A 53,436-nucleotide genomic window follows, 5' to 3' on the forward strand; every position below is an offset into this window, starting at 1 on the left:
TATGATCATTAAGAATAAAAATTGCTCATTGCTAAATCACAAATGGTACGGTTATAGAACTACAATAATTCATCCGAAAGACAAAATATATGAAACTCGTTTTGATAAAAAAAAACAGTAGTCATCTCTCAGTAAAAAATAACTACATTGTTGCTCAACATGTAGAAAAGAAAAAAAGTTATATCTAGAAACAATATTCTTTCCTCTAACAGTGAAAGACATTGAAAAGTGTGAAAAGTGAACAATTTCAATGAAATTGTCCATTTTTTTATTTTTAGGCTCAACTCCATTCTTCTTACATTATAAACTTATACCATTTTCATTAATTTTGTTCATTTTGATTTGTTAATTTTTAAGTAACACACTTGAATAGTAGTTAATGGTGGAGAGGACCTTGGGATGGAAGGAGAGGCATCCATATTTAGGTTAGGATTAGTATGAACGATTGCTGATTTAATTATAAATTCATCAATATTCAGGAATACACAATCTCAAACAAGTTTCAAACGTAGCTGATTAATTGATATGCTGCGATACAAATTCCTAATACAAACAAAACTTATTATATATATATATAGAGAGAGAGAGACTTAATAATCTGCATCAAACAGTAAGTCGGACCGCTGAGCTTGATTCCCCATTCAGCCATGCATCATGATCACCAGCTCGTCATCTTCAAGTAGCCATGCACGCAGATGATCCAGTACCAAACCACCACCACTGCTCCCGAACGCTGCACACAAACGCCGGTGAGTGGAGTGCAGACGATGGCCATGGTGATGAAGAAGACTTGCCTGAATGTTATGATCACCCAACGCAGATTATTATATACAGCAACATTTGGCCTCTCTCCTTGCACGCTTACTTCACTCGAAGTACTGCGCATGCAAGACCTGCAGAGGGGAGCAGAATTAAGGCACTGTGCGTGTTTATTAGAGTGACTCGAATGGAACAGGAGGGTGAACAGTCTTATAGGAGAAAAGGTGGTACACCACTGAAAGCCAAAACAGTCATTGTCCTTCACCTCACCCATCTTCTTCCTCTCTCTCTCTCTCTCTCTCTCTCTCTCTCTCTCTCTCTCTCTCTCTCTCTCTCTCAAATGACAGATGCTTTTGGCTACGTATGCATGCTGTTTTCCAACTTCTTTTGTTTGGGAGGAATAACTTTAGGCCTGAAGCTGTTACCTTCTTCACTCTCATTGTAAGCAAAAGGTGGAACCGCCACCTTTACCTTCTTCACTCTCATGCTTGGCTTTAGGGGAGAAGCTATATATTTTTGGTATGTCTCTTAATTTCTTTTCATGATATTTCTGATACGTCTGTTCACGAGAATCTGTGTCTGTTTGACTTTTGTGTTAAATTTATATCACGACACTTTTTCTTAGGTGATGAAAACGAGCTCACTTAGAGATGGGATAATCACATTGATGACCAGTACTATGCTAAAATTGGATTTAATATATAGGCACACACAAAAATGCTAGTTAGAAAAAGCATGCCACATCCAATCTCGAGACTGTTCATATAGAACATAAAAAACAATAATAAAGACTTTACTTATCAACCTATTGAATCATTAAGAATACTTAATTGACTGTAGTTGAATTCATAAGTCTAAAAATTACTAGTTAGGCCTTCTAGAACTATAGAGAAAATCACATTTTATCTTAGTAGGGAAAGAAAAGAAATCGAATATATACAATGATATATAATGTGACGGATTCCGGTTGCTCCTACGTGGCGTTTATAATTAAACGATAAACTGATATGTCAAGTCAAAAATTAATAGTCAACAGAAAATAGACTTCACCCGAAGACCTATCTTTACAACCTCTCAGTTACTTGGTCTCTCGGTCTTTCGGCTCCTCGGCCCCCCAGTCGCTCAACCACTCAGCATCTTAGCCTCTCAAGCCCTTGGTCACTCGGCCTCTCCGCCCCTCGACCTCTCGATCACTCGGCCCCTCGGCCTTTCGACTTCTCACATCTCAATTTCCCAACTTGGGACGCCACCTTTTGTCTAATTAACTCGAAGGATGCAAAAATTCCTGAAACATGTAATAGCATAAAGGTATAAAAAGGAGGCAGTTACGAAGTTGTCAGACCTGACCCTCCGAATACCCTTATACCTATGCATAATGTCAAAAAGAAACAGGAATATTTAATGGATACCATATAACTACTTAATAAAAGGGGGTGATTACGAGGTCGTTAGACTGGGTCCCCTTATCTGGGCATAATGCCAGTAGTTGTCAGATTCGGTCCCCTCAAATCCTCTGTACGGACGCCCCCTCAGGTCGATGTGGAGGTGCTTTCTAGATGAGTATATAAACCTTCGAAAAGGTATGTAAAAGGGGCTCCGATTTTATCTAAACTGCTTTTCCTGCTTCTTCTTTTTTCAAGAAAAAACACTCTCTTTATTCGAAGAATCCTAATTTGAGCGTCGGAGTAGCCTGCCAAGACTTCCCAGCACCAATCTAACCTCCCTTCCGAGTTTGTTTTCAAGTCCCTTCACCAATTGGAGCAGAGCCTCGCATGTGATGGATCGCTTATTGACTAGTGGCTTGACCGCCCACGGCATCTGCTCGAAATAAATTAACACTATTTGTTGGAATACTGAGCTAAGACATCGCGATGGTTAACACTAGACGGACTACTGACAACTACGATCCTACTGAAGAAAAGAATCACGAGGAAATGATGGCCTTGAGGTGGGAAGATCTCAACCAACTTATTAATCGAGCTATCTAGGCGGCATTACAACAGACACACCTTCCACCACCTCCTACAGCAAACATCCCTCCCGGTGGCCAGATGCGGCTATCTAGCGAGGAAGTTTCACCTCCCATGGTCTCAATCAATAACGGTGCAGCTCCTGTGGAGGAAGACTCTCATGAATCCCGTGCAGGGGAGGGGCTTCGGGATGACCACAAGGGAAAAGCCCTCGCCCTTAACGATGAAGACATTCAAGAGACACTTTTTCCCAAGAAATTCTTGACCAAGAATTACATCATCAATTTCAAAAAATAGCTAGGCAAATATATAGGGTCCTCCAATCTAAAAGACCACCTACGTTGCTTCCAGAATGCCTCCCTACTACATCAGTATTCGGATGGGATAAAGTGTCAGGTTTTCTTAAATACTTTATCAAGATCGGCACAACCATGCTTCAATCAGCTCCCCACCTCTTCTATTCGCTCCTTCAAAGACTTCAAAGCTGCTTTTCTATATCAATTTGCCAGCAGCAAGAAGTATCAAAAGACACCTCTCAACTTGTTTACCATGAAATAGAAACCTCAGGAAATGTTACGGGAATATCTTCATCGGTTCGACCTAATTATCTAGGACGTCTCCTTGACACCCTCGGATATCCTTATGAGTGCTTTCATGCAAGGATTAATGGACGGGGATTCTTTGGTTCCCTAGTAAAGAAATCACTCGTAAATTATCAAAGGCTATTGGAACGAGCAGCCAAGTATATACATTTGAATGAAACTCAACTGGCCCGTAAACGTGATATAGGGGTGGCCCCTCAACCGGGTAAGAAGTCTGCTCCGCTTGCACCTAGGAAGGAGGTTCCTCCTAGATTGCTTAGCTATGTCCCTACCCACAGGGATGAACAGATTGTACAAGTAGTCGACTCATCCTCGGCCCTTACCCGAAGCCCGAGTCAGCTGCCACTAGAGAAGTCAACCCGTTTTGGTACTTACCACCAATCATACGCCCATGATATGCAAGAGTGTGGCAGCTGACACAGGAGGTCTCCTATCATAAGGGAAAGGCATCAAGGTGGGGGATCTTCGTCTACGATTACCAGACATATACTGGTCAAGTTTGATTGGCGAGAAGACAAGGAGAGAAGGCTGACCTAGTGAAGGGTTGAACCAATCTTTCGACGCGAGCCCAAACTGCCTCGCCGAACTTCCCCAAACCATCAAGAACTCTGCCGAGATAATCCTAGGGACGATCGTCGACATGATCATCAAGAGTTGCCACTAAGTAATCACCCAGAGGCTCGTTGGGATCATCAGGATAATATTGCTTGTTGAGGCAACATCAATATGATCGTCGGTGGTCCCATAAATAGAGATTCTAATCGTGCCCGAAAAGCCCATGGGTGGTGGTTAATGGCTTACAGTATAGGCACCAGTAGGGGTTAGGAAAGGGGTCTGTCCATTAGATTTGGACCTTAGGATCTAGACGGGGTTATCGTCCCTTATGATGATGCCCTAGTGATCTAAGCTACCATCGCTAATTACAACATGGCTCAAATATTCATTGATACAGGCAGTTTAGTAAATGTACTATACAAGGAAGCTTTCGACAAGATGCAGATTGACTGAGATGAGCTGCAGCCGATGTCCATCGTTTTATTCGAGTTCACCAGCCATGAGGCCCAACCTTTGGGGCAAATCCACCTCCCCCTCTCACTGGGGGAAGAACCCCTCTGATGAACCAGGAGTATTATTTTCACTATGGTTGAAGATCACCCTCTTATAACATCATACTCGGAAGATCAGCCCTTAGCTTATTTTGCGTAGTAGTATCCACCTTCCATCAGAAGATGGAATTTCTAGTAAAAGATCAAGTCGGCTTGGTCAGCGGAGATCATAGTGTTACATGTAAATTTTACATCGACATGGTTCAAACCAACTTTCAAAAAGTGCGAAGGATGCATAAAGTTGATGTTCACTCCTTGCAGGAGATGCCCCTCTCACAACTGGGTCAAGAAAAGGAAGAAGCCCACATTGTACTAGGCCAACCTAACTGTGTTACTCAGGTGGTGGCTGACCTATTAGCAGAGCTCAAGGAGCAACTAATCGCATGCCTCATCCGAAATAATGGCATCTTTGCTTGGTCACCCTAGGACATCACCAGTGTAGCTCCGGCAGTAAGGGAGCATCACCTCAACCTCCTCCCTAGATCTCGACCAGTGTGACAAAAAGGAGACACTTCACGTCGGAACAAGGCAGAGTGATTTGGGATGAAGTCACTAGGCTTTTAAAGGCAGGGCAAATTCGCGAGGTGCAATTTTTCTCTTGGCTGACAAATGTAGTTTTGGTACCTAAGCCAGAAAGCAAATGATGAGTCTACGTCAACTTCCAGGATCTCAACAAGGCTTGCTCAAAGGATTGCTGCCCACTCCCCCGGATAGATCAGTTGATAGACTCCTCGTCGGGATATAAATTCATATGTATGATAGATGTCTACCAAGGATATCACCAAATTCCCTTAGCTAAGGAAGATCAGGAGAAAGTTAGTTTTGTCACTTTTGCTAGAACTTTTTGTTATACGATTATATCATTCGGATTAAAGAATGCGGGAGCTACTTACCAGCCTTGTAAAACATGATGCCTCCAAGAAACACCAAGGAAGTCTAGAGATTGGTGAGGTGAATCATGACACTGTCACAGTTCATCTCCCAATCAGCGGAAAGGAGTCTATCATTTTTTTAGAACCTTGCACCAAGCCACTCGATTCTCCTAGGATGATAAGTGTGCGCAAACTTTTGCCGACTTGAAATAGTATTTAACAACTCTGCCAATCTTGTCTAAATCGGTACTCACAAATAGCGGTTTGAGTTGGGTGCTTGTCAATCCAGAGGCCTTGGGATGCCTCATCAAATAGATAACGAAACTTGATGAATATGATATTCAATACTAGCTAAGGGCGGCCATTAAAGCCCAGGCTTTAGCAGATTTTCTAACTGAGATAATCTGGCAAGAGTCACCAGAAACCTGGAAGATCTTTATGGATGGGTCTGCCACCAAGAAGGGTAGTGGGGTTAGAGTATTATTGTGTTCCCTACAAGGAGACATGTTGCATTTGATAATAAAATTACAATTCTGAGCCACGAACAATGAGGCTGAGTGTGAGGCTTTGCTCGCTAGCCTCCAAGCAAGCAGACACGTGGGGTAGTCCGGGTCATCATACATTCAGACTCGTAGTTAGTAGATCAGTAGATCAAAGACACTTTCAAAATTCGCAATGACTGACTTACACGCTATGCCGAAGCTGTTAACAAATTGAAAGCTTAGTTCCAACAAGTCACCTTGCAAAGGGTGCCTCGAGCAGATACCAGAAGGCAGACGAGCTAACGAAAATGGCGAGTGTTTGGGCAATTGGGATATGTAAGGACCCACTATCCGAGAGCATCTAATTGTCCACATTGATCACGTGTCTCATCTCACAATGCCCGCCGATTAGAGGAACCCCATTATCTCTTTCCTATAGCATAGGTGACCCTGCCTAAGGAACCTAGGCAAGCTCGGGTCCTCAAGAAGCGAACTAGCCATTTCACTCTGATAAGGGATGTCTTATACAAGCGAGTCTTTTCCCGCCCTCTCCTCAAGTGTTTAAGTCTTAATGAGGCCGACTACATCATGTGCAAAATCCATCAAGGCTACTATGGAAATTATACAGGTGGCCAAACTCTAGCTCGAAAGGTGTTATTGACCAGATACTTCTGGCCCACTTTGCAGCCGACACGGCCCGACTGATCAATGTAGGACTGCTTGTTTGTTCATTACTAACACAAAGACTGGCAGTGGTATTAAATAAAGAGACAGGAGACTCATGAATTTACTTGATTCCTAATATTTTAGGGTTAGTACGTCCAAGGCCTATGCACAGGAAGACACCCGTCCACTAATGGTCTCTCTTCTAAAACTTTTTCAGATATAGAGAAACACATCTTACAGTCCAAATAATAATATAAAAATAGAAGTACAAGACAATAAGACTTTTAAATAATTAACCAAATCTCGAGTAGGCCAATTTGAAAGTTTTGAGTGCAGCGCACCCTTCTTGGAGCTTCCTCGGTCACATAAGCCTCGCTTCGTTCACGTTCAACAACATCGTAGGATGAAGAATGAGTAGTAGAGAAGTCCTGCCTTGGTGCTGATCATATAGGTCATATAAAGATCTTTCCGGGTGCCTAGATCCCTTTTCGGATGCTTAGAACCAATTCGATCCGATCCAATTTTATCGATCTTTATCGCAGCCAATTCCACCTGATCCGGGCGCCTATAACACATAGGGGCGCCTAGACCGTCCAATCGTCTGGATTAAATCCAAGTGATTGGATCTGCCCTAGTCCAGGCGCCTAAACCTCAATGGGTTGCCTGGACTATTTCGAGCACGCGAATCTAATAAGGGCGCTCGAAACTAGTCAATTAGATTTAACCTAAGTTGACTTCTAGGCTTGATTCGGTTGCATCTGTTTTCTCCTTTTATGCTTCCTTAAACTTGCTTCTAACTTCTTATTCCTGTAAGATTAGCATACAAACAAACAATCAATCTAAGCCTAATTGTAGTTCGTCTGACCTATTAGGCTTACATAAACCTTATCCTATAAATCTAACCTAATAGGTTTGTTAGTAGTAGCCCTAGAGTCAATTATGTGATGATTGATTAGGGACTTTTGTATCATATTCTATTATTAATAAAGACATAATTTTTTGTTATTATAGTTACTTTGTATTTGTGCCAAATAACAAAGTATAATAATGTCCTTGGGTAGCTAGTTATAATCTATATCATATCGATTGTTTGAATCGATAGTGAGATGATACAAAGAATACTACTCTTAATCATTCCTAGTCAAGTATTAATATTTAGGGACGATGTTAATGTGCTGAGACTAACATGTAGGTCAACTAGATGGCTTGATCTCACAAGTCATGGATATGAGATATCGAGTTGACACATGAGTATACATTAGAGAATGTATACTGAATGACCCGCCATGAGAAAGTTTCATGGATCGTTATATGAATGTCATAAACTTTCTTATGTGACTATTGGTATGAATAGTCTTCAAATCTAAAGTCATAATGGTTCCCTACATAAGGAGTTCTATACTTTGGTATCGTCAAATGTCACCCGTAACAGGGTGGACTATAAAGGTGATAATTGGATATGTATCAAATTATGCAGAAGGATGTGAGTGATGTAGATGAGATCTATCCCTCCCATATAACGGGAGTGATATCTTGTAGTCTCTTGATATAGTAGGACTACGAAATGCATGGTCATGCTCAAATGAGTCAATATAAGATATTGAACTTATTTGCTTGAGTGAGTCTACTTAGGGATCAAGAAACATAAAGATTGATAAGAGGATGACATGGTCTATGCCTCATTGATCAATCTAGATATCGAAAATAGAAGGACATGGTCATACATTATCATAGTCACGGAGGTTATGTCGGATCTCGACACTCTTGTCACTTGGGTAGCAATGATGCATTGCTAGATGCCGCTCATTGCTTATGTTTCTAAAATAGATTTTAGAGATGTTGCCAACGTTACAAGAACCTATTGGGTCACACACAAATAACACTCTATTTGGAGATGGGTTCATTTTAGTTTGACTAAAGGAACAAGATGACCTAGACTTGAGTTAGACTCAAATTGGTTGAATTTGAGTTAGACTTAAACCAAGATAGATTTTGATTCATCATAGATGATTAATATGGATTAATCATGCAATAAAGAAGAGAGGAAGTTACATGCATGGAAGTTATCATGCATGGGTTGAATTTGAGTTAGACTCAAATTAAACCAAGTTGGATTTTGATTCATCATACACGATTAATGTGGATTAATCATGCATTGAAGAAAAGGGAGTTATCATGCATGATTAATAAGATTAATCATGCATTGATGAAGAATACCAAAAGCCTAAAAACCTTTAGTATTCATGACATGAGTATAAAAGAGCTCTTCTTGTAAGAACTCTTGGATGGTTCATTGTTCTCCTCTCCTCTTCTTCTTGGCCAAGTTCTTCAAGGTTGCTAGCACAATCAAGTTTTTCCAAGTGTGAGTGTTAGTGTGGATACTCATAGAGGCATGGACACTTGAACATGCTTGAGATCCGACCACCTTTGGATGAGCGGGATAAGCGAAGGGCACGCATCAAATGTAAATCCTATTAGATAGGATTTGAATTTTGTAGATTAAACTTGTACAGATTTTTTACATGGATCGCTTAAGGGATCCTAATTTTTGCTGTAATTTTTTATTTTATCGCATAGGATTCCCAACAAGGCTTACCCGTACCTAACTTATAGTTAAGACTAGTCACTTTCATAGGTAGACTTTGCACCTGTCAAACATTCGGTCACTCTTGATCTGCTTGGACTTTTCCTTGTTTAACCTCCAGTTAAGACTTCCTGCCATCTTCAATCACCAGGACTTCCTTGCCTTCAACTAAGATTGCATAACCTCCAACTAGGACTTCCTCTACTTAACTTCCAGTTAGGACTTCCTACCTAGCTTCATTCACCAGGACTTCTCCTAGCCTCCAATTAGGACTGCCTAGCCTTCAACTAGAACTTCCTCTGCCTAACCTCCAACTAGGACTTTCCCTGCCTAGACTCCAACTAGGACTTCTCCTTACCTGATCAACCTGACTATGACCCTTCCTTATCTGGTCCAACTAACTAGGACTTCTTGCTAATCTTCTGGTCAAACTGACCTGACTAGACTTCACTCACATTTAAATATTAGGTTCTGTTTGGATCAATCCTTAGTCAAACTAACCAAACCTAGGTGTATTGTCAAACATCGAAACTCTGGAGATAGACTAGTACTCCTTGCACCAATAATCTCTTCTTTTTTGATGTTTAATAATTTTTTAACTTAAGTTCCATGAGAATTCTAGATTTTTTAACTTAAGTTCCTTCTCCCCCTTTTCATACATCAAAAAATTTATTATATTGCATCAACAATTATGGTATGTCCTATGGTCACAACTTAGTCTTGATAATTTTTAAAAGACCATAGTAGATTTCAAAAATGATTTTACATAATTTTCAAAAGAAATTTTCAAAGTATTTTCATAATAATTTTTGAAAGGATTTTTCAAAATATGTTAAAATAGTTTTTCAAGAGAATTAAAGATATTTTCAAAATAGCTGATTTTGAAAAATTAGTTATTATCCTTTTAAATCAGAATCTCTCCCTTTATCTAATACATCTTTAGGGCTCTTTGTTATCCATAAATCAATCTTCCTATGTGTCTTAGGATTTGACCCAAATCAAAAGGATAATTTTTAAAATAATTTTGAACCATATTTTGAAATATTTTTTCTAAAGATTTTTTAAATATTTATAAAAACTCATTCTGAAATATGTTTGCTCTTTTAATTTTGAACCTTCCTCTGAATCTGACATTTCCTTAGGACTTCTTGTTAACCACAAGGTAAACTTGCTATATGTCTTAGAGGTTAATTCAATTCAATAAAGCAAGTAACTTATGATTTTTAAATTATTTTTCACACTATGAATTTTGATTAAAATTTTAATTTGGACTTTCTCCTAAATTTGGCACTCCCTGGCCTTATTGGCCACAAGGTAATCTCTCTATGTGTCTTAGGGGTTATTCCAAGTCAAAAGAATAATTTATAAAATAGTTTTCAAAGTATTGAGTTTTCAAAAAATATTTTTAAAATAGGTTTTTCAAATAATGTTTAATAGGTCTTTTAAAAATAACATCTTTCAAGAATCCTCTCCCCCTCAACTAGACACTCTCTTAAGACATCCTTGTTAATTATAAGAATTTTCTGCCTATGTGTTTTAGGGTTTTAGACCAAGTGTTGAATTAAAAGTTATGTGTCTAAATGTTTGTCAACCAATTTTCAAATATATAATATTTAAAAAACTATAGTATAGATACATACAATAAGCATAAATTTCAAGTAATTATCAAGTTTTCAAAAGAAGCTTTAGAAAATAATTTGATAGTTTTTCTTGAAAGTGTTTTCAAAACTTGATAATTTAATTATCCTTAACATCTCACCCATTCTAAGTGCTTCAGTACATGGCATACAAGGGTTGCCTTATCTTTATTAATTAACTTAAGTTTTAATGAGTGTTTTGTTGATGCAGTCTGACCCTAGTCAGACCTGAGTCTGACCCGGTCAGACTTAAGTCTGTTTTGTTGTTTGCCAACTAATTAAGTCCGATTAAATGAAACAAGATTTAAGTTTAGATTAGCCGAGATGACCGAGATAAGTTAACTCTAGAAAGCCTTTAGGATTGATATTAAAGTAATGATCGATTACAAGCTTTTCAATTAAGAAAAAGAGAGAAAAGATAAAAGAAAAGAAAAAGATTAAGATAAAGAAATAAGTATTTTAAGATATTAAGATTACAAGCTTTTCCCTATATTTTGCATGCATGGAGTTTTTACATTCTAAATGTAAGCATTTTTTTAGTTCTTGAACGTTGGTCGACCACATGGTTGACCAACTTCCTTTGATCTTCCTTTGATCGACCACTTGGTCGATCAGCTAGCTCTGATCGACCATGTGGTCGATCAGCTTGCCCTGATCGACCAGCGGTCGATCAGATAGGCCTGATCGACCAGCTGGTCGATCAGCTAGCAGTGATCGACCATGTGGTCGATCCAGCCGCCAGCAGAGCCTCGATCCGATCTCGAATCGCGTCAAAGTTGAAGGAAGTGATTCATTCACGCGAATGAAGCATCAGAAGGAGAAGAAAGGAAAAAAAACAGGGAGAGAAAAACCTAGCTCTCTGATACCATGTTGAATAAAAAAATACCAAAAAAATCTTATTCCTCTCAATCCACCACCCTTTACATAAAAGATTTATTTATATACAAACTAGGAATCTTTCTAAGGAAAGAATCCAACTAAGAAACTATAATTAAACTAATTGACAACTACCTAATTAATAATATATATTACCTAATATGACCAAATAATATATTAACTAATATAACCAAATAATAACAGGCTTTACCAAAAGCAATCCTGTAAGATGACATTCCAATTGGTGTCTTAAAAGTAGTTTGATAATCCCACAGAGCATCCTTTAATCTCTTACTCTAATCTTTCTTGTCTGGCCTCACTGATTTCTCTAGGATTTGCTTAATCTCCCTGTTTGAGACCTCTGCTTGTCCATTTGTCTAAGGATAGTAGAGAGTGGATATCTTGTGCACAACATCATATTTATTAAACAGAACCTTCATGTGTCTTTTGCAGAAATGAGACCCTTGATCGTTGAGGATCGTGTTGGGTAAGCCAAACTTGTAAAAAATGTGAGACCTGACAAAATCCACAACAACTGAAGATTCATCAGTCCTGGTGGGGTGACCTCCACCAATTTAGAAATATAATCAACTTCTAAAAGAATGTATGTGAATTCAAAAGAAACAGAAAACATACCCATGAGATCAATACCCCAAACATCAAATACCTCGCAGAACAACATAGACTGAAGGGCATCTCATTCCTACGCCCTAAGTTCCTAACCCGCTGACAACATTCACATACTCTATAAAACTCAAAGGCATCACGGAATAGGCTAGGCCAATACAGAGTCTAGGACTTTTCTAACAGTTCTTTGTGAACCAAAATGCCCCTCCCTATAAGAAAAAATGACAAAATATAAGGACAAAATAAAACTCATTATCTAGAATGCACTGCCTAATCACTTGGTCACTATAGAACTTCCACAAGTATAAGTCATCTCAAACATAATACTTAGCATCACTTTTCAGTTTACTGACTTGTGCTTGTGTGAAGTGTAAAGTAAAGTTTGTGCAACTAAGTAATTAACGATGTCTACATAATAAGGGAGCTAACTTCGCAGCTAAAAAAACTGTGAGTTTAGAAAAGAATCTACTATCGGTGTGGGTTCAAGACTCCTCTCTATCCTGCTCAGGTGATCAGCCAACCATGTTCTCTTTCCCGCTCCTATTGCGTATCTCCACGTCGAATTCTTGGAGTAGAAGCAACCATTTGATTAATTGTGATTTTGCGTCCGACTTCTTAAGAAGGAATTTCAATGCTATATGATCAGAAAAAACCACCACGTGAGAACATAGTAAATATAATTTGAATTTATCTAAAGCGAAAACAATTGCTAAAAGTTCCTTCTCAACGATAGTGTAGTTGGCCTGAGCAACATCCAACATCCTGAAGGCATAATAAATGACATGAGATACTCTCTCCACTCTCTATGCCAAGACTACTTCCACTACAAAATCAGAGGCATCACACATAATCTCAAAAGGTAACGACCAATCCAGGGGTTAAATGATAGGAGTAGAGGTAAGGGCCTTCATGAGTTGGTCAAAAGCATCCTTACATGATTGATCAAAAACAAACTCCACCTCGTTCTACAACAAGAGGAAGAGTGGAACAACAATCCTATTAAAATCACCCATAAAGTGCCTATAGAATCCTGCATGGCCAAGAAAAGATCGAATATCCTGTACACATACGAGATAAGACAAAGATGAAATCACATCAATTTTTACCGAATCTACTTTAATACCGTCCTGAGAGACTATATGACCTAATGTTATCCCCTGCTCTAATGTTATCCTCTGCTCAACCATGAAATGACACTTCTCGTAACTCAATACCAGGTCAGTCTTGATGCATAACCTGAGATAGACTGTCTAAACATACGTCAAATGAGAAGTCATAAACAGTAAAATCATCCATGAATATTTCCATGCAATGCTCTAAAAGATCTAAAAAAATACTTACCATACACTGCTGGAATGTACCTAAAGCATTACACAAACCAAAAGGCATCCTCTGATTTATAAAGGTCCTGAAAGGGCATATGAATATTGTCTTCGGTTGGTGCTCTGGAGTGATGTGGATCTGAAAGTATCTAGCGTATCCATCTAGGAAGCAATAATGAGATATGTCCGCTAATCTCTCCAACATCTAATCAATAAATAATAGCAAAAAATGATCCTTCTGGTGGCTTGGTTAAATTCCTATAATCAATGCACACCTTCCAACTGTTCTGAATTTGAGTGGGGATCAACTCATTGTCTTTGTTTGCAACCATAGTCAGTCTTGACTTCTTCGACACCACCTGGACTGGACTTACCCATTTACTATCTGAGATCGGATAAATGATACCCGCTGGTAACAATTTCGTGTTCTCCTTTTTCACCTCTTCCAAAAGAAAAGGATTGAGTCTCCTCTGTGGCTTCCTTACTAGTTTCATGTCATCTTTTAAGAAGATCTTATACATGCAAATGTAGGCACTGATACTAGGTATATCTGCAATCGTCCACCTGATAGCTCTTTGGTATTACATCAGAAGACCTAGTAGTCTCTTCTCTTGATCAAGCTCAAGGTTCTGGGCAATGATAATTGGAAGTTTCTTGTCCTCTCTCATGTATGCATATTTCAAATGATCAGGAATAATTTTTAACTCCAACTGTGGTGGTTGCAAAATTGAAGGAAGCAATTTTCATGACCTGTTTTAACTGTACAAACTCGTGTACACTTATCTACCATCATGGCATCAATGTGATCAATCAAGAACTCGCTAATATCATCATCTGGCTTAGAATCCTCCTCTTCAAAAGAATCAAACACTATGACAAAATCTGATAATAAGTCATCACAAGTCTCATAATCCAACCCCTTTGATACATCGATGCTAAGCAAAGAGTGATCCTCCACAAGATATTTCATCGCATCAAGTATATTAACTTGCATCACTGTATCCCTGAATTCCATCGAAGGAGTCCTTGCATGAACATCTATCTTCATTCTGGCTATCTTCAGAAAAGGTCTCTCCAAAATGAGTGGAGTCTGACTTGAAGAAGAATCCCCTTCCATGTCTATAATATAGAAATCTGTGGCAAGATCAATTCCTTTACTTGACCAAGACACCCTCAATAACTCATGCAGGTCGTGCAAAACTCCTAATAGCCAGTTGAATGCACTACTCCTATCGCCTGCAAAAGTCCAATACCAAGTGATTGGAACACAAATCTAAGCATAATATTAATAGAAGATCTCAAGTCCAACATGTCAACCTCAAACATACTATCTCCAATAATGCAAGGAATGGTGAAAACTCCCAGATCATTGCACTTCTGAGACATTGTCTGAATGAGTGCGAATACATTTTTACCCATGCTAACCAATTCATTATCCTTTAGCTTCCTTTTGTGCACACAAAGGTCTTTCAGGAACTTGACATGTTTTGAAACATGCTTATGATTCTCAACATGGGTATGTTTACCTCCACTTTACTAAACACATCTATCAATTCTTGAACTCCCCTAGCCTTCTTTGTGTCAGAATTCTTCCTTGGCTGCACTTGTCTCTGTGGAAAAGGTAAGGGAATTGATTATCTAAGCTATGGGTGTACCTTTGAGTCTCAGTCCACACAACCTAAATCCTGAACTGGAATTGAAACTGGGGGTATAGGTTCCGAAACAAATCTACCACTCCAAAGTGTGATAACACTAACATTCTCCTCAGGTTTGGCATAGTCTAAGATGGTAACATACTCGACCACTGTGACTGTAACTGACCAAGGGTAGATGCAATCTGACTCATCTTCTTCACCAAGCTATGCATCATTGCATCATTCCTCTACTGATACTGTTGCATCCACTCCCTAAGTTCTTGCACTGATGAGGCTGACTGACTAGAGCTAGGAGCTGGATTAGGTTGATGGAATTGTAGCGGTTTGTTTGGAATTACATTGTTATGGAATCATGATGGCCTCTGAAATGCTAGTGGCGACTAATATGTCTGATGTGATATATTCCCATATCTCAGATTGGGATGATCTCTCGTGAAAGGAAATCCATCGTCTGGTAGCACTTAAGGGCAAGCGTTAGTAGGATGTGATGAGCTAGTGTAGACTCCACAAGTCTGAACTGTTTGAATTGTTGTGTAATAGGTTGCTGACTGATTGAGTGCCATATGTCTAAGAAGGGATGATATCTCATCTAGTGTACTCTCTATCTTGGGCTGCTTAGGGCCTGATGCTTGAATCTCATGGACGCCTCTGGTAGCCATCAATCTAGTCCCAAACTATTGATAATTCACAGCCACAATCTCAATAAGTTACCTAGTCTAAGCAGGTGTCTTGTTAAATAGGGTTCCTCCACTAGCGACATCAACCATACTTCTTCCTATCAATGAGAAATAATCCCTCATAAAAGTACTGAATCAGTAGTTAATCGTTAATCTGGTGTTGGGGATAACTAGCACAACGCTTTTTGAAACACTTCCAATACTCATATAAAGTCTCTCCTGTAACATGCTATACTCCATAGATACTTTTTAGCATCGCTGGGTCCGAGATGCAACAAAGAATTTCTCTAAGAAAATCCTCCTCATATCATTCCAATATGTGATAGTACTCGGTTGTAAATTGTAGAGTCAGTCCTTCGCCACATCTGCTAATGAAAATGGGAATGCTCTGAGTTTAATATCTTCCTCTGATATACCCTATGGTTTCACGAATTGATCATCTTCCTCATCGATAATCTCGATCATCCTTCTTCAAGGCCCAAAAGGGAGGTTGATAGCCTCGATTTTTTCTCATCACAGCTTGGAGGGGAATATAATTGTATCGGAGGATTAAACTAATTGTGTTACTGGATGCTCCTGCATCAAAAAGATATTGTGTTTTCTCATATGTGTCAAATGCATAGGTCTAAGATAACTTGACATGTATTGCTAGTGCAATAGTACAAGTCTATATAGATTGAGGATTAAATACTTGACAAATGATAAATTAGGTAGGCCAAAAATCAAATACTTGATAAGTGGAAAATCAAGTAGGTCGAGGACTAGATACTTGACAATGAAAGTCCGAGTAATTTAAGAATTAAAAACTAGGTGAATTGAAGTCTTGACAAGTTCAGAAGGATTAGATGCTAGGCAAGATGATGAAATCTAAGAGGGTGAAAGCTTTTCATACATATGATCTAGAAGTGAGACTTCTTATCACAATGAAGTCAAAGGAGGATAGAACCTCTTGTAAGAGAGTGTTTGAATTCAATTTTTAAATTGAAAGAGGAATTATTGGTGGGAATTAGACTTTTTAGGGAGATGGTTAAAATAAGAGGGAGAGTTAGATTTTTTTACCTAGATTTAAAGTAAATGATTTTGTAAGGTTGAGGAGCACTTCCCTTAGGGACAAAAATCAAATCTATAAAGTGACCGTTAAAATTAAGGATAGGAACCTAACTTGAAGGACTTAGTATCAAGATGATACATAAATGAACCCTAGTGAGACATTGAGGAGGTTTAAGGTTGAACTTTTGCTTGACTGGGTATTTGATGTTGTCAAAATTCACTCAGTATCATAATGAGTCATGGTTGACTTTTGATACTTAGATATGTTTTTAGCAGAGACATATCCTAATCTCTTTAGGGGCACCTTGATCAATCACAATTAATATCATTGGAGCTCAAAGATTTTAGCTTCGGATTTACATTCTACTAGGGAAAGTGGTTTTACCTTCCAAAGGGAGAGACATAACAGCATCATACTCATGACTTTAAGATAAGTGTTTTTTTTGTGTGTATTGCAAAGGGGGAAGAGTGATGAGTTTAAGTTAGAAACTATTACTCTATGATTATGATTGATTTATATCTTTGATTAGAAGTGTTCTTGAAACATATTGCCAAACATCATATTGTTTTATGGGATCTAACTTAAATGAATTACCAAATATCAAGATGAGGCATATTATTGTTGCAATCATGCCCCTAAATATGATTAATATTTGGGCAAAGTTAAAGTTAGAAAGATATTGTGTTTTCTCATATGTGTGTCAAATGCATAGGTCTAAGATAACTTGACATGTATTGCAAATGCAATAGTAGAAGTCCATATAGGTTGATGACTGAATACTTGACAAGTGGTAGATTAAGTAGGTCAAAAATGAAGTACTTGGCAAGTGGACTATTAAGTAGGTCGAGGACTAGATACTTGAAAAATAAAAGTCCAAGTAATTTGATGATTAAAAACTTGACAAATTGAAGTTTTAACAAGTTAAGAAGGATTAGATACTAGGCAGATGATGAAATCTGAGAGGGTGAAACCTTTTCGTATGAAAGATCTGGAAGTGAGACTTCTTGCCATGATGAAGTCAAAGGAGGGTAGAATCTCTTGGCATATAGATAATTCCCTATAAGGATGAATTAGTACACTTGTAAAATGGGGTGTGAGTGGAACTATACTTAAGAAGAGACTTGACCTTTACAGAGGTCGAAGTCATAAGTATAATCAACTAAAAGAATCTTTTAATTTATTGATACTTGAGTCAACTAGATAGTCAATTCAAATAGAAGGTCACCGGATATTTCTATTCAAGGGTTAATCAACTAATTATTCTATTGATGTCTAGTTAGTTGACTAGTCATTCTACTGATGTCAAGTTAGTTGACTAGTGTTCCAAGTTAGTTGACTAATCAACAATGGAAAACTTGAAAGAGAATTATTGATTTGACATCAATAAACTATAATAGTCAGGTGACCTACGAGCGTTCATCAATCGATTAAGGTTGTTGTGGTACAATAGGTTGACGATTAAGTCAATAGTTGATTGATTAAAGATTAAAAAGTTGTTTAAAGGATGAAAAAGAGTTGAAAGCTTACTCTATAAATATAGGCATGTGGAGCCACAATACCAACATTTCATATACTTTCATTCATAAACTTGGCAATTGTGTTCTTGTGCTCATTCTTGGTACTCTTTTTCTACTTATATATATTTTTTATAAGAAGTGAATAAAAAGGATGAAAAAGAGTTGAAAACTTACTCTATAAATATAGGCATGTGGAGCCACGAGAAGAATACTGACATTTTATATACTTGCATTCATAAGTTTATCAATTGTGTTTTTCTTTGTGCTCTCTGTACTCTTTTTCAACTTACATATTTTTTTATAAAAAATGAATAATAAGAATAAGAGATTTCTCTACCTCTAAAAACTTACTGAGAAGGAGAAAAAAATAGTAATTTGCAAGGGGCAACTCACAGACAAATCATAAATCGTGGAGTACACTCCACGAATTAATGGTTCCAAATTATATTAAAAGTTCTTACTTAATTTGTCTTTCTTATTTTTTTTTTATATTTCAACTGTATAACTCGATTTATAGAATTAAGCATGAAAATAAATAATTAACTATTCATCCCTGCTCTTTAGCCTCTAGATCCAACCTAAGTTAATAAATGAGAAATGAGTTACATCTAGTATACCACATGTGATCAAAGGAAGTAACATAAAATGCAAGGTTAATGAATCAACTCAAAAAAGATAAAGAGTAAATAAGGTAAAAAAGGGTACTCCATCATTTAAGATGCCTAACTAAGGCTCGTTAGCATCTCCAAATCCACTTACTCATTATAAACAAGACAATCAACCCTTTAAACTACTTAAGGGACAACATCAGAGTCAATTTAAAAAGTTGAGTTTTTTTATTAATCTAGATATTTAGCTCTTAGGGTCCGACTAATCTTAAAAGTGATCGGCTCGATCTTATAGAAAATTTTCACCAACCATTAAGGTAAATCGAGAAACATAAATGAATCCTAGAGGACGATCCAACATCATTTTTTTTCAAACTCCCCAAAGTGTAATGTGCTACAAGTGACATTTGAATTTTCGTTACCTAGGAAGTCCGTCCCACTTTTTACCATCATACTATGGCCTCAGGGGTAAAAAAATAGTTGACTTTTTTTTGATAATCTAAGTATACAACTCTTCGAGGTTCGGTCCTATGAAAGTTTTTCACTAGTTATCAGTGCAGGAAGTGTGAATGGTGCATCACTTCGCTGTCAATGTTCTAGAATTGTCTTCGTACTTGAGGAAGTTAATCCACTCCACCATCAATGTTCTAGGATTGTCTTTCCACTTGAGAAAATTAATTCACAGTGTATCATAATTAGAAATTGACCCGCACCTGATTAATTACAAAAATATCTTACCATTACACCACAACCTTGAAAAAAAAACATAACAAGTGGTCATAATATTTTAATAATTAAAATATCAAGGAATGACTCCTAAGTCCTAACTTTATTATCCATTTCTTAATAACAAGTTATTCAAGATAAAACATGGCGAGATAATATTTTTCAATTAAATACAAATATAATTCTAACTTCATAAGATGTGCGAGCGTCTAAGGCTCTTATTGGGAATTTTATTATAAATTGTTCAAGTTAAAAAATGGTAAAGGTAAATGTTACCGGGGGTGCAACGAACGCGGAGAGGACCGGAACTCCCGCGGGCTGTAAATAGAGAGAGGAAGAGCGAGATTGAATCAAAAGACGTTGATTAAATTTTAGCATACTAGCTAATTAATTAATTCTTTTGTTTTTTTTTTTTTTTAATGCCCATTCTTTTGGTCTCTCTTCTTTTTCTTTGCTAGCAAAATCTGCGGTTTATTTCTTATTTTTTATTGACGACGATAAGCGGGAAGTAAACGCGGAGGACAGATAGATTCCAATCGCTAAAGAAAGCCAGATTTCGGTGTTGGCTGGCAATGGAGGTAATGCGGCGCATTTCTTGGATTCTTTATCTTTTCTGTTGATGATGATTGATGAAAACAAAAACAAAAATTCAAAGGAAGGGAGTTGTTGTTGATCGCCGTGGTTTGTATCGGCTTGGCTTCTCTGTTTGATGACATTCCTGCGATGCGATGCAGCAGGGTGGTGGTGCCGGTGGCAACCGCCGTGTTAAGTTCGAAGCCGTCAAGGAGATGGAGTCGCCGCGCTTCCGCGCCGTGCTCCGCGCCACCAGCGGCCGCCGGAAGCGGACAACCGATGTGAAGAGTTTCTCCCATGAGTTGAATGGCGCCCAAGGGAACCACCACCACCACCAGATTCCCATTCGTAAGCTCCGAGGCCTCAGCAGCCCGGAGGTAATAATTAATCACGCATCCCTCCTGTTTTCTTCTGTGCTTTGTGCTTTATTTAGCTAATTAAGTTGTTGGGATTGATTTTGATGCATGTATGTTTTGGTGCATGCATGTACATCTTAGGAAGTAATGAGCGTGATTCGGTCAAAATTTAAAAAATTGAAAGAGGAAATTAACGCAGAATTGGGCATATTTGCTGGCGATTTGGTTGGGATTCTGGAAAAAGACACATTTGAGCATTCTGAGTGGCGGGAACCTTTGGAGGATCTTCTGATTCTTACTCAGAAATGTGCCGAGATGACACCGGATGAGTTCTGGTCATCTTGTGAGGGAATAGTTCAGAATGTGGACGATCGCCGCCAAGAATTGTCAATGGGCTTGCTCAAGCAAGTCCATACGCGCATTCTTTTTATCCTCACCAGGTGCACTAGACTGATTCAGTTCCAGAAAGAGGGGATGTGTGGAGAGCAAGAACATATTCTCGGCTTCCACCAACTTAGTGACCTGGGCTTTTACTCCGGATCAGGAGACGACGGTCTCAAGATCTCATTGAGTGCCAAAGACATGAAAGAGAGGATTATCATGAAGAGGTTGCAAGACCATAAATATTTTAATCAAGATGGTGGTGGCAGTCGCCACATGGATTCTTCTTCTTCATCCACCAGACCTAGGATATCATCCTGGAAGAAGCTTCCCTCATCCAATGAGAAGAATCAGAAAAAAATTCACGATCATGACAAGGATAAATCCCCTCCTTCAAAGAAATTGCTAGATCCATTCTCACAAATAGATATAAGTACTAAGTTGGGAGCTTCTGATTCTGATGGTGGTGTGATTCTAATATTAGTTCTAAGATTATTGATCATAGTTCAAAACCACAGTTACCTAAGGAAGAAGATACTTATTCTGAAGTTCAACAACATCAACTTATTGGAAAGCTAAAAATGATTTGTAGAATATGTGATTATGAAATACCTACAATATATGCGGAAGGTCATTTTAGAGTTTGTACGATGGCTGATAAATGCGATTCAAAGGGATTAACTCTTGATGAGAGGCTGGAGAGAGTTGTGGATGTTCTTGGGAAGATTTTATCATCCATTACACACAAGGGTAATTCAGATGGTGTAGAAATTCATAGTGAGGTTGTTAAAACTTGCAGTGCTTCATGTTCAGCTGAAGGGTATGATTGCCTGTCCCCTGGTCAGAATAATAAATTATTCTGTCCATCTTATTCAGATATCTTGGATAGGGAAGTCATTGGCAATCTTGTAGCAAATAATATGAATGAACTACAAGCAACTATGAGCAATTCATATAGTAGTGTTTTATCATCTGGAAGCATGACGCCACAATCACCACTAATGACACCACGAACCAGCCAGATTGATTTTCTATTGCTTGGAATCAAGTCATTTATTGACCATGAAAATGTTCAGCAGGTATGTTTCTGTTAATCATTTTATCATTCTCAAGACTGACATTTGATATGGTACTTTAATTTGCAAAATTAGTCTTGATGCAACTAATGTAATTGCAAACTTTCATATTCTTTTGCTATTGAACATGGAACATGATGAGGAACCAACTCCCCAATAATTTGATAATCTGTCATTTAATCATTTAAGTATACTGTTTGCTTTCCTGAGTTATTTCTTTTCTGTTTCTTGATTGAACTAACTTCCCTTGGACTTTATTCAGGGTTGGCTAGGGGTGAGCGAAAATTCGATTAAACCGAATAAATCGATCAAACCGAACCGAATTTTTAATTCGATTCGGTTATTTCGGAAGTTCGGTTATAAATCGGTTAATTCGGTTCGGTTTCGGTTTTAAAATTTCTTATTCGGTTAAACCGAATTAACCGAATTAATCAAATTAGAAAAATAATTTATAAATTTTAAGTAAATAAATTTATAAATCCCTAATTCATTAGTAAAATTTTTATAATATTTAAAAAAATTCGGTTAATTCGGTCGAAGACTGAATTAACCGATAAAATATCGGTTCGATTTGTTCGATTTTTATTGGAAAATTCGGTCGGTTTGGTTGGTTAAAAAAAAATCAATTTATTCGATTTTCGGTTAATTCGGTTCGATTTTAACCGAATCTCACCCCTAGGGTTGGCTATAAGAATAAAAAGACTCTAGTTATTCTTTACAGCTAGCCATTAGTTATTAACCTTGTTTTTTTCATATAAAACTTTGAGGAGGTTACTGAATATTTATCAACAATCTCATTTTACAGAATAGTAATACTTCAAAATACAACTTGCTAGAAGAAATTAGCCTAAGGGTTATTGCATACACTTTTTACATCAAGAATTGATTTCTTTATCAGCGTTGAACTTTTCCCTGCTTATAATCTTCAGATGTTCTTTATACCTTATGCTTCATCAATAAGTTATCTGCAAAATCACCTAATCTAAAACATTTTCCTATTGTGTAGAATCGTATATGCATTTCAGTTGCTCATAATACAAGATCTACTTAGTCGAAGAGATCTTGGCTGTTTCTTATTGTATGTTTTGGTTATAAGAATTTCTATCCCCTTGTCAATGTTATTCTAGATTCAAACTTGGATAAGAAGAAGATAAGCAGCTGTTCATAAGAAATGCATTTGTGAATTTTTTGAACTTCATACTATTACCCTTAGTACAGTGATTAACATTCTTTGTAGTTGGAATCACGACTAAGATTATTTGATATGAAGATGAGAAAGTAAAAGTATCGGAAAAAATATACACCATGGTTTGAGGCAATATTAAGCAAAAGTCTTTTCTTCCTCATCATATGTTAGTCAAGGAGAATAAATAAATCCAGGTCAAATACAAACTATATATTTCATGCACATTTTATCACATTATTATTAATTACATGCACGAAATATGTACAATAACCCCTATTATGTGTAGCTCAAATTTATCTGATTTATTTAGATACTTGATGGCAAGGCTGAGTTTACCTTTTGTATCAGATTCTAAGGGAATGTAGGTTAGCTCCCCTAGAAGTAGCAAAGTCATCAAAATCGATTTTTAAAATTATAGAAGATGGAGGAAAGGTGGGCTTGTACAATGGTAGATGATTCATGATAAAAGTGTTAGGATCAATCATAGATAAACCAAAAGGCTAGAGTGGGTAATAGTGCTTAACTTAAAAAATGAAAACCTTTTTCCCTTGCAAATATTTTGCAAGGTCAAACAAACTAATTAAGTGCAGCGAAAATATAAAACAAGAAAAGAAATTGTTAATACAATGGGTTTTACATGGTTCAAAACTCTCAAGTTCCTTCTCCACAATGTATGACATGTAAAGAGAGACACCTATGCACTCCACTGTCTTTTCTCTTTCCTAGGGGTAGAGAAGCCTCTTATAAGAGAACTTCTTACAATGTGAGGAAAAGCAAATCAAACTTGTAAGAAACAAACAATAATAAAATAAAACTTAAACAATAAGAGCAATAAGCATTATCTTTAACTTTTTCTTAAGCCTTTTCACCACTTTTCACCAACTTAGACAAGCTCCCCTTACCTCTTTGTTTATATCTTTCAAGTTGCCTTGAAACAAGCTTCAGTTTGTTGTTCTACATAGATCTAGTCGTCGACTTAGCCTTTTTTCATTCGACTGTTTTTTTATTACAAAACTTGATTTTAGTTAGCCAATTTGCAAATCCATGTAAGCCATTAGACAATTGTTGCCTTTGCCAAATCAATTGTCACGTCCCAAGAGACGGCTGTCTGAAAAATTTCGATAGCATCTCCCCTGTAACAATTCAACTTTCCTAAGTATATATCAACATAGAGGCCTACACGGCCGAAATAACCATACAATACATGTAATTAACTACTAAACTACATGGGTAAAGACCCACATGGCCACAACAATACATACCACTCATCATCAACTACAATTTCCACTACAACAACGAAAAATCGACCACGATTATACAAAACTCAACGTATATCAAAATCTACAACAATGCAGCGGAACATAACGATAACATCTACAATGAATTCCATATAACGGATACAAAACCACAAAAATCAAAATAAAATCTGAAGAAAAACCATACGAAGGAAGACCAACTTCGCCTTGCTATGAGATGGGGACAGTCCGGCAGAACTCCAAGCTTCAAGCAACATCCTTATCTACTATCTGAGGAGACAGAAAATCCCAGGATCTGGGTGGTGAGTATAAAAATACTCAGTAGATACTAAAACGAAAGTGCACAATATGACAAGGTATCAAAAGAATATAAGCATAGATATCAAAAGGTATACAGTTTCAACATGATACTACAAGAGCAAGGTCAACATACAATATGATAATCATGTATGTCATGTCATACAAATGCAGCAGGCATATAACGACAATTTCATAATCGTATAGCAACAAGTGCATCAACTATAAATGCAGTAAACAACAATAAATGCATGCATGATTACTGTCTGCACTCGCCACCCCCAGTCATCCAACCTGTGCAGTGAACTGGGGCGCCAAACAGGACAACTGCACACCCTCCAACAATAGACCACTACACGTGAGTGGGGAGAGAGGAAAATATCACCGTCTACCGTCAACATCCCCAAACACCCAACCTGTACAGTGAACTGGGATGCACGGCAGGAATCATCCGCTCCAACAACAAACCACTACACGCGAGGGGGAGGGGCAGTCTTCAGGAGAGCTATCTAGCTAGTCCTGGTAGCACCCAACCTGTGCAGTGCTATAATGCTCTCACCCAGCCTGTGCAGTGAGAGTTAACAACAACATATTGTGCTATGATGCACAGTTCAACAAATAATTACTACAACATCAAGATATGTGCAACATCAATCATGATGAACTAACATAGATAAACAACAACTAAGAAGATTGTATTGATGATGAACAGATGATATCAAGGTCAACGGTAAGTGTCAAGCAACGAATTAAGACATAAATGCTATAAAAATAGCAACAGGATAACTACGAAAAAAAAACCTGTGTTGACCAAACACAGGAGTACCCACCTGGTGTGACGCACGTCGCAATAAAAACTTTTCCGTATAACAGGATCTGCAAATCAATATCCTATAATTTAAAATAAACAATACTCACTAACTATGATGATCATTTTAATTCTATCAACAATAGTCATGATACATTAAATCATTATCAACCCCACTTAACTAAACCTATTCCAATTAAACTCAAATTAACCTAACCAATTTAAATCCATTAACCCTAATGTTAACCGGATCTAATGTTAACCTGCATCATTTCCAATGAATCAAATTAAACAGATTAAATCAATTATTAATTAAATATCAAACTAATTAATACTTTAACTGACTCATTAATTATCTAATTAAATTTATTTAACTATAAGCAAACCTTAATCTAAAGCTACCGATACAACCTAAACCAATACTTAATCTAATCTCAACTAATCCTATTCCAATTAGGATTAATTTACATTTTAATCAACCGATACAAGCTCTAAAACAAATCCAAAAACAGAGTCCTTGTTCCTTGATTTTTATGATTATCACTCAACCAACGTTATATAGCATCTAACAATGCACAAGGCATTTGAACTTACTACGCAAATAATCAGTTTATAAAGAAACAAGACCAATATCAAGTTATGATAACATAAGTCATTTTGACAAGTTTATTGCCATTTATGGAAATTATAATCAAGTTTAGCATTCATGTCCTAGAAAGCAAAGCTTCCTAATAGCTTGACAAAATCACACGAGCTCGGAAATATCTAGCAAGATCCAATTTATCTAATAAAGGAAAGGCTTTTACCATAGGACAATTATCTCAATCCAATCAAGAAAAGAAGAATTCTGTAACAAGAGAAAGCATCAATTTATCAAATATCTACAGGCTCAGATACCTCACCTAACAATTAAGAGTTGTGGGGTCGATGAGCCCAGAAAGCATCGAAGCATTTGACGTCAAACTGCGCCAATTCCTGCCCAAGAGCCAACATGTCATCGTCAGGCCCCTGTGCGATCGGCAACACCGCATCCGTCGTCCCGCTCTGGCCGCCGAGATCGAACCCTGGCTTGCCGAGCCAACTCATGGGGCGGAGTCGCGAGAGAGGAGAGGACGCAAAGGGCAAGGGCTTGGAATTAGGAGCGAACACGAAGAGCTTTGCGAGGATGTGCGGGAGGCGGTGCGGCAGGCAACAATGGCAAGGACGGCGGCGTCGGGTGTCTTCTCCATGCGGCGGGCAACATCAGGAAGGGGACGGTGGCGGCGAGCTGTGCAGAGGGGAAATCGCGGAGGAGGAAGGAGGCGCAACAGCAGAAAGAGTCGCAATTCCACAGTGGCGGCAGGGCAACGGCGGAGGGGAGGAGAAGAGGAGGAAGAAGCAGTGGTTTAGGGTTGCTCACATCGGCGACCTTCTTATAGCTCTCCTTTCCCGAGTTTTTCGCCGGCGGACTCAGGTGTAGGCGGCGACATCCGATTCCGTCGGATTCGGACGTTGCACGAGACGCGGGCACAGGGGTCGTGCAGGAGGCAACGGGCGGCGAAAAAATCGCAACACTGTTTTAATTGGGCTTCCTAACGGGTTAACTAGTTTAACTCAACTCGATCCATTAACTGTAGGGCTGATTTAATTGGCTAAATGGCTGAATCAATTGGGCTCATTATATGGCTAATTGGGTCTCAATAATAAGTCCAAATTTGAAATCCAACCCATACAAACTTAGACCTTAATACAATCTAAGGTTTATTTACCTCATTTAATCTCCTAACCAATCAACTTAAACCTAATCCCCTTAAATTATTATTATTATTATTATTATATATATATATATATATATATATATATATATATATATATATATATATATATATATTAGAGCTTAATTATATTTAATTAAACCCTAAAAACTTCGGGTACCTTACATCAACAATCTGATTTGGGCTTTTATTGAGATTCAATTGACTACACTAGTTGACTCCCAAATAGAGAGCAAGCAATCCACATAAGATATACCTCACTTAACTGCCCAGTTGATTGAATCGACAATCAAAACATAACCCTTTTGTTTGCAAGTAGAACATCTTGAATCAACTCCCCAATTGACTCAACACCTAGTCAAAATGATATCAACCTCTGGTTGATTGGATCGTTGACTATAATCATACTATAGTTACTCCTTGCCTAAGTGAAAGTCTATTTGAAACCCAATACAAATCACTCGTGTAGACTCGCACAACTCACTAAGATTTTACTTGTTGTCTAGCTTTACTTTACCCAAGAGTTCATCTCCCATTAGATCCTTAGCCCTTGGATGTTCCAAGCCTTTTGCTTGTTTCACATGTCATCCTTTGCTAAATGCCTACGTAGTCCACCTCTTACAACTCCCATCAAAGCTATTGACCCAAGTTAATGATCCTCATCCTATAGTTCTTCAGATGTCCTGTCACGATCCGGGAGATAGCCGTCCGAAAAGTTTCGACAACAACTCCCCAATATCGCTAACAATTCCCTGAATATAAACATGAATATACATCGACCACATGCGGCCGAAAATATGGACTACACATCCAATCATACTTACACAAGTAACCATAACACAGATAATGAAAAAAAATGACCTACACGGCCACCAACACATCCTAAATTAAAATAGTGCACCTCGAGAAAGCCGAAGAAACCGTATATACGGAAATCCACATAAGATGTAAAATCACGCAACGGAAAAATCGCGACAAGAACCATAGTGTATATAATCTGTCTACAACCATATCGAATGTAATGAATGTTAATACAACCATATCGAACTACTACTAAAATGAATAACTTAAATCTACCAATTCATCTGATGTGAGATGGCGCAGCTGGCAGATCCCTGGCATCATCCGTAAGCTCCTACCTGATATCTGGGAAAATAGAAAAATTCCAAGGTCCAAAGGTGAATACAATTACTCAGTGGGTAATATAGACAAATAGTGCATGAAGAGATAAAATAAAGATAAAAATTACATACCAAAGCTCAACAAGATATCATAAATAACTCTGCAGGTAGTAAGCAACTAGAATAGTCTCATGTAATGCACCATATGAATGACATGTCAAACAGAGTGCAACAATCAAGAATCAAACAATAAACAATCAAATGCAGGATCAGTGTGGTCCAATACGTATATATAACATGCACATGATGCGCGTATGCATGATGCAACTGTCCCACTCGCTACAGCACTCGTGCAAGCATCTGAGACTGGGAATGGTCGACATCGGGGGATCAGTACTCCGTGCCCTACAATCAAGTAGTCCGGTGATCCAGTAGCTATGATAAGCTACGTATCCTATGGTCGATATCTGTCCTCTAATACTCTCCGAGTACCACCCCTATCCGGTGTCGGGATCAGATCATCGACTCGGCTGCGTACACTGCCATACAGCCATCGACTGCGTACACTGTCATACAGTCGCCATCAATATGATGGAAGTAGGGTATCATAACCATCTATATAAGTATACTACTAAAGGTCAACTATAATCACGATAAACCCACATCATTGGGATTTACAATCGTTATCATGTATCATGATGAGATGTTCATTTCATAGTGATTAGCACCTACCAGGCTAATCAATAAACGTAGATATAAGTCCTAATAATCTCAAGTATCATAAGAAAAGAGTTGTAACAAATATTGATCGCAATTGTTGTATCAAGGGTGGAAATAAAATCAAGAACAGTAAACCAAGGTCAACGAATATAGGGTGAAGCATGATATGAACATGATTAATAAAAAAAGTATGCAAATAACAAAATAAATAGAGTCAAGGTATCAAAAAGTACAAATATTGTAAAAGGAATCATGCACTGAAAAGAGAGTAAATCTATATTGATCAAATACAAAGATTACTCACATGACGTATCACAAGTCCTTAATAGAACCACCATTGATCAAATACAGAGATTACTCACATGACGTATCACAAGTCCTCAATAGAACCACCAAACAAATCCCTCGTATCGTATCAAACTCCACTGATCACTCAGGATCCTCCAATCGGAAACCCTCGGTCCAAGCCAAGGTTCGGTCCTTCCCTTCCTGCCGAGCTCCACTGTCAACTCCACTAATTTACCTAGCAGCCGAAACCCAATTTCATCCAACAGATCCAAGTAACGCAGCATTAACCGACAATCCTCACCTTCGTTTTGAAGCCTAGGACTTGCTCACCGGCGAGGGAAGGCGGCGACCAGGTCTGTGCTTCAACAACGGCTACGACGGCAGGGAACAATCAGACCGTCGGCCTGTGCAGCGGCAAAGAGGAGGCAGTAGCGGCGGCTGCTCGGCGACGGGGGTGGCTAAGGTGGCGGCAGACAGGGGAGAGGCGGCGGCGTGGTGCTTCCCGCGGCGGCCGGTGCTGGGGTAGAGGGGAAAAAGTGTGGCGGAGGGGAAGGAGAGGAGGAGAAGAAGTGGCGCCTGGCTTCTGGTCTTCTCCACGCTGTGGGCGGCGAAGTGGTGCGGCCGGCCGGGCGGCGTCGGGCTTCACAGGCGGCAGAGGGCGACCTTGATCAGGCGGCGTCGGGCTTCACAGGCGGAGGGCGGCTGCAGCAAGGAGGAAGAAGAGAAGGCCGGCGTTTTCTCCGGGCGGCGAAGGGGCTGCGGTGGCAGGCGATGGAGAAGGGGCGAGGGGTTCGGGTTGTTCGGCATGGAAGAAGAATCGCGAGCTTGGAGGGCTTCGGCGCGATTTCCACCTGAACCGGTTAACTCAATGCGGCGCCCGTAAACAGGTTTAGGGTCTAAATCCAATTAAAAACCTAGGATTTATTAAGACGATTGAACTGATTACTATACAGGAATCAGGTCCAATTTTAGTTTATTTGGTTCACTAACCAAACGACTTCTGATTTGACTCAAATCAGTTTCGTTTGGTTCATCTTCGCAAGACGAATCTTTTCGTCTGGTTTATTTTATCAAAATTTTTTTCAGCACGAACCAAGTCATGTTGGTTCGGTTTGGTTCAATCTCGATTTAGTTGGTTCACTAACCACACGATCTTCGATTTGATCCAACCAAGTTTTGTTTGATTCGTCTCCGTAAGACGAATCTCCTCATCACGTTCGTTTTGACAGAACTCTCTTCCATCATGAATCCATTTAACCGAACCAATTAAAGTTTACTCTTTTATTGTTTAATTCTAACTCTAAAATTTCTAGGATATTACATGTCCAATACCATCCTTCAATGATCTCCTAAACTTTAAGTCATTGATCCAAACTCTCTTAGCCATGCCAAGTCAAGCTTTGTGAGTTCTACTAACGCAACCTAATATTTCTTGTCCTACAGTCCCTCGGACGTCCCACACTATCCTTCGTTGATTTCTAGTGGACCTTTAAGCCATTAGGCAACACCAAGTCATCAACAACAACACTGGCAAACCTAATTTAAACCATGGATTGAAATTTTGAGCCGTATCGCGCGATACCGATGAAAAATTTCGTTCCGTTGACGGACTGGCACCGACACAGCGATTCCAACCGGGAGACGCCTCCAGAGGCGTCGCTCGGGCCCGGCGATGCCTCCGCGTGCGACCGGGGGGGGGGGTGCACATGGCAAGTCGCGATTTTGAGTTTTTTTAACTTAGGGTTTAATTGAAATTTTAATAATCAATTCCTAACTATAGTTGAAAATAATTTAAATAGACTTTATTAAAATCCATAAAATTATCTTATTATTTTTTAAAAATAATTTATTTTTTTAATTTTAAATATTTAGATTAAATTTTTTATTTTAGTTATATATTTTATATTTTCAAAATACCGAAACTATACCGACATGGTACGATACGGTACCGAAACTGTATCGTTCCGGTCCAGGATCGAAACCTCGGCACGGCTCGATATTTTAAACATTGATTTAAACTCTTTGCCAAACATATCAAAACACTTTAATCAAACACGATAATTTATGGTATAATTGCATTAACATGAAAAGCCTAGGTTAGAACTTATCAAGTTAGTGAAAGTTCAGATACACTCACTAAAGTTGAGTGGTGTGTGTGCATGTAATGTTTGTTATGCATACAGTTGCCTTTTAAGTTTTGCGACATCACATAAGCTCTTCTATAGACACATAAAACTTAAGTTGTATGCATTGTGAGAACAAGAAAATGATGGTTTATTTGTGGGTGTCATGATTAGTGAAAGCTTGAATGCAACTTCTTGTCTAGGCTTTGCCTCCATTGCTACAAGCCATATCTATGTCTTCTACTCTTCTTTATTTGTGATCTTCCTAATCATGCTATTCTCCCTTTCTCCCAATCAAAATTTTCTTCACACAATAGTTGTGGTTCAAATTTTATCCAACTCTTCTTAATTATGCATTATATTGTTTTGTGGGGTCATGATGCAGGCAATTCTCGAGCAATTAAATTTAGGAATATTTGGATTTTGAGATATTGTTTTATTGTTGTTGTCATTCTCCTAGAAGCAGAAGGAAAACATATTACTGCCTATTCTTGATGTCACAAAGGACATTATTCTATGAATTTATGGTTGAAGTTGGAGTTCCTATACATGATGAATAGTTTGGAGGGAAAAAAAATTCAATCTGATCAGAAAGTTGCAGTAATATATGAATATTAATACTTACCTTAATAGCTTTAAAAATATTCCTGTAGATTTGCAAATTTTAGAGGTGATCTATTGCTAGTGTATGAGGTTGCGTGAACATACTAGTTCCACATAGGAGAAATATTTTATGATTGACACAATGACATAGGAAACATTGAAACTTCTTGAATGACCTTGTTGCCTAAGTCGGAGTTGAGAAAAGTTGTGTAAGCCATTTATACAAATTTTTGAATGATCAACTTCATTTAGTAAGCCAAGTTATATTTATATCTGTTTTAAGCTCCTAGACATATCATAATAGATTGTTTGCTTATTTTATTTTTCTAGGCAAATTATGAAACTTTTATATAGGAACATGTCCTGAAATTCATAGTCTGTCTTGACTATAGAGTCTTCATTTTTACGCTTCTATTGCATCACATATTGGCAGATTGAGAGTTTATTGGATATTGTTCGCTGCATTGCAAAAATGAAGACCTACAATTACAGCTCCCTTGAGGATTTGCACTCATATTTAGAAGATTTGAACGCAGTCCTAGATACTAGAAAGGTTGATGCTCTTGTTGTTGAGACATTTGGAAGAAGAATTGCAAAACTATTACAGTAAGTTGCAGCTGCAAAATCACATTGCATATTAGATTGTGGCAATGAAATTCAGATTCTTTACAGTTTTTCATTAATTGTTTTATGTTAATTTGTATCTGTAAGAAAACTATTTCTTTTATTGGATGCTGTAATGTTGTTTAATGATTGAATTAACAGGGAGAAGTTTATACATCTATGTGGTCAGATAGATGATGGGATTAAAGATGTCATGAATGTGATGGTAGATGAAGATGGTTCTGTAGGAAATTCAATAACCTTGGGATCCAAGATCAAGGATCGAACTTCCATTGAGGATTTTGAAATCATAAAACCAATAAGCAGAGGGGCATTTGGACGAGTTTTCCTTGCAAGGAAAAGGATTACAGGTGACATTTTTGCAATAAAGGTAATGGCAACCTACTTGTGCATCAGAATAACATTATTAAAGATTTTTTGTTTTCTAATCGAACTATATTTATTCTTCATCGGTCATTGTCTACATTTTCAATACTCCAGCATACTGTATGGAGACGCTTAGTTCCTTTCATCTGAGTATCCCCATCTAAACCTGATTCAACCTTATAATACCATCCCTTGTTGCTGGGTATTTTATGGAAGAAGAATCATGGTGTATATTTATTCTTAATCATGTTGTTCCAGTTTATTTAGTCAATGATGAGTATTTACCTCTTCAATTAAATTACCTAATGCAATCACTTCCATTTCCCTTGCTCTTCACTAATTGTATTTCATGGATTCATAATATGCTTACATGAATTCATTGCGTTCTATTGTGAACTATGTAGATCCTATTGGTCCCAACACTATTCTTACATATTTGGATATTTCATATGTTAATCATGTAAAATATTTTAAGGTATGGATAATTCCAATGTCCATTATTGCATAATGACAATGATGAACATGTGTATTATGTTCCTTGCCAATTGACATTGGTAAAATTTATCATTTCGCCCTCCATAGACATGCGGCATAATTTGTGCTTGTGTACAAGAGCGATGCAAAGTGATGCATTAACTTGTTTTTAACATAATACTTCTCTTTGACTGTTATTCATGGGGTAATTATTAGTACACAAGGCAGTCCCCTCTTACTATTTATATCTATTGCTGTATTATATTTTACATATACATCCTATTTGCATATTTACAAATGGACCCTCAATATACCCCTAAGTTGGTTAAAAAAATTTATAAAACTCCAATTTATATTTAATTATAGAACCTATTAGAGACTTAACTATTAAATGCTAAGAGTCATTAGAATTGATATAAAAAAATAATTACCTCCTTTACCTTTTCAATGACAAAGTAGGAATCAAATTATATGTTTTTATCTTTTCATGAAATACTAGATGGAAGCAGTTTACATGACAACCTGAAATGTAGCATTATAGTTTTATCTGCTTAGTGGCCTAATTTAATCGTCAATTGCTTGAGGTAGATAGGCTCACATGCTAAGAACTATGATCCTATATTGAGTTTCTGCACTTGGTCATTACAATAGCTCAATATAGATCATTTATTTTGCAAAAACCAGCCCATTTTACATCCAAGCAGCCTAAAATATAGAAGAACCTTCACTGGGGTTAAAGTATCACAAAATTTAGTGTTTCCTTCCATTGATCATGACATGGAGTTTTAAGAAAATGACTACTGTGTATGCCATGTCATACACTGCCACTTAAGAGAGCTGGATTATGCACACATCTTATAGTTTTTAGCAACTGCATGGTAGTGACCAAGTCCATGGTTTAGTATTTGACAATTGCAGATCCTATAGATTTCTGAAATATAAGCTTCTTTCCTCAATGTTTGACAATTGCAGATCCTCTATGTTTTGATTTTTTTGGTTTTTTTTGAAGTGAAAAACTTCTTTGGCTGATAATATGTTTTGCTTTTCATGCTTGTCTAGGTACTTAAAAAGTCTGATATGATACGCAAGAATGCAGTCGAAAGTATTCTAGCTGAACGTAACATCTTAATATCAGCTCGTAACCCTTTTGTGGTAAGCACCTCAATTAATCTTTGGGCATTCCAACTCCGCTAGAGTCCCTCTATTCAGCATTTCATTTATGAATGAACAGGTGCGCTTCTTCTACTCCTTCACATGCAGGGAAAATCTTTACCTTGTAATGGAGTACTTAAATGGAGGGGATTTATATTCCTTGTTAAGAAATTTACATTGTCTGGATGATGATATGGCACGCACATATATAGCTGAATTAGTGAGTAATACTTTTTGATAGTTATATGTTAATGGTGCATAAGGAAAAAGTTATATCTGAACTTTAGGGGATATGATTTTGGAAGTAATATTTCAGGTTCTAGCTTTGGAATACTTGCACTCCATGAATGTAATTCATCGAGATCTTAAGCCTGATAACTTGTTAATTGCTCGGAATGGTCATATCAAGGTCAGTACCTTTTTCTTGCTTTGCCTCTTGTCTTGGAAATGACTATTGTTCATCACTGGTAGAAATAATTTCTGGTTGAGAGAATTCTTCAGTGCTAATTTGTTCTATCAAAGGTATGATAAATAAAATGCATTGAAGGCTACAAGTTTTTCAACACATGTATGAAATGGAAGATCTAAAATCTGTTAAGGTTTTAAAGGTCCACCTACATCAGTGAGAAATTGCACATAAATTGGCATTCCTATGCCTTAGTCTTCAAAAATGTAAATTCATTAATTTTTTAGAGAAATCAAGCTTTCACTAGAACCTTCCATGGTTGCATTTTCATTGATTAGGTTTTGGACTTGAGATGAGTACAATCTTAAGAAGCATAGATATATGAGGAAATTGGAGTTGATTTTTTATTCAACTTAATTTGTATAACTCTACTTATAGATGATACCACATCTAGAAAATATGAAAAAATAACTTATTAGATCTCATACAACATACATACATATATATATATATCAAGAGAATTAGGTAATAAGTGCCCATATGATCTTCTAGGATATTAATTAGTTGATTAACAGTTGTAACTATATAAGAAAGGAAGAATATTCTACAATATTATAGACTCCTCAAGCTGGGATATAGATGTTGATTAAGCCTAGCTTGGATTTTAAATCTTCAAAGTGCTTCCTTGGTTGAGCCTTAGTGAGGATGTCTATTGTTTGAAAATTGGTTGGCAAATGCAGTAACTTGGGTTCAACAACAATTCTTTAACTCCTTTAATATTCTCTGTAGCCACATCCCTTCATATATAGTATGTGTCATTGCTCTAAATTCAGCTTCTACACTACTTCTTGATACACCATTTGATTCTTGCTATGCTATGTAACTAAGTTTTCCATACATGTGTGTAGTAGTTGAAAGTTGATCGTCAATCTATTATTGATCTTGCCCAAACAGCATCACTATATAGCTTTTGTTTGTTGATTTCCCAAAATATAGCTACTTTCCTAGTGTTAGTTTTAAATATCTTAAAATCCTATAGATTGCCCCATATGCTCTTCATTTGGATTGTTCATAAATTGCTAAGCATACTAACCAAGTAGAAAATGTCGGGTCTTGTTTGGGATAAGTATATGGCTTTGCCCACAAGTCTTTGATATCTACCTTGATCAATTGGTGAATAATCCTTTTTGGTTCCTTGTTTGATTATTGAATCCATGGGAATGTCTCTTGACTTGCATCCAAGCATTCTAGTTTCTTTCAAAAGGTCCACAACATATTTTTGCTGAGAGACTAAAATTCCTGCATTTAACCAAGTTATTTCCATTCCAAGAAAATACCTAAGATTCATAAATCTTTGATTTTAAATTCCTTGGCTAGTAGGCTCTTGAGTTTGCTTATCTCTTACATATGATCTCCTGATAGAATAATGTCATCCACATATACAATAACTATGACAATTCTCCTTTGAGTTGAATATTTAACAAAGAGAGTGTGATCCTTCTAACATTATAGATAACCATATTGCTTGATTATTCTAGTAAATTTGTCAAATCAAGCTCTTGGGGACTGTTTGAGTCTTATAATGATCGTTTTAGCCTATAAAATTTGTTGATTGTTTCTCGCAACTTGAATCTAGGAGGGATGCATATGTTAACTTCTTCTGCCAAGCCTTTATTGAGGAAAACGTTCTTGACATCTAATTGATGAAGTGGCTAGTCTAGATTTGTGACCAGAGATAGAAGAACTCGATTGTGTTCAATTTGGCTACAAGAGAAAAAAAAAATTGTAATCGATTCCATAAGATTGTGTGAATCCTTTTGCAATGAGTCAAGACTTGAATTAACCAACATTCCATCTTCTTTGTATTTAATTGCAAAGACCATTTGTAGCCTACAAGGTGCTTTGCTGGTGGTAGCTCACTGATCTTCCATGTTCCTTTCTTCCCAAGTGTTAAGATTTCTTCTTCAACCACAACTTTTCATTTCGATATTGTGAGAGCTTTTGGTATTGATTTAGGCACTTGTGTTTGATCCAAACTTGCCGCAAAACCTTTGTACTTATTATATAGCCCCTGATATGAAACAAAGTTATAGATCGGATGTTTTGTGTATTCTCTAACACCCTTTCTTTTTTCAATAAGAAGATGATCATCTTTAAAAGACTCGGGATTAGAGTTACGTTGTGATCTTGAGTCTAGTTACAATTCTTGGATTTGCTCAAGGAGTGCTTGGTGCTCTATCTTCCTTTAGTTTTTTTCCTACTAGAATAGGTGATAAGGTCATTGTTGTTTTCAAATTGATTAGTGCCAAGGAAATGAAGACTAGAGAGACTTGAGATTTTGTTTGGCTGAATAACAGTTAGAGAAGAGGAAATGTGGGAAAGAAGCATTTGGAGGTTCTGACATTTCTACAAGTGAGTCAAAGCATGAGACCATGGGTTCATTTTGATAAATAGGGATAGTTTCTATCTACGTATTATTGATCAAATTTAATAAAGTGTGGGGAATATATATGCCATTGATTTTCGTATTGTTGTCCTAAAGATTTTCGTATTGATGTCCTAAAGTTGATATTCTTGTGTGGAACTATCCTCTCCTAAATGTCAAATTTGGGTAATCTAGTTGATGTTCAAAAAATGTAACATTTATGATGTTATAGAATTTTCTTGTAATTGGAAAATAGTATTTGTACCCTTTTTTATGAGAAGAATACCCTAAGAAAATACACTTAAAGTCTCTAGCATTAAGTTTTCCCTAGTGTTAGTTATGGATATGCACAAAAGCGGACAAGCTAAACAACTTGAAAGGGATAGAGGATATGAGATATGTGGCTGGGTGTATTTTAGGAGTTTCTACATGGGGATTGAAATTTTAGGAGTTGAGAAAGGCATTTTGTCTATGAGGTAGGTTGCGGTGAGTATGGCTTCCCCTAATACTATTTTGGCACATGTATTAAGAACACGAGAGATGGGACTACTTCTTTAAAATGTTCCCATTCTCAGCCACACCATTTTATTGAGGTGTGTCAACCCTTGACTTATTAGGTAATCACTAAGCATTGATACAAGATGCTCCTGTTTTCAATATTTATATTTTGGTTTGGAATTGAGTTTGAACCATGAATTTTTAAAATATGTGACCTAGCTCTGATGTTTCTTTCATTAGAAAAACTTATCAGTGAGTGTGATCATCTATAAATATTATAAACTAATGAGATCCTTGATCCTACACAATCCCAACACATCACTATGGATTAATTTAAAAGATTGTGATTTTTTATAAGGTAGGTTAGGATGAGAATTTCAAACATGTTTATCTAATAAACAAATTTCATATTGGAATTCATTCAGATTTTTATTATTGAAAAGAAATGGAAAAAGGTTCTTAAATTCTATAAAATTTGGATGTCCTAACCTATAGTTCTATAATATAATAGCATTGTCCCTTTTCAAAAAAAAAATAGAAAATGAATTTTAACTTACAAACACTAAACCATCGGTATTATGACATTTCATTTTAGGAGAATCATTCACCTCAAGTAGATGAAGGAGAGCTTTGGCGCAATGGTAAAAGTTGTTGTCGTGTCATCTTCTCCAAATCAAAGACCTATAATTCACACAAAAAATGGAAAAAATTTAGAGATAATTGTGATACTGAGTGAATCTACTAACTAATAGTAAATTGCAATTTATTGGAGGCACTAAAAGGACAAAGTTGAATGTTAACGATGACATAACCATATTATTTTCTGATTTCAACTTTTGAATCTCGGGTCATCTGCCTACTTTGCCACTTATGAACATCATCATTGATTGGGACCATGGGAGATAATTGTTTTGTGTCCTATAATGATAGGTGACGTCAAACATAGAGAAGGAACTAAGTCTTTTTGTGGCCATTTCGAATTTCACCATGTATAGACAGTACGATATTGGATGGACAGTATGAACATCAATTGGAATATATTATGCAACTTGTACTGACAATGTGGGAAATAGTTGGAAGACGATGTATGAATTCAGTTTTAGCCCCAAGGATTTTTGAGTAATTAGAGTGTGCTCTTATATCATGCAGAAATTGGAGATAAATTTTTATTCGACTAAATCAAAACGTATTGTACTAAGGTTTAAAATTTTGAGCCTTGTCGGAGTTTTGATTTATGACCGGAATGATACGATTTTGGTATCGATATTTTTTTTAAATATAAAATATATTAATTTAAAAATATTATTTTAATATTTGATTTCTATAAATACTTACTATTAGGTTAAACTAATATTTTAAAAATTATGATTGAGTAAAAGTCAATTTAGGATAAACTAAAGTTTAGATATGATGATTTGGATCAGGTAGGTTTAAATTAAATTGAATTGAATTTATTTTAATCAGTTTAAATTAAACTAAATTTATATGTAGAATAATTTAAATCAAATCATAGTAGTATTTAGGATTTATATTATATTCAATTTTTTAGCTTTTCTAACAATCTTTCTCCTCTATCCTTAATATCCTTAAAAGATAGTGTTCCTTTAAAGAGGTATTTTTTTTAACCTTTGTATTTGTCCATGTGAAAGGTGAAGAACAGAGAAATTAACTGAGAAAAAGAATCAACATTCTTAAGATTTTTTTTCATCAAATGTTTAAGGAGGAAAGGAATAAGGAAGGAAATTAATATAGGGGAAGAAAAAAGAAATTTTTTCCCATGTGTTTAAGAAGGAAAGGAATAAAAAAAATCAATATAGGAGAGAAAGGAGAAATAATTAAGAGGGGAAAGAATTAACTATTAAAAAAAAAAATAATTAATAATTAAAAATAAAGAAAAAATAAAAATTGAAAAAAAATCCAATGGCCTCGCGTGGTCGTCGTGGCCTCACGTGACCACGGGTCTCGTGCAAGGCCTTGTCATAGGTTCTCACTTGATGCCTCTACTCTGCGCTGTCATAGGGTCTCGCATTGAGCTTCATGTGGCCCAAGGTCTCACGCATGGCCTCACGCGATCATGATGGTGTCGATGTCGTGCGTGTTGGCTGGCGAAATGACAAACTTTGCCCGTGTCGATCGGTACAACATGAGATTTTAAACTATGTATTGTACAACCCTACTTATAGATGATACTATAGTTAGAAAATATTTATTAGCTAATTAACCATCATAACTATATAAAAAACTAAGAATATTCCATAAAATATATCAAATTGAACAGTGGTGGACACATGACTGAGTTTAGAGACACAAATTTTCACCCACTTAGACACAAATTAACACCAACTTTGTTTTTAAAAGTTGAGAATATTAAATATTTAAAAAAAACAAAAAAGACCTTGTTTATATCACATACTAAAAAATTTAAAAGGGGGACACTAGCAACTCCAATTTTTGTCTGCCTCTAAGTCAAAACATTTCTTCTTTTTAGGTACCTTTCAACATCTTTTGTTGTCCTTCTAAAAAAAATCATGGTATTTGCATTGCTCTTATTCTAATTCAACTGTAGTTTCAACTGTTGTGAAGGTATTGTTAGTTGACATACATTTTGTTAGTCGAATGGTACATATCTTGCTAAATGTTAGATAGGTGATATTCATTGCTACATTTTTTTATTATTATAGAAATATATCCAGTAATGCTCCTTGAGATTCTAAATCATTTATAGAAAATTATGCATTAGATGGTACATAGCTTGCTTAATATTTACTTTTCTTTTTTAAAATTTATCAAACCTTTAAAAGTTTCAAATCTAGCATATCCTTTTCAAATCAAATTAAATCTCAGTTGTAATTCTGTTCAATATGTATTAAAGTCATGATGCGGATTAATGTGACACTTTGCCTTGTCAACAGAGCCCACATATGAGCTTGGATTGGATAAAAAAACTCTTGAACCCTTATTAAAACTCAAATCCCAAATATCCTTAGGATTCAACTCAACTACTCCATTAAAAATAGATTCCCAAAGGGTGGAAGCTCGGCTCGGCTCCTCTCCTCTCCTTTTTATAGGGTTGACAATCTTCTCCAGTTCCTTCTTCACAAACCCAACCTTCTCCCCTTTCCCCTTTTGCCAACCCATCTCCATGTTCCCTCCCAGCCGACTTTGTCTTTACTATGGCTACAAGTAAGAATGATTAGATCCATGTTTGATAGTCCTCTAATTTATGCAACTAAAAATGAATGATCTCAAGTATCATTAGAGGATGGGTTCCTTCTAGTCCCACCCATCCACCCCCACCTCCTCCCACCCTCTCCCACTCACATCATCCCGGCCCCCTCTTCTTATTATACTGATTAAGTTTGGGTTAGGATGAAACAAGTAATGGGTTGATGAGATGAGCCCCATTTATAACCTTCTTACTGAAATCAATGCCCTTCTAATTCTTTACTTTGTAGTTGTAAGTAGATCTCATTGGTTGTAGAAGAAGGAATGCCCTGTAGCAGAACCACTTCATACAAATTCGCCAATACCTTGCGTCTTATCATATTATGCATTATTGACATGTGTGTGTTTGTTGTTAGATAAGGTATTGTGATAAAACCAGACCTTTTCAACTACTATTATTCTTCTCACGCTAGAAGTGGCCTCCATATCACTAGAAGATGGGCACTCAACAATTGCTTAACTCATTTTCATCATGTTTGTGGAGCCATTTTCATTTCTCAAATTTTGGTCCTTTTCTGGCTCATTTGCAGTCAATTGTTTTCATCAAGAATGAAAAAATTATAACAACACTTTGATTCATTTGGGAACTCCATGGCCATCAGCAACATGGAGTTTCAATCACATAATGCCTTGTTGCTACTGCAGGGTATTTATCTGCACTTTAATTGGTTTTGTTGGTCAAGTTGCATACCATGTTTAATTTCCATGAAAGATCAAAAGGTAAGAATGGTAGATATTGAGAAAGAGAAATTTGCAAAAGGTAAGGGAACTGAGATTATGATAGAATTTAAAGAGGAGAAGAACAGAAGATTTGCATGGTTTAATATTAGATGAAACCATTGTTCTAAAATACTTCATAAACAGGCCGGCCACCCCCAGGGATTGAGTCCACGAGACTGACTGGGATTTATCATTTTTGTTTTTTCATAAACAGCTTATGCAGCCATGCGCTTATCTAGTAAGTATCATGGCTTATCTAGTAAGTACTAAGTAACTGCATTTATAAGCACATAAGGATTATGTGGGTTAAATCTTTCTCTATCGTATCAAGTTTTGTCTCATGTTAATGCTGATTAGATTAAACCAATTTTGCAAATAATAAATGCTGAGACTATTCTACGTTTTGCTTAGCTAATGTGTGTTTTTTTTTTATTTGCATGACATTATTTGGATTGATCAATGTTATATTCTTTGCTTTCTTTGTATTGCTTAGATTCATATTGGGAAATTTTATTTGGAAATTAGATTGATTAATTTAATTATTAAGTGATAGATGTAAATTTTGTTTATATAAATTGCATGCTTATATTGATTAATTTAATCTATTATATAGTAGCTAGTAGTTGAGAACTTTTATTTTTTGCAACGTCATGTTACTCTACATTATAGTCAATATAACTGATGTTTGCTTTAGAATATTATGACCGCATACACATCCACATGCACATATATTATTCAGTGGTTCAAGAGTTTTAAAATACACTTTTAAAACTTTGGTTAAATTCAGCCTAGCTATGATAGTCAAAAGTGGAAAAATTAATGGTTCTATAGTAATAGATGGCAATTTACCAATCATCATGCAACATCAAACTTAGGCCATCAATTTTTTGGTGGTCTTTTGCAGCTGGTTCCTGTTCTGGCCTATATATAAAGAACAATCAAAGCACATAGTATACAATATTAGAAATAATCCTACATCTATGGTAACTAAAAACTTAAAACCAATGCTAATCATATATCCCAAATTCAATTTTCCTGCTGAACGTGAATATGAAAGCTGAGGGTCAGAACTAGAACGTATATATCCCAAATTGTGCATTTGTTACCCTAATAAACTTTATTGTATGGTGCCTGCATATTTCATGAATTTGAATATATGAGTGTTACTTTTACTAAATAAATACATTATTTGGTATTTGATTTAATGAAAAAATTAGGTAACATTTTGTGCTGTGTCTAATATTGAACTTAATGGATGGTCTTGAGGATAAAGATCACAATAGGGGCGCGTGTATATGAGGTGAGGCCAAAAACAAAATGGACTTAGACAGGTTGAATGCTCCATGAACTCTATGAATCATACATGTGCTGCTAAGATTAATGTCCTTAATTTGGACAATTTCAGATCCTCCTTTACCTTTTCCTTATTTTTAACTTGGCTTTCCTTTTGGTGTTTAACTGTGTTGCTAACACTTGTGAAGTATTTGAAGCTAACACTTGCTTCTGATATATCTATTACTATGTATCAACTGTGTTACAATATATAGCATTCTTCGTGAACTCATAATGTTTCTTTCTCATGCAGTTGACTGATTTTGGGCTTTCTAAGGTTGGCCTTATCAACAGCACTGATGATTTATCAGGTCCAGATGTAAGTGGATCTGTCCTCTTAGAAAATAATGAGCCAATGCCAGCAGAACAAAGGGCACTAAAGCGGGAGCAAAGACAAAAACAATCAGCTGTTGGAACTCCTGATTATTTAGCACCAGAGATACTTCTAGGGATGCAGCATGGTTTGCCACATTAAACTTATCTATTGTTTATTTAATTTCTTCTTATTGCTCTTGACTAGATCATACCGACTTATGCATCATTATTGTCGTGTCTGGATTGCAGGCCCAACTGCAGATTGGTGGTCAATGGGTGTCATTCTTTTTGAACTTCTAGTAGGTATTCCTCCATTCAATGCAGAACATCCACAGGTATGCAATTGTGGACTTCAGAACTTCCAACAAAAAGTTCTAGGGGCTTGTATGATGTGCCTTTTAGGTTAAAGAGAAATCTTATAAGATTATGGTATGATTGGCAATAGGCTGTGTGTTAGGTTTACTAGGTTAATATTGTAAGAATGTTAAGGATATAATCCGAAGATTATGATATATGATTGGCAATAGGCTGTGTTAGGTTTATTAAATGTGCCGATATTTGATTATATTGGAAGGTATAGACAAATAATTAAAGGGAAGGAGGAAGGAGATAAAGAAGACAGAAAAAAGCATAGCTTTATACTTAAGTGATTGTGTCCCATCTAGAATGGTAGGCTTTTAATAACATGTTGTATAGACACAAGCTAAAAAATAGCAAATATTATTTTAGTTCATCTTGACACGTAATGTAGCTGTCAAGTGGTGTCACATGTTGGTATGATAGGCTACTCATCAACATAGGATAAATTACGTACTTGCGTTGAGAAGTATTAAATTTCAACAATTTATCAAAATGATCATACATTTTGCTGATACAGTACAAAATTTGAAATCATTTTTCTATATTAAATGTGAGATTATTCTTTAGTCTAAGTAATAAGTTAGTATGTTTCATGATCTATTAGTCCCATAAGTATTATACTCAAGTATGCATATATATTAGAAGGGTATTTCTCTCTTAAGTCAAGTAACTAGTAACAAAATAAACTCCACCCCAAGTTGTCATGATAAAAAATAGGTACATATCTCTGAGTCATGATGGATACGAGAGAATATGTTGAAACTAGAATGCCCCACATCTATTATAAGTATGCATCTAGTTCAAATAATTAGTCATTTTTGGATCCTATATTATATGTTTTAGGTTTAGGCAAGGTTCAAAATCTCAAGCAGAAATGTAAGGTTTCAATGCTAAGAGTGCCAACACATGGTGGCTATGGTGAATTTGATGGAGGTGGAGGAGGGAAGATAATGACGAAAAAGAATAAAAGAAGATATTAAAGAGTCATTTTGTGTTGTGTTGACAATTTCCACGCTTTGGCAAGCATTGGTGTATCGTAGAGATGAATTTTATTTCTTTAATAGTTTTCACTTAATTTAATAAGACTATAACAATTAGATAATCAATTAAATCAAATTTTATCGTATTGTATTGTATATTGATACTTGACATATTTTGGTATATCTTAGAGAATTTCTTGATGTAGGTTTTACTAATTTAATCCTCTCTCACTTAATTAGATATTTTTCTGTAGCAAACTATGTTAGCAGTTGAATTAAAAATTTCATTTTGACTTGAATGTTTATTGAAATGAATTATTATAAGATTTAGTCCTACATTTTTTTCTATAATAAATTTTATAGAAAATTTTAAAAAATTACAAACATTACTTGAATTTATTTTAATTTGTGTCACACCATACCAAGGGGTGCTGTGTATCTACACCATTTGATGTTCATTACCACTATTAGATAAACCAAATAGGAAAGCTTTACATGTGTCAATTATCATAGGTGACATAAGAGAAATTTATATTAGTTATTTAGTTTTGAGTTTCATAATTTACTGAAACAATATGCTTCAACCATGTTGCTTGCTACTTTACAAGAGTTAAAACCATAGGTTTGGAATTTTATCATAAGTGTTATATCTATCATGTAATTTTTCCTTCATAACATCATAAATATGATACTAAGTTTGCCAATTTCTATATGGTATTAAAGCTTCTTTTCTCAGGCTAGGGTTTTAGGAAAGAAATCTAATATGGGAGGAGGCCATTGCCAAACTCAATTGCCTCCGCTCTTCAAATTCATCCACACCAGCATGCTCGTCATCTCCCGATAACTAAGCCCTCTTAATCTCTTCATATTTCTGTTGGGTTGCAAAGGTGCAAACATAGTCTTAAATCTAAAACACATGAAAAAGATCATGGGTTTAAAAGGATGGAAGATATCTCCATTGGTATGAGGCCTTTTGGGTAGAGCCTAAAATTAAAACCACGAGAGCCTAGGCCCAAAGTGGACAACATCATACCATTGTGGAGATATTTTGATTCCATCGGGACTAACAAGTGGTATCAGAGCGAGGCCGCTCTTCACCGGACTAACCGCCGAAAGAGCCATGATCTAGATCTAACCATATGGGTTGAACCTTAAAAACAATGGAAGTGGATGCTCCCGTGTCTGAATCAAGAGGACCAGACACCAGATATAAAGTCCTAGTTGCGGCTAGGCAAGAAGTAATAGTAGGTCGGGTGGACCGAGGGACAGAAAGTCCTAGTTGCGGCTAGGCAGGGAGTCCTAGTAGGTCGGGTGGACAGAGGGACAAGAAGTCCTAGTGGGTCGAGAATTCAGACATCAAATGGAGGCTTTCTGTTTGAGGAGGGCCTGTGGTCTTTTGTTTGAGGGGGAGATTGTTGGGTTGCAAGGGTGCAAACATAGTCCTACATTTAAAACACATGAAAAAGATCATGGGTTTAAAAGGATGGAAAATATCTTCATTGGTATGAGGCCTTTTGGGTATAGCCCAAAAACAAAACCACGAGGGCTTAGGCCCAAAGTGGACAATATTATACCATTGTAGAGATATTTTGATTCTATCGAGACTAACAATTTCCTCACTACAGATTCTGCCTCCAATGTGCAGCAAGTTTCTCAGGCCACTAGCACCACCAACTTCACAAACCTTCACTTTCAGTGCCATAGCAACTACTCTGCCATTGGTTATCAAGATTGGTCTCCTTGTCACCTCAATCAATCTGTGATGCCACCCACTAAACATTAGAGTCATTGATTTCTTCTCTTCATGCTTGATCTTCAAAATGTTGTCTCTTTTGTTCTCCTTAAGATTTGCACTAGGGTGGCGATGCCAGCTATCAATGTGGTTAGGAAACTTCTGTTCTAAAAATCTGGGAGGATGTATGTTGAAGTTCCTGTTAAAAGTGCAGGTGAAGTCCAATGCTTTGGGTAGTTTCTATTTCTCTCTACCTTCTGGATCCTTCCTGCCACACCTCCTGCACCTAGATGTTTCTCTGATGTCATTGATGATTGTGCTCCAAATCCAAATTCAGATCCTTCACACTCTATTCCCCTATTAGCTGCTATGCTACCTACCAACTTATTTTATCAATAGCACTTCTTGATACAGAGTTCTGCACAAGTGTTTCCCTCCCCACTTCTCTTATAGGGATTGCATTGGTGAAAGCTTCTCCTCCTGAGGTGCTTTCTTCAGCACCATGCTGCTTTCAGATCTGGTGCTTTCTTCAGCACTTCATTCTTGGTTTCGTTTGGGCTCCAGCTGTCTTTTCTATGTCACTATATCTCAAATCTTCCTCTCAACATGTTCACTACACTTCTTCCCAGTGTCCTTGATTGTGCCAGACACTAATCTCCCTCTCTCTCAAATCATTTTCTAGAGGTAGAATCCCTCTTTTCTAACAAGCAAAACTTATTTCCTTTCCTTAGCTTGCGTCTTCTTCTTGACCGTTCTTCCAAATTTGCTTGTTTTTCCTTTCCTACAGTCACTGTGTACCATAATACACAATCCTCTCACCTAGTTATAGGATTCGTCTACTGCTTCCTTCTCCCTTTTCATCAGTGCGTCATGTGCTGTTGTATGAGGCACCACAGGTAGAAGCTCACCCATGAGACTTTTGTCCTGTGGTCTTGCTTCATCCTCTAGTCGTCCCTATAACCCTCATTGAATGTTTTCCTTCTCTCTATTCATCTTTGTACACACCAGTTAAAGAAGAAGCACACTCAAGAGACTTGTTATGGGGTCTTTCTTCATCCTTTCTCTATCAACATATTGATTGATATGAGGTCTATGTGATCTGCAACTCTTTCAAGCTTTGTTGATATGGTTAATTTTGTGAACACAAAATGCCTATTTTTTCTTTCAGCGATACTATTTTGTTAGAATGTCCGAGGAAACAAAGGTTGATGAAGTTTACTCTAATTAGAAAGAAATAATTGAAATGTATGAGAGGAATACATGTTGGCATTGTCCTTGTTAAACCTTTGACATATACTTTAGCATTGTCACTTGTCAAAGGATCAGAAGGTGGAAAAGACTCATATGGCTCTTTCAACTAAGAGTAGTAACATTCTAGGGTACTCACAAATGAAGGTAACAAAGTATTTAAAATTAGAACACACTTTCAGCACACAAAAAGAAAATCATGCTGTTCTAAAATATGCATCACTGAAGGTGACAAATTATTTAAAACCAACAGTTAAGTTCATTGACTAAAACTATTTTCAAAAACTTGAGCTATTAGGAAAGCTCCGATTTATATATTTGTATTGTAAATAGTCTCCCTTCATGTGTGGGTCTGGGTGACACTCTCTCTTCATGTGTGGGTTGGATACTTGATTTGATTGACATGACCTCATAATATATGAATGATTCAATTTTTTTTTAAAGATAGGTAGGATTTGAGCTTTTATTAATAATTGTTAGCCAACAATTTTAAAGGGGAATGCTAATAATATAATTATATAAATTGTTTCCTTATCTAAGGAGCTTCTTTTGGGACAAGTGTTTTACCAATCAACTCAGACCCTATATATCCAAACATGCTAAGAAGGGTGTTGAGGCATCTTTGTGAACGCTAGCAAAAAATGAAGATTGGACATGCTCACTTAATTGCAAGACATACACTCTAGATTCTAAAGGTTGGATAAAATGTGAATAACATTTTGTAGATTTTTTAAGTTAAGATAACCCATGAGATTATTTTGGAGTGGAGAAGAATCAAGCACTAGAGCAGATAAATGTTTAGCCACCACCAATTGATATAATCCTTGGCCTTGTTTTGTTCACTTTTCCTTCCTTAAATCGTAATGGAAATATAAGAAAAAAAGGGATTGCGAAGGCACTGCTATCCTGGGATGACCTTTGCGGAGTCGCGGAGGCCCCCTGCGATCTCATGGAGTCACCGCGGGATCGTGGCACCTCCGTGATCTTATGACGACCTGGGGTGTCGGGCAACGGGTAGAACGGCAAATTTCACCCATTTCGACCTAAACAGTACGAAAGTTTAATCCATGATTCTCACATTGTATTAAAATTTGACATTAGAAAAGTAGAGCATAAAAGTATAGTAGGTTTCATTATAAGGATAGAGTTGTCAATGTTCAAGAATTGGAGATAAAATTATTGTACTAAAGTTGATGTCAAAACTGAGATTCTAAATGTTACAAGTTCATCTTCTAAGTAAGATTAAATGATGAAATTGAAGGTAATTTTAGGAGAACCAGGACAAAATTAGGCATGGAATAATTATGAATTAAAAACTAAAAGAATTCGGTGAGATTTAAATGAACTTGTGGGGACAGTCTATGAAAAATTCAAAGACTTAAATGTTACAAGTTCTTTGCCTTGTTTTAAGACTAAATGCTAAAGGTATCTTTCCAACACTAGTGGCTCACATTCAATATCTGCCAAATATGGGGGGGTTTATGAAAGTTAATTAATTCCAGGCTAAAGACCATTTTCCACTAACCTCTCTCTAGTGAGGTAGGTCATCAACGTTGAATACTAAATTCTTTTATTAAATGCATTCAACGATCCTATTCTATATAAGTGTCGTATCAAATGACATCCCAAATTGTGCTATTCATTCATTTGAAATTGGCTGACTGCAAATTAATATTTTGTAGTTGTTTTGTGTAATTCCCCTTGGTTACCCATGTCTACTTTACTCATTATACTTTAGGATAAGCTGTGTCTTTTCATAGTTTTATATTTTTTAAGCAAAGTCGAGTATCTTACTAATTGCAGAAAATTTTTGACAACATCATGAATCGGGATATACCCTGGCCACAAGTGCCTGAAGAGATGAGCTTTGCAGCCTATGATTTGATTGACAAGTAAGATCTGAGATGTAAATTAATCTTTGGTTATTTTCTTGTTTGACAATGCTCTAAATATTACATTACGTTTATCTGGTTGGAGAAGCATAGTAGGTACTTGAGTTGTAGTTGTGCTAGCTATACAGTAAAATGCATATCTCTAACCCTAAGATGTTTTACCTAGCTATGATTTTTTTTTTTAAGAATCAAATTAAGTCGGCAACCAAACTCATCCTTTACTTGTTTTTCAGATTGCTAATTCAAAGCCCAAGCCAACGACTTGGAGCAACTGGTGCTGGGGAGGTAAATATCATTTAGCACTGTCAATATCATTTAGCAAAACCTGACATTACTGTTTTACCCTAGGACAGGTGAAGGCACATCCATTCTTCGATAGCATTAATTGGGACATGCTCGCTTTGCAAAAGGTTACATTGATCGAGTCTAGAATACTTATGATCTAAGATTTCAGTTTCTTTTTCAAACACAACAGAAATTAAGAAACATGACTGAATTAAGTTTGATTCTCTCGTCACAGGTATCATTCATCCCCTCACCTGAAGGCGAAGAGGACACAAGCTATTTTGCTAGCCGCCATCAATGGAGCAGAAGCAATGAGCCGCTTTTAGCAGCATCACATGACTTTGATGACGGATCAGACACGTGCAGTATGAGCTGCGGCAGCAGTCCTCACAGCTCCAGCCAGGATGAAGATGTAGAGCGATATCTTTTCCATTTTTTACCATTGAATTGGTCATTCTTGGAGATGACATTCTGTTTAAAATTTTCCTTGAACAGGGAGATGAATGTGGCAGTATGGCAGACTTTGGGCCATCGCTCTCTGTGAAATATTCCTTCAGCAACTTTTCTTTCAAGGTAGGAGTCTCACTGAACCATTGTAATTGTGGTTATGAAAGATTATGCTGTGAATAGAATGTCATCTCATCCTCCTGCAAAATCATGCTCAGAACTTGTCACAACTGGCTTCAATCAACTACGACCTGATAACAAAATGCAGCTCTAGCAAAGAATCAGCAGAAGTTTCTCATCCCTGAGACCAATTTTGAGGCAGCAACTCTTTTCATTTCATGTAACTTGTTTTGAATTGCCAAGAGTCAGGCTGTCAATGGTGGCTAGCTCCTAATTAGTCCATGCAAAATATTTGTCGATATGTATATATAGCAGCGCATGAGTGTGAAGGATAAATAGAAGTTTGATCCTGCCGACTCAGATATGAAACTTGTAGATGAGGTGAAGTTTTCTTGAAGAATATTTACTGTTCCGTGTTTTCCATCTTGTTCAAGTTTCATAAATCTTTTTCCTCGAGGCTTTTTCAGATCAAACTGTAAATACTACGACATAGAACCATGATGCATCAGTAAAGAAGCACTTGTACTTGGTGTACCTTTTATAATATATGCCTTAATTGTTGAAGGCCATGGAAACCTAATTTTGAGTTTCCTAAGCCATCTTGAAGAATGAATATATGAAGAGTCTGGCACCTGTGAATTGTATTCAGCTTACAAAATGATTGATTATCCATGAATTCATGCCATCAGGTAATGCTGCCAATTTATGTTTGTCATCAAAATGATTGATGATCTTGTGATGGTGAATATCCAATGGTGGTAATTCAGCTTGGAAGTCAGTCTAGCCTAAATCAGCATTAAATAAAGAAAAGGTGGCGAGTCAAAACATATGGGAGGATATGCCTGCCTTGTTTCAATTCTATTGTTTTAACACCTTTAGAGATACAAACTCATATAAAGAATTGTATTTAAGCACCTGGTAATCAAATTTTAAGAAATTGTGAGATTTTTTAGACTTTGGTTTTAACGCAAGTTGTAGGATGGATTTGTGAATAAAAATATTAAAAATGTTGAATTTATGTTTGCATAAATAATCGCAAACTCAGCTTACAATTAAATTAGAGACAGTAACATTTTGTAGGTTCATGACTTTAACCCTAGTCGTAACATGAGTTTGCTATTTTGAAAATATTAATCTTGAATTTATGGGACAAGCTAATTACAATTTAACTTGCAACCTGGACCTGGATGATGCAGTAGGAATTTACCATCGCACCGCGGAGCGATAACGAAGTTTTCTTGTGGCGGATCCACCTTTTTGCAGAAGATAACGAAGTTTTCTTTTTGTGATGTAATTGATTTTTCAACAAATAATATGCATCAGAGAGGGCTTGCGATAACGAAGTTTTTTTCTTGTGACCGGCTAAAAGAACTTGACCATACTAGAGGACTTGGCCTAGCAACTCAACAGGTCAAACTAGTTCGATAGCTTAAATTGATTCAGCAGCTCGGACTAGCTCGGATCAACTCGACAGCTTAGACTAGCTCGAACTAGGTCGAACTAACTTGTCAACTTAGATCAATTAGGTAGCTCGATCAAGTGTAACTTGGATAATGATGACTCAGTAAGATGATCGAGCTAGCTCGGAGTGAAGCCACGTAGGCACATCCTGCTGATCTAGAGTGATATTGATACCGACGATAACATAGAAAAGGGGCAATTCAATAACAAACCAAAACTTTGAAGGCAAAATGGATTTAAAAACTATGAGGTATTTTACTAAAAGGGGAAAAAATATGGGAAACTTTGATCTAGAGTCATATTCATCACAAATTTACTATGAAAAATTTATTCGTTGCTAAATAGTCATCGAACCGCGAAATGGTCTTCAAATTTAATGACGAACGCGCTGTTCGTCGTCAATTTAGCGACGAACAAAGAGTTCATCGCCAATTCAGCGACGAACATCGCTTTTCGAACGCGTTGTTCGTCGTTGAATTGGCGATGAGCAGCGAGTTCGTCGCTAATTTGGCAACGAACTTTCTATTCGTCGTCGAATTGGCGACGAATAGTGCATTCGTCGTCAATTTGGTGATGAATTTATAAGCAATGAAAAATTTTCATCGCCAAATTTCTAATAATCTTAAATCTGAATCTCCTTTTCTCTTTACGCGAACAACCCTTTCTCGCTGCCTCCTTCCTTCTGACGAACAATGCCCCTTCCTCACCTCTTTCTCGCTGTTGCCGGCTGGATCTTGTCGGATCTTTCCTCCTCGCGCGTGTGGTAAGCTTCCTTCTTCCTCCTTCCTCGTGGGTACGTTTTCGCCGCCGAACCGCTGCAGGGGCCAATCGCGGCCGCCGGCCGATCGGTGGCATTTGTGGGTCACTGACGCTGGCCGCGCAGCCGGTGCTGGCCGCCGCTGGTCTACGCGGGCCGCCACTAGCCTGCGCGGGTCGCCACTGGCTAGCGTGGGCCGCCACTGGCCTGTGCGGGCCGGCCCGCACAGGCCGATCTTGGCTGGTGCTGGCCGGCGTGGGCTGGCGCTGGCCGCTGCTGGCACCTGCGCGGTGGCTGCTGCTGGTGCCTGCGTGCTGGCTGTGCGGCCACTGCAGAGA

The 53,436-nt window shown here is 37.0% G+C and overlaps 1 protein-coding gene across 1 annotated transcript; it reads left to right on the forward strand.

The window, feature by feature from the left end:
• Positions 1-20,465: 20,465 nt before the first annotated feature.
• Positions 20,466-51,418, forward strand: LOC141813226 (putative serine/threonine protein kinase IRE). Its single transcript, XM_074701153.1, has 17 exons — positions 20,466-20,687; positions 20,808-21,530; positions 21,566-21,824; positions 21,924-22,126; positions 32,713-32,885; positions 33,045-33,273; positions 34,803-34,895; positions 34,975-35,115; positions 35,212-35,304; positions 43,755-43,962; positions 44,066-44,151; positions 49,940-50,028; positions 50,262-50,313; positions 50,382-50,438; positions 50,549-50,725; positions 50,809-50,886; positions 50,979-51,418. The coding sequence occupies exons 1-17, from the start codon at positions 20,466-20,468 to the stop codon at positions 51,063-51,065; spliced, it is 2,970 nt and encodes a 989-aa protein (XP_074557254.1). The 3' UTR covers positions 51,066-51,418.
• The last annotated feature ends 2,018 nt before the right edge of the window (positions 51,419-53,436 follow it).

The sequence above is a fragment of the Curcuma longa genome, chromosome 20 (genome assembly GCF_044706935.1).
Source record: "Curcuma longa cultivar G26 ecotype Majalengka, Jawa Barat chromosome 20, ITB_CL_G26_1.1, whole genome shotgun sequence".
Lineage (NCBI taxonomy): Eukaryota > Viridiplantae > Streptophyta > Magnoliopsida > Zingiberales > Zingiberaceae > Curcuma > Curcuma longa.

Excerpts from the sequence above, each read along its gene's own strand:
- LOC141813226 (XM_074701153.1), top strand. The coding sequence starts at position 20,466 with ATGCAGCAGGGTGGTGGTGCCGGTGGCAACCGCCGTGTTAAGTTCGAA. Across the intron at positions 20,688-20,807 it reads GAGGCCTCAGCAGCCCGGAG|GAAGTAATGAGCGTGATTCG; the intron begins GTAATAATTAAT and ends TGTACATCTTAG. Across the intron at positions 50,314-50,381 it reads GAGCAACTGGTGCTGGGGAG|GTGAAGGCACATCCATTCTT; the intron begins GTAAATATCATT and ends ACCCTAGGACAG.